This window comes from Panicum virgatum, chromosome 1N, assembly GCF_016808335.1.
Source record: "Panicum virgatum strain AP13 chromosome 1N, P.virgatum_v5, whole genome shotgun sequence".
NCBI classification, from domain to species: domain Eukaryota; kingdom Viridiplantae; phylum Streptophyta; class Magnoliopsida; order Poales; family Poaceae; genus Panicum; species Panicum virgatum.
In genome coordinates this window covers 4,372,237-4,441,843 of record NC_053145.1, presented here as the reverse complement: position 1 = coordinate 4,441,843, position 69,607 = coordinate 4,372,237, and the positions used below count along the sequence as shown (strand labels likewise).

At 48.4% G+C, this 69,607-nt stretch overlaps 5 protein-coding genes and 1 non-coding gene across 9 annotated transcripts; 3 read left to right on the top strand and 3 right to left on the bottom strand.

The window, feature by feature from the left end:
* The first annotated feature begins 7,941 nt into the window (after positions 1-7,941).
* LOC120657750 lies at positions 7,942-8,138 on the top strand. Its single transcript, XR_005668290.1, has one exon. It is a non-coding gene; the product is annotated as a U2 spliceosomal RNA (small nuclear RNA).
* Positions 7,958-12,507, top strand: LOC120654710 (protein SCO1 homolog 1, mitochondrial-like). Of its 4 annotated transcripts, none has more exons than XR_005667156.1 (7): positions 7,958-8,541; positions 8,626-8,832; positions 9,051-9,141; positions 10,750-10,962; positions 11,264-11,369; positions 11,489-11,621; positions 12,126-12,507. XR_005667156.1 is itself a non-coding variant. In XM_039932321.1 (7 exons), the coding sequence occupies exons 1-7, from the start codon at positions 8,452-8,454 to the stop codon at positions 12,229-12,231; spliced, it is 930 nt and encodes a 309-aa protein (XP_039788255.1). In that variant the 5' UTR covers positions 7,958-8,451; the 3' UTR covers positions 12,232-12,507. The 4 variants fall into 4 exon arrangements, 2 of the variants coding, with proteins under 2 accessions (XP_039788255.1, XP_039788254.1); XR_005667155.1 differs by having other exon boundaries at positions 8,626-8,859; positions 12,126-12,174; XM_039932321.1 differs by having other exon boundaries at positions 11,264-11,353.
* Positions 12,508-27,294: 14,787 nt separating this feature from the next.
* On the top strand, positions 27,295-27,721 carry LOC120654709 (the record flags this gene model as incomplete). Its single annotated transcript, XM_039932319.1, has 1 exon — positions 27,295-27,721. A coding segment is annotated over one exon (231 nt), but the record flags the coding sequence as incomplete, so codon positions are not given.
* Positions 27,722-28,172: 451 nt separating this feature from the next.
* LOC120654708 lies at positions 28,173-36,589 on the bottom strand. Its single transcript, XM_039932318.1, has 6 exons — positions 36,261-36,589; positions 35,683-35,815; positions 35,357-35,460; positions 30,376-30,520; positions 30,150-30,290; positions 28,173-30,040 (listed from the first exon to the last, which is right to left on the bottom strand). Exons 1-6 carry the CDS (start codon positions 36,299-36,301, stop codon positions 28,511-28,513), a joined length of 2,094 nt encoding a protein of 697 aa, XP_039788252.1. The 5' UTR covers positions 36,302-36,589; the 3' UTR covers positions 28,173-28,510.
* Positions 36,590-61,625: 25,036 nt separating this feature from the next.
* LOC120653908 (SNF1-related protein kinase regulatory subunit gamma-like PV42a) lies at positions 61,626-63,268 on the bottom strand. Its single transcript, XM_039931578.1, has 3 exons — positions 62,704-63,268; positions 62,251-62,593; positions 61,626-62,166 (listed from the first exon to the last, which is right to left on the bottom strand). The coding sequence occupies exons 1-3, from the start codon at positions 63,219-63,221 to the stop codon at positions 61,717-61,719; spliced, it is 1,311 nt and encodes a 436-aa protein (XP_039787512.1). The 5' UTR covers positions 63,222-63,268; the 3' UTR covers positions 61,626-61,716.
* Positions 63,269-63,959: 691 nt separating this feature from the next.
* LOC120654707 (protein PECTIC ARABINOGALACTAN SYNTHESIS-RELATED-like) lies at positions 63,960-68,741 on the bottom strand. Its single transcript, XM_039932317.1, has 11 exons — positions 68,433-68,741; positions 68,258-68,308; positions 68,064-68,154; positions 67,618-67,694; positions 67,139-67,227; positions 66,136-66,255; positions 65,747-65,863; positions 65,462-65,605; positions 65,247-65,370; positions 64,923-65,114; positions 63,960-64,729 (listed from the first exon to the last, which is right to left on the bottom strand). Exons 1-11 carry the CDS (start codon positions 68,739-68,741, stop codon positions 64,370-64,372), a joined length of 1,674 nt encoding a protein of 557 aa, XP_039788251.1. The 3' UTR covers positions 63,960-64,369.
* Positions 68,742-69,607: the final 866 nt, after the last annotated feature.

Genomic DNA, 69,607 nt, shown 5'->3' with positions numbered 1-69,607 from the left:
AATGCCTGCTAATTCTGTGGAAGCAGGCATTGTTTTCCTTCCTTTTTTTATTTTACGGCTTCGTTTTGGAGGATCTTCCCTTTTTTCTGCCTAAAACGAAGAGGATCATCTAAAGAGCTCAATAAAGAAGTTATTGTTAGAGCACGAGTTGTAATTAGATTGGGACTAGAATATTATAATAGAGTAGGATTAGAATATTGTAGCCTGAGTAGATCACTTCGAGTAGTATATGTAATTATGCTAGGACTAAAACTCTAAGGCCGCGGATATAATGAAAACCAGGTAACCCTATAGAAAAAGCCGTGTAAAGCAGTTCCAATAATAATTTTCACATGGTATCACAACCATAGACCAATGTCGCTTGATTCTTGGACAGCTCGCACCGCCCATAATCTTCAGCATATCCTCAATGATGGTCTTTTTCGACGTGGTCTTCGCCAACAAGCTTCATTGACGACGGCAACGACCGCGCCATCTAAACGACGGAAAAGACTGCATCAACATATCATCCTTTGACATATGCAACACACACTTTCATGGTATTCTCTAACATATGCAAGACACAATCATTCTGTGACATATGCAAAATAGCCAACAATGGTATCCTCTGAAAAGTGCAAGAAGCCTATTATGATTGCAAATCTGTCTCTACAAAATCGCGCAAAACCTTCGGCTACATGTACATCGGCCGTGGTTACTACATCATTATGATCGGCTACGTCTATACTCGTCGGCAACAACTGCAGTTTAAAAAGTTGTATCATCATTGGCATGCGAGACACTCGCGCTATAATTGCAAGAGAGAATAGAGGAGGACACAAGGACCAACACCGGAAAGAGCGGAGAGGAAATCAGAGAAGATGAAGAAGCACAAGACTTTGAATCCAATCATAATCGTCTGCTTCGCTCCTGCTACGCTGTAGAGATGTTAGAGTACAAGTTGTAATTAGACTAGGACTAGGATATTTTAATAGAGTAGGATTAGAATATTGTAGTTTGAGTATGTCACTTAGATTATGCAATTAGACTAGGACTAGGATTCTATGAATCCTGGATTATTATATAATGAAAGCTCGAGAAACCTAGAAGAAAAGCTGTGCAAAGCTGTTGCAATAATATTTTTGACAGTAACATTTAAGGCTACACTCTTACTTACATAGAAGCTATATCGATCCGGCAATAGATGGCGAGTTAGCAAATAGATCATGGCCCGACTTGTTTCAGCTTCATAGACTCTTAGAATTCAGAATCGGGAATCCATAATTAGCTGGGCTCTCGATTTTCGATTTTAAGAATCATCTGATTTATGGATTTTGTAAAATCGAGCTTTCAAAATTACCAGAAGCTAAAACAAACGGAGCCCATATTGGACATGCTAGCGCGGGGGGTATCACGGTGAGTAATAGTGGTGAGATAGAGGCATAATGGACATCCACGGCAATTGAGAGGAATGAGAAAGAATACAAGCGTCACGTGTTTCGTTGTAGCATGTCTGGTCGCTTGTGATCATGTCCAAATTTCGATTGGATTAGAATAAACTGATATGCCATATTTCTAAAAAAAATGTTGATACGATTTTGTCAGTTGTTTGATTATGTTGTTTTAGGAGAGTACATAAGAACAAGAAACAAACATTACCCCACATTTTAGCGAACATGATAATTGTCGCCTCTTTAGAGCATCTCCAAGAGACTCTTTATATCTTCTCTAATTTATAAGAATAGAGATTTTAGTGAAAATATACCCTCCAACTGCCTCTTCAATTAAATATCCAAATATAGATATCCTATATTCCAGATTTCATGCTAGTCAAAGATGGAGAGCAAGGATAATTCTTTAGACTACACAAAAGATATACAAAAGCTGTTGAAAAATACAAAAATATGGAAAACGATTTTTATTCAAATGACTCTAAATGATGAGTTAGAGAATAGATTTTAGAAAAAACTCTTGAAGATGCTTATAACCGGAAAAGGTTGAACCTGTCACTAATACTTGATGTCGATAACTTTTTGAGTTAATGCTTAACATTGGTTAGTATTTTATTTTCTTATTCAAGTATAGTCACAATATCGAATAAATATGAGATTGTGACAACTATTGATGGTCACGGTTTTAAAAAGTTTGGCAAGATTTTTTGCGTCAAGTATTTTATGACAGCATGAGTATTTAATACATTGTCCTGCCTTAAATAGCCAAAATCGATGCAAGTTCGGGTTGAACGAGCCCTACCATATTAGACAGGACTCAAAAGAGAAACAGCAAACAGTGACCAAAAGCAAAGCAAAACAAAATTGAGATGAAAAGAAGAATAGTATTTTCATACAATCTGATCCGATTGAAATCAGGAATCTCATTTCGTTATCGACTTGAAAGAGAAACAGCAAACAGTGACCAAAAGCAAAACAAAACAAAATTGAAATGATGAAAAGAATAGGTTTTCATACAATCTGATCCGATTGAAACCAGGAATCTCTTTTCTTTCTCCTAACTGGTCGGCCATCTATATTGCGAGACAATTGAATGTCTTTCCATTTGATTGGCATCAGAATTCACTCTTGTCAAGCCGGACAAAATGTTGGGTACGACCAAATAATAATAACCACTAATCTCAGATGGAAGAATCATGAGCACATTGTAATGTGAAGAGATAGCATGAGGAGATCAGATGACTGACGGCATAGAAAGTCAAGAGATGATGTGCCGTAGTCAATGATGTGATACCTACTCCAATTTCAACTTCAGGATAAAGGAGGAGGAGGAGAAATGGGTCATTGCAGCTAGTCGGGAGATACTGAAAGCCCTCGGATTTGATGATCGCTTTAGGGCTTGTTCGGTTAGACATGGATTCATTCTGAGTTGGGAACGATAGATACAATAAGAGATATAATAAGCGACCGAGATTCATTTCGGGTCAAAAACTAATTGCATCAAAATAGGCTTAAGATACCAACATTAAAAGACATGGAATCAATCCATGAGTCTAAAGGTGTGGAATGAATTCCGGCCTCTTGTTGTACTTATTATGAGTCTATTTTATTACAATTAGTTTTGATCCGGAATGAATCCCGATCCCTTGTTATATCTTTTATTATTTCTACTTTTCGGCCCGAAATGAATCCATGTCTAACCGAACAAGATTTTAATGGTTGCAATTCAGTTATTCTTTTGCTGACAAAGATATAAAGGTTTGCAAAAGAATATAGCCACCGGTTGTGCTCCAACCCACTTCCACATGACCCTTTCTCATTCCCTCTCCCCTTGCCAAACCCCTGGGAAAGCCACACGACCTGCACTTCACCCTGACTACATTCACATGCAAAAATGCTGGCAATTTTTTCAGTTCAACCGTTTCCACCATATTACCATGCCGGTGTTCTGTTCCGTTGATAAGTGAATGGCCGTTCGTTGCAGTTTTATGATCTCGTTTTGGGATGGCAGCCTGCTAAACTCCCGAAATTTTCTCTAGAAACACGTTGCTTGTCGAGAGTCAGAGAACAGAGAACCTTCCTCCCGGTCTCTCCCCTCTCGCTGTCGTGGACGTTTTCCTGGTGAGGTGACGCCCAGTAGGCAGTAGCTGGCGCTGACACTGCAGAGAAAATGGTCACATCTTTCACTGATCACTGTTTCGCGGTCACGCTAGAAGGACCAGGGCAGGAACCGAGGACCCATCCGCAAATCCCCTGCCGTCAAATCGCGTGGTACCTTTCAAGCAAGGTGACGCTAATCGTAGACCGGTAAAAATCCTCACCTGAAAAAATCAAGCCAAACTTTTTTCTTAATCTCACCACCATGTGCTACTCACATGCTCAAATGAATAGTGCTCATCTGGTAGATTGAATAGTATTGTGTGTGAGGAAATAAACCGTAATAAGTCAAGTCAAGCCAAGTTTAGACCAGTTCAAAGCTGCTAGTGGTTGAACAAACAAACGGTTACGGCATGAGCATGATTTGAATTCTTTGTACGGCCCGTAGTAGCAAAAAGTTTTCTACTCCAAGATTTGAATTGACTTCATGAAATTCGTCGAATCCCTGAATTAAAATTTGACACCATTATAGACGAACTTCGAATTGCGCGACAGGTTCAGATCCAGCAGCTGCCCTGGCGCCGCGCGTCCCTGCCGCCGAGCTCGGCCTTGGTCCTGCACAGCCGGGCCTTGTAGTCCTTGGTCCACGCGCGGAACTGCGCCTTGAGCTTCTTCAGGTCGCCGGCGGCGGAGGAGGAGGGGCCGCCGCTCGGGGCGGCCGGCGCCTCGGCGGCGAGCGCCGTCGCGCTGCGCTCCAGCGTGTGGCTCTGGCATCGGAACTCCACGCCGAGGCGGCTCACCGCGCTCCGCTTGGCGCCCACGAGCATGCGGTCCCGGCCGGGCCACAGCCTCACCGGCGCCTCCTCCGACGTGTCGACGTGCTGTTCCGAGGGTTCGCGGCGGTCGGACGCCGTTTCCTCGGCCCTCCGTGCCGCGTCCTGAGCCAGCTGCGTCCATGAATACGGGAGGAAGACGACGATGGATTATCGTTCAGAGTTTCAGACTGGGATGGCAACAACAAGAACAATGTGCACAAAATTTTTGCAGAGCTCATCCAGGACTCTGATCGACGAACCTGCAGAGCGACCATTTGATCGTGGAAGGCTTCCTCGAGGGACTTGATCCTGATCTCGTACTGCAGCCACCTGATGTGGTAGCTCTCCATCCGGCGCTTCAGCGCGGCGTTCTCCTCCTCGCTGCGCCGCAGCCGCGCCTCCACCGCCACCGCCTTTTGCTCCAGCTCCTCCACCAGCAGCAGCGAGACACCATCAGCCGCCCTAGCGTGATCTTCCTGCTCCTGCCATAATGAGCCAACGCAAGCCATCAAATGCGTGGCGGCTGGTTCTCGCGATCACGGGTCATTTGAGACAAATCAGTGGACAATGCTGAGGGCGTTAACGGGGGTGGAAGTGGAACCTTGCTAGGCGGTGACGGCGACGGCGACCGCGGCGAGGACGACGACAGTGGTGACATCAATGTACGCGCCGCCGCGGCGGGCCAGACTCTGCGACGCGAAGGACGACGGCCTCGTGGGGTTGGCCGTGCGGGTAGAGGCGGCGGCGGCGGGGAGGCGAGGATGTCGTCTACGGGCGTGTCGCCGTCGCCGTCGCCTCCGCCGCCGCCACCTCCTGATCCTCGCATCAGCGACTGGAGCATCGCCTCTAGAGAGCTCAGGGCGGACGTTGAGAAAGCCGACATCGCCATGGCTGACAAGAGACGGCGTGTGTGGAAGCTGCAGGGGTCGATCGATTCCTATCCTCGCGTCAAGAATTCAACGCGCGCTCGAGATGCGATGAGCTCCGGGAAAGAAAGGCGAATTCGGAACAGCTCGCGGCAGCATCGGTGAGGAGGTGCATACATGCATGGAGGTGTTTTTGCGAAGGGATCGAGTCGGAGTGAGAACCCGAAGCGAACGAGGAGAGCGATGGGATTGAGGAGATCGAGGAGAGCGCCCGGTAATATAGGATCTTGTGAATTAAACTCTTTGAATTTTGAAAACTCGTTGCGTTTGCTTTCAAACTTCTGATCGGAGCTGGACATGCCTTCGCTGGTAATGCGGAAATGCAGAAGTTATTTCGTAGTGCTACTGGTTAAGTTTTTATTGCTATGTCCAGGCTATGCATCTTTATTTTCAATATATCTTGCTGTAGGCCTTAAAAAGGGAACTTAATTTGCAATCTATAAACGTGTGCCATGTAAATTTTTTGGGGGAAAAGGAAACTAGTTCCATGGATTATATAAATGACGTGCATTATAGGAATAATATTTTCCTTTTATAAAAATACTCCATTTGTTTTTTTAACTTGCACGTCAATGACTTCAAAGTACATTTCTATCTGGAAATATACAAATTGCACATGTGCATTCGTCTTCAAAAATGCTTTCACAGTCTTAGATCTACTAAAATTTACACATACATTACAATACAAAATAGGGATAAAAGGGAGCCTCGAAAATAAAAGAGTAAATTGCACCCATCATACAACAACTCGGCAAGTATGTGCAAATTGGTCCAACAACTTATAAAGTGCTCAATTTAGTACAATAACTTGATAACTGAGTGCAGATTGATCCAACAACTTAGAAAATGCCTAATATAGTTCAATAAATTGGTAAATTGGTGCATTCACACTCCAAATATTACACAACAATATATTTGCTAACGCCAAGTCACAATAAAGAGTATATTCACGTCGAAATGTATTATTTGATCGTAGATTTTTGTGTCGCAATGGACACCAATAATTTTATTCTCAGAATAAACTAATTATGATTATATTAAAAAATAATATATTATTTAACCACCATTACAACAGCAACATATTAAGCAAAGTAGATGAACGTCAATAATTCTTAAATTTTATAAATTAAAATTATTGATGGTGATCCGGTTGTTGTTTTTCAACTATGTACAATTTTTTATTAGTTCAAATGCAAACAAATTTTAGAATTACACCATTAGCATCACTCAAACACTGAAGTTGATAAGAGAGACCTTGAAACTTTAGGTTTTTTCTGCGCTTCTGCTCATGTATTCAACAATGCTCATGTTTGTTTCTGTTTATTTAGCTAATTTTCCCTTTCTAACGAATATATGATTCTTTTAAAATATATGTACCAAGCTCCTAAAGGTATCAATAGTTTGCATTAACGTATTGTCTTTTTTAGTTTAACAGTGCATATAATCAAACGTATCGTAAACAGTGAGGGTGAATTTTCAATATTGAATATCAAATTAAATAATCATTATACAAAAATAATTAATATAAAGAAATAACATTAATTTCCTAAACAATGAGGGTTTTTATCCTGACTAAAAAAATTGCCACGCAGGCGCAACACAAAAATCAATGGTCAAATAATACTTAATAATTTGTCCTACATGAATATACTCTTTTATCGAGACTTTGTGTTAGTTACATTGCAGTATAATGTTTGGACTGTGAATACACCTATTTGCCAAGTTATTGCATTACGTTGGGCATTTTACAAGTTGTTGGACCGATCTGCACCCACCTGTCAAGTTATTGCACTAAATTAAGCATTTTACCAGTTGTTGGACCGATTTGCACCCACTTGACAAGTTGTTATATGGTGGGTGCAATTTACTCAAAATAAAACTATGACAACTTAAAAACATGGCAGAGCTCTAGGAAGGGTTTCATATCAATGGTGTCCTTGTTCCTATTGAGTGCGGTCGGCTGTTAACTGACTGGTCGTAGGTTCGAATCCTACTTGGGGATATTTGATTCATTCTTTCATGTAAGAATAAAGAATTGAATTAAAAGGCTTGCTTTGACCCTACCTAACACATGAAGATAAATGGAGAAATCTACCAAACAATCCATCACAATTTTTTTTCTCAAATGCCACGGTATGCAAGTAAGTTTGTTTGCCAGCAATGGCCTGGGCCATATCGCCTTGAAAACTAATCACATGGCTCAAACTCTTCTGTGATGGAACAAATAATTTATGGTCCAAATAAGATTTCTAGTTCGATTGCTAATGGAATCAAATGTTCATTTAATTAATTTATAGAAAAATAAAATCTGTCACTAGGCAAATTTGCCAGCAAGCAATAGCATATGCCACCATGCCCCGAGTTCTTGCACGCTGGCGTACTGGCGTGCGACACACTGACAAAAAACAGTGGCCCACGTGTCAGCTAGGCGGGAGGTGCAAGAAGCAAAAGCCAGGGGTCACCGCATTGCTGGGCCGTCGGATTAGTGGGCTGCTCTCTTCAAGTTGGGCCGTGAGGAAACACCGAAGCCCAAGCGGCAGGGAGACGCCGCCCTGCGCCCCGCCGCGACTCCGCCCCGCCTCTGGTTTCCCGGATAGTACCACATCGCGAGCTGAAGGCGGGTGAGGCGGTCGAGCGAGCTATAAAACAAGGCGCAGGGCTCCGTCCCAAAGCATACCTTTCTCGGCCTTTTGGCTAAGATCAAGTGTAGTATCTGTTCTTATCAGTTTAATATCTGATATGTGGGCCATGTGTCCACTTCGATATTAAATTAATTTTTTATGGGGGAGGGTCCGCTACAGTGGCTTGCCACTGGGGCCCTCGCGCGTCGCCCAGCCGTTGCACTGCTGGCAGGGCCTGGCGCACCCCTACCAATACCAAATTAAATTTTGATCGGTGGATTGATAAGTAATATTTAAAGTATATAAAATTCAATTTTAGTAAAAATATGTTAATTGAATCTGGTTCGCACGAAAAAATTAGTCTCATATCGCAAAGCAGTAAAATGTTAAAGGTGTGAAACTGATTCATTCTGGTGCTTATGACGCTTGCAAAGCATTGGCGAGCCACCGCAGCTGGAAAACCCCTAGAAACCCACGGCGCCGCCGGAGCCATCCCCGTTGCTCTTCTTCCCACAGCGGAATCAAATCCCGGTCCGGCGAAGCGGCGCAGGCGGAGGCGACGATGAGGGCGCGCGCGTCCCACCTCCGCGCGCTCCTCTCGCGGGTGCTCGCTCCCGGCCTCGCCCCTCCACCCGGTCGAGCTATGCCTCAGGTACCTCAGCGCCTTTCTCTTCGTCGCTGGCGACCACCGAGCGCGGGATCTTCTCTCACCCTTCTGGTTTTGTTCCTGCTGCAGATCACTGGGCCGGGTGCGTCTCGATTCGGAGCGGCGTTCCTGGGGCGCGCTCGCTTCTCTTCCGCCGACGCCTCGACTGCGGCGCAGGGCGGGTCGAAGCCTCCCGCGGCGGCGGCGGCGGCGACGACGACGGGAGGGGATGGAGGCGGCGATGGGCATTCTGGGAAATCTGAGCAAGCGGACGCCGGAAAATCCGTCCGCGGAGGGGTGAGTTATGGCTTGTTATCCCAATCGGTACTCTATCCTCCTTATGCAGGGGAAAATAAGCACAATTGCTCTGAAATATTTCATTCGGCACGAATTAGTAGTGATGTACTAGCGCCTAACTAGAGACCAATTTCTTATTTCCTTAGGGCATTTATTGTTTCTGGACTGTTAGGCCATTTCTGCACAATAATTCAGAATCACTTGTCACTTCCTTGCAGCCGGTGTCCTGGCTCAGTTTTCTACTGCTGCTCGTGACTGGAGGAGGGATAATTGTGTACTACGATAAAGAAAAGAAGCGTCACATTGAAGGTAGATTACTATGGTGAGTTTGTGTTGTTGTTTGATGTCATGCTAGGATTGTATCTGGCTATGAATAGAAAAGTATTCGTAGTGTCCGTGTTGGTACGATGGCATATTGAATGGAGAAAACACAGTTAGCCGAATTTGAAGAGGTTATGCTGGGCCAATCAGCCAAAGCAGTTCATGATGTCGTGAGTGGATTTCACGTAGGTCACAGGATTCAATTGAGTCACCAAATATTTTCAAAATTATGTTAAAGCAAACAGTTTAACCTAGTATATACCTCCACTATATCTTATCTTCACTCCATATAAATATCGAACTGTCTAATCCTAAAATCCAATGCTTGAACCCCATCTCAAAATTTCTGGTTACACTTTGTGACATTATGCCATGGCTATATGGAATGTTGCTCTGGGGAAAAAAATGTTTTGGTGCTTGTGGATGTGCATTGAAGTTTCTCAAGTGTCATGCTGGCTGTGAATTGATTGGTATAAAGTGACATTTAAATGTATGAGAAGTATAGTTTATTGGTTTCCAAGTCTCTTTTTATTGAGACTTTAGCTTCTGAGTCTTATATATTCTCCATGTTAATGCCTTCCAATTTCCCAGCATGAGTGCTGCTGCTGCACCTTGGCACCTTAATGTATACCTACTTTTGCTAGAATGTGATGTTCTGGAATGCATTATTCACACAATAAATACATTGTCTCACGTTTGTTCTTATGCCTATTTTATTTTGAGTGCCGAACTAGGAATTTTAGAGCTTTAAATTTTTTCTGCTAGCACCTAATTTACATGCCTAGCATTGTATTATTTTTTACTCAGCATTTCATACAAGTTCTATAAAAATGGACAGCACACATTTCTTAGTCTGAAAAGTTCCTTTTCTTTTCGGAAAAAAATATCGTACTTATTAGTGAAATCGTTATTAAGGGAATGTAACTTACTGAATTTGTGACAGCCATGTTGGAGCAAGAAAGGACCAATTGGCGATTTTATACATTTCTTGTCGACTCTTCCAAGTCAGTTTATAGAAAATGGAGAGTTGTAACCTGCCAGCTGCCTAAGCTTGCCCTGCCACAAACTAGTGTGCTTTTAGCAACAATTTGGTCACACTCTACACAAGACAATAAGCTGAAGACCAATGTTTTGTTTGCATTTTCTTCTGTAATCACTGCTGGCGTTTTCGTAGCTGTTTTTAACTTTTTTGTAAATGCATATGCATGGGTTTCAAGTACACATATACAAAAGTTGAACAGAACACTAAACTCGTTGAACAAACAGTATATGGCTACTGTTGCTCTTATTATACTTCTTCATGACATCAGCAAAAATTCAGAAACCATACTATAGGGCCAGTGGAACCTATCTAGAAGATTTCGTGCTAATCATATCTGATATATTTTTATATTTTGTTTTGACACTATTGAATATGAAAAAAATCATCTTCCTGGTTCAGAATCGGATCTCTATTTGCTATTGTAGCAATCGTCGCTTTACTTGATTGTACAAATGGACGTGCCTTTTAGAAGTATTATCAGCATAGTAGGAAGGCACCAGCTTCTTGAATCCTGTTTAATTGTTTCATGATATTTTCTGTTCCATCTTCCCCAGAAATGAAGAATAGAACAAGTGCTGTGAAGCCTGGACAATCAGTAGGCACTGCAGCCATTGGTGGTCCATTCAAGCTTCTGAACCATGATGGGAAGCCTGTCACTGAAAAGGACTTCTTGGGAAAATGGACTCTGCTTTATTTTGGATTCACACACTGTCCTGACATTTGTCCAGATGAGCTCCAGAAAATGGCTGCAGCGATTGACAAAATTAGTATGTTTCTTTTGTTCCTTGTGTATAACTACCTTCCTAGGTCATGTATTGGCTGTTTACTGTCTATTGATATATCGCCATCACGTCATGTCTTCAGGGTATATATAAGAACACTGTTATCTTGCTTTAAATTGTCACCTAGAAACTAGAAGGCACGTTACTGTACAAAGTAATACGGTGAATGGGCGAGTGGAATGCACATACAACGGCACTTCGTGAAAAATTCTGCTGAAGTGCCTAACTAGAGCTAGTAGACAGTTTAAATTAGCATACTTTAATAAAGTCCATTGTTTTTTTGCAGAGGGAAAGGCAAAATTGGATATTGTGCCAGTTTTCATTACAGTTGATCCTGAAAGAGATACCGTTGAGCAGGTTCGGGACTATGTTAAAGGTGTGTGTCCATGCACGTATGTCCCTCAATTCCTAATGCTTATGATCACTTAAAAATTGTTGCTATTTGAACTTTTAGTTAGTTCATCTTATTCAATGAACTGCCTATTATTGACGGATTATTTGTGTCACCCAGAGTTCCATCCAGATCTGGTAGGACTGACGGGCACGACGGATGAGATAAGAAAAGTTGCACGTGCTTACCGAGTTTACTATATGAAGACAGAGGAGGAGGGTTCTGACTATCTCGTTGACCACTCAATTGTCATGTATGTTATTTTAATCTTCCTCTCTCTTGGGACAATGACTTTGGCTAATGTTCTGCAATTGAGATGATTCTGGTTCTAGTTATTTCGTTGTTGCAAGATATCCATTTCAAAATGAAGAAACCTGTTAGTTTCTCTATTGCATATGAATCCTCCTGAATATATCTTACAGGACACCAACGGGTATCCAGTAGGAACTACTTATGATATATATTCGTTTGGATGCTTTAGAGACTAGACTCAATACTGGAATGTCTGAATCCCAAAATAACTAAGTGGTTGACAGATGTATTCCTTTTGAACTTGTAAGGACTGTAGGAGGCTTCTAATTTGTTAATACTGCTGCCATGCACTCTGATTTGTTATATTCTCCACCAGTATCCCCTCCAAACTCATTGCAACTGTAGAAGCTTCTGATTTATTCTTCTGCTGCCATGTGGCAAGTGATATTGAGAAGATACAGATATGCCCTGTCAAAACACTGACTGGTTGGTCATCTACTTTCAGGTACTTGATGAATCCCAAGATGGAGTTTGTCAAATTTTACGGCAAGAACTATGATACAGATTCACTAGCTGACGGTATCATTAAAGAAATTAAAGAGCACAAGTAGTTGAAATGCCACTCAGCAATGGCACCCAAGTTTTCTGAATCTCTCCCAAGAATTTTGTCCGAGTCAACAAAGACCAACTGACACATAAGATCATCTGGTCGCTAGCTGCTGCGTGTTCATTTCTGAGGTTTAGGATTTTTGAATCTCGAGGCAGTTTATTGCAGCACAGATCCAGAAATACGCAAATCTGTCATTTTATTATTGCGAGCATCTGCTTTGACCACACATACTTAATTCTGAACTAGAAAGCATTTGAAAATTTGTTTATTGATTCAAGACCGCATTATCCGATCTTTCTGTTGCTTTACAATGTTCCTGATGCTAATAGCTGGCTTTACTGCCCTCTTTGCGATACCAGAGGATTTGTAAAACAATTGTCTCAACGAGTTGTTGGATCGTCCCCACCTTCATACAGAGTTACAAACCACACGAGACATACAAAACTGAAGCAAATTTCAGCATCAGGACAAATTTCAGCAAGCTCAAGTCCAGCACAAAATTGAGAAACAGAAATAAAGCATCGACCCTCCCTTCGACACTAGTGCATTGAATTATTTCTTGCCGCTGCTCTTCTTGAGCCTGGCGCCTCCGAGCGGGCCCTTCTGCGCCGCCTTGGCCCTCAGCTCCTTGAGGGCCTTCTCCTCCTCTTTCTTCTTCTTCTGGTTCTCCAGATCAGTCTGCATGCGGCCACAAAAGCAAAACCAATCTTTTTTTTAAGAAAAAAATATGTAGCCAGTAGCCGTGTAGTCGTGCCATCGTCGAGCAAGGCAACCTGTGCTCGATGGCATCAGATGACGCAGGGCAAAACTGAAGCTAGGGTACGTGACCGGGCACTGCTTGTGCGCACGCACCTCGTCGTACTCCTTCTTGGGCGCCTTGGGGGCCTTGAGAGGCTTCTGCTTGCCGCCCTGCTTCCCGCCCGCCATGGATCGGATCGGAGGTGGTGTCAGGCTGTCAGCTAGCGGCCGGTCCCCGTGCCGCCAACGTCGCCGTCGACGACCAAGAACTTGCTCGAAAAGGCGCCCGTGATCCGGCTTCGTATATTGGAGTAGTATATATACAGCCAATAAGGACGTAGGCGATTAGAACCCTAGGATCAGGTGTTCGTTTAGGTTTGTGGCTCGGATTCCACGCACGATTCTGCCTCGTTTTCTCAAATTCGGGTCGTGTGTCGGCGTACGTGTACGCGCGTGGGGACAGAACAGGAAGCAGGATGGAATGTAAGGAAGAAGAGCGTGGGCTCTAGGTACCTGGACTGGGCCGTTACGCAGGCACCTGAGCCCTGAGGCCCAGCCCACGCAAGACACCTTATAAAAGTTACCTAGTAGGGGTCACTTGATTGGGCACATTTCACAACAAGACACCAAAGGTTGAGAGGGTGAAGTTTTTTTTTATTCCAAATTTTTAGAACAACTTTTGTGCGTTTTTTAAATTTTCCAATGCCGAATTTCTATATCGAGTAAGTTTGGAACCTGCCGTGCCTGCCTGCTCCAATACATCGCATAAGAATGCTCGCTGTGACAACAGTTCACAAAGAGGATGCATATATATGCATCTGCAACCCCCAGCAACAAAATAACTTGCTCATCACCCAACTATGGGGACCTGGAACACCGTAGCATTGTCGTAGTCGCAGCCAGCATCACAGTTCATGATGAGCCTGACGCGGTTGCAGCAGTACTTGTCCGTAACAATGGCGTCTTGCGGAGCGTAAACCACAGCATCGATGGCAGGGTTCTCTCTCTGAATCACAGCTTTTGCTTCACTGCCCTTCTTCCCCACCAGCTCAGGCCAGGAAGACTTACCCCCGCGGCACTTGGGGTTGGAAGGATCGTTGGGCGGAAGGCAGAACAAGTGAAGATGGTATGGCATGGTTGTTGCAGGTTTTTCTTGTAGGTGCTCCTTGATTGGGGTGCCTGTGTTCAAGCGATAAAAGTTTGAAAGGACTTGACGAGTAACCAGCTACGTACATGCACTTGGTGCCCAAAGAATAAGCAATGTGATGACCATGTTCCTACCGGTTGATGCCGGGGGCTCTGTGACGGAACCGCCAAATTAAAACTCTAATTAAGCATAATGGCCGTCATTTGAACACATCGGGCGCATTATCTTAACGGCTTAATTTGGCGATCCTTTCTCAACCCACGGCCCGATCGAAACAACACCGGTAGTCCCACGCGAAGGTGGGCACAGATGGTACAAGCACGACACAAAAACTTGAAATAATACAATGATGCGTGAAAGGAACTTTAAGTTTACAAACCGAGTTTCGAATACAAAGTTAATTTACATAAGTTGGAACCCTCACAAACTTACAACTGGAGGACTAAAGTTAAAACTTGAAAAGAAATTTCACTAAAACAAACTACCTTACACTGCTGCCCACTCTCAGCCTAACGACACCGGTCAGACCGGTTAGGAGAACCGGTCAGACCGGCGTGCATGCACCCGCCCCCGGGATACCGGTCAGACCGGTCCCGACAAAACAGATAGGCTGAACACTCCGCCCTCGAGTGTGCAACCCGACAAACCCCTAACCTAAGGGTCTCGCTCCACGACCTGCCACCCCTCTGCATCCCGGCAGATGAACTTGATGCAACAGGGGCAGAAGTCAACGTCCTGGGGTCCTGAAATAATAATGGTGGCAACAAACCCTGAGTATTCTAATACTCAACAAGGCTTACCCGACCAGTGGGTATAACTTAGCCCACATATCTAGACATGCACGGCCTTTGGCTGGTGGTTTGTTTTGCAGAAAAAACAACTAGAGGTGTATCCTTATTTTCCATGTTTTAGCTACATAATTTAGATAGTTAGACTCTTACTAATGTTTGCCTATCTAAACACCCAAGTTGGGGCATACAAATTAAGATTCAGAATAGTATCTATTTTTATGTTTCTAATATTCTATCTCATTTGCTACGGTGTGACAAAGGGACCAAGGCCCTCATAACCGCGAGACACGGCGGATCGATCCGATTTAACCTTGCAAGGTGGACCTAACCAACACGGCACGTATTGGCCCCGTCGGACTATACATGCCAACCATTCCCCTCCCCGCCTCGAACTACAGGAACCAGCCCAACGACATATGGTCAGCCGAGCTCAACGTGAGACCACCAAAAGTAAACATATGCATCCCAATTCTCCGCGACTACTCGAATCGCCCCAGGAGTTGGGTGCGGGTTCCTGTACTTTCGAAGCAAGGCAGTACTCGGCTTACCGGTTTCGACTACCTCCTACTCCCGGCATGCGGTTAGTACATTTCAATCCCCGATCAGCACTGCCACATCCACCGGTCCTTAATCGACTCAGACGGGGCTAAGACACCCAGGAACCCTGTCCTGCTGCCATTCCTAACACCATCGTCCCCGCCCGGTCTCACATCTTCATAACCATTTCAAACCTCTTCAACAATACTGATGTACAAGGATAATAATGCATCTCGCGAGTAACCGGCAATTACTCGGCTTCTAAAGTATTCCTGTGTCTCGCGAGTGACACGAAGCCACCCGACTTCTACCGGACTTATTTAGCCTAGCACCGCTATCGACCTAGACATACTAGTAAAAACTCAAGGAAACCTAGGGATCATGCAGCTAGGGTTCCAATCATTTCCTAATACGTAATGCACAAGTCATAGATAAAACATATACATAGAGAATCATAATTTAAAATAGTAGGACATGCACCGGGGCTTGCCTTGTGTCTGCTGCTCGGCACTAGGGTGAGTTGGGCCTTGGGCCGACTCCCCGCGGGCCTCCTGCTGCGGGGCTGGCCCCTGTGGCTCCGGTGGCTCCGCAACCACCGCGTAAACGACCTCCTCTGGCGCGACTGCTACACGGATGCATATGTATATGCCATGAGAAAATGCATGCCTGACTTACAAAAATTACAAGTAATCAATACCCAAATAAATTTCAACCAATTGTACCAACAACACCTACTTACCCCTGCTCAGCCCAGCCGCACCGGTCAGACCGGTATACCCCACCGGTCAGACCGGCCTGGCCTGTGTGCAACTCATGTCCAAAAATCCGGAGTATCTGGACGTATAGTCGGAGTATCCGGACTCACAAGTCCGGAGAATCCGGACCTATACCCGGTATGTTTATGTCACTACAAAACCATAGTATCCGGACAAATGACCGGAATCTGCGGGCCCCTACCGGTCAGACCGGTATCCCACACCGGTCAGACCGGTCCTACTTGACTTAGCCACGCTACACGCTACCGGTCGACCGGTACCTCCGACCGGTCAGACCGGTCCTAGCCAGACCAGAACCTAGAAATCTTGGCGCGGCTAAAATCGCCCACAAACTCCAAATACCTTCTAGGCACTAGTTCATGGGATCCATTAGGACGTTTTTGACCGAAGGAAACTACCTAAAACCTTCTAGAGCGAGAGATCGATCCAACTCCTAATTTACCTTGGGTGAGTCCTTACCTCCCCACAAGGACTTGATTCTACAGCACAAATTCTATCTAGGCCCTACCCTAAGATGCAAGCACAGGTTCATGCCCAAGGAAACTACCTAACTCTCCCTAGAACAAGAGATCAATTCAAACCACTAGCCATTACCTTGGGGTCCTTGCCTTAAGAGCTTGAGTCCAAGCCAACCAAGGATGAAGCACTTGGAGAAGATGATTTTCCCCACCCGATTGAAGCTCCCTTGGCCTTGGATCAATGGAGGATGGTTGGATTAGGGTCCTAGGGTTTGAGGTGAGAGTGGAGGAGGAAGAGAGCTCGGGCTCGGGCGGAGCACGGCTCTGGTGAGGGAAGGGAGTGGTTGGGAGAGAGAGAAGAGAATGATTTAAATGCTGTGGGGCCCAAAACCAACAGCTCGGTTCAGACCGGTCGCCCATACCGGTCAGACCGGTCCGGGCTGAACTGGCCCAGACTGCCAGAAGATTATTGGTCGCGAGATTTGGAGCTAATGACAGTGATTAATCCAATTAATTCATGAATTAACACCTGAGTGTTACAATCCTACCCCCTAAAAGAAATCTCGTCCCGAGATTTATAGAAGTGTTAAAGTGCAATAAATATAGAAGGGTAGGTACCTTGGTAAGTTTGTAACTACTCCGGATATTTGGATTTAAGAAACTCTTCGGTTTCCAGGTGGCCTCTCGCTCGAAGTGATTGCTCCACTGAACCTTATAAAAATTGCTGGTTTGATTCCGTGTGACCCGAGTCTTGAAGTCAACAATTTTTATCGGTTGCTCCGAGTAGACAAGGTCGGGCTCCAGTTGCAATTTCTCAACGTCAATTACCTTTTCTGGAACCCGGAGACACTTCCGGAGCTGGGAGACATGGAAAATATTATGGACTGCGGATAAGTGGGCGGGAAGTTCCAAGCGATACGCTACCGGTCCACATTGCTCAATAATAGGAAAAGGCCCAACGTAGCGAGGTGCAAGTTTTCCTTTTACGCCGAATCGCTGAATCCCTTTCATTGGAGAGACCCGCAGGTAGGCACGATCTCCCACTTGAAACAGGACGGATCGACGTTTCTTATCCGCGTAGCTCTTTTGCCGTGACTTTGCAATCTTTAAATTTTCCTGAATGACCCGAACCTGTTCTTCTGCTTCAATCACCATATCCGGTCCAAAGAAAGTCCTTTCTCCAGCTTCTGACCAATTTAATGGTGTTCTACATTTCCGTCCGTATAAGGCCTCGAATGGAGCCATCCTGATGCTCTCTTGATAACTATTATTATATGCAAATTCAGCCAAAGGTAGGCATTCATCCCACTTCTGACTGTAGGTGAGTGCACACGCCCTGAGCATATCCTTCAGAATCTGATTAATCCTCTCTGTCTGGCCATCTGTCTGAGGATGATAGGCTGAACTGCGGATCAATTGTGTACCAAGAGCGGCATGAAAGTGTTCCCAAAACCGGGCTATGAACTGAGTACCCCGGTCCGAAATGATGGTCTTTGGAATTCCATGGAGACTCACAATACGGTCCATATACAGCTGGGCGTACTGCTTCGCCGTATGTGTGGTTTTTACCAGTAGAAAATGGGCTGTCTTAGTGAGGCGATCCACAATAACCCATATGGAATCATATCCCTTGGAAGTCTTGGGTAAGCCGACAACGAAATCCATACTGATATCTTCCCACTTCCAAGAGGGAATACTCAAGGGCTGTAAAGGGCCAGCTGATCTCAAATGGCTCGCCTTAACCCTCTGACAGGTGTCACATTCTGACACATATCTGGCAATTTCCCGCTTCATTCTGGTCCACCAGAATCGCTGCCTCAGGTCTTGATACATTTTATTACTGCCTGGGTGGATGGAGTACCTAGAGAGGTGAGCCTCATCAAGAATCTGCTTCCGTAGCTCCAAATCTTTAGGTACCACCAGGCGATTATTAAACCACAACACACCATCACTATCTTGGCGAAAACAAGCAGCCTTAGGGTCATTTTCCCTAAGCCTCTGCCTGATCTTCTCCATGCCCACATTATTTTCCTGTGCAGCCACAATCCTATCTCGAAGCGTAGGTGCAAGGGTGAGATTGGCAATAGTACCCTCAGACACCATAGTCAAGTTCATCTTCTCCATTTCTTGGCACAAAGTGTCATGCATCGCTGTGGCTGAGGTGCAACTGCAACTTGCCTTGCGACTCAATGCATTGGCCACCACATTTGCCTTGCCTGGATGGTAATGGATCTCCAGATCATAATCTTTAATCAGCTCTAACCACCGTCTCTGGCGCAAGTTCAATTCACTCTGGGTAAAAATATACTTGAGACTCTTGTGGTCTGAGTATATATGCACTGGATTGCCCAGAAGATAATGACGCCAGATCTTCAATGCATGCACCACTGCTGCTAATTCCAGATCATGTGTGGCATAATTTTCTTCATGTCGCTTGAGGGCTCTGGAGGCATAAGCAATCACACGCTGATCCTGCATAAGGACGCAGCCTAGGCCCGTACCTGATGCATTACAACAAGTATTAATGGCCGAATAATATCCGGCGAAAACCAAACAGGGATGAGAATGTAGCCATGATCTATACCTGATGCATCACAATACACATCAAAAGGTCGGGTAATATCTGGCTGAGCAAGGACAGGGGCGGATGTCAGAAATTTCCTCAAAGTCTAGAAGGCCTGCTCACATTTGTCATCCCAACTAAATCTCACCCCTTTCTTGAGTAACTCTGTCATGGGCCTAGCAATTTTAGAGAACTCCGGTACAAACCGGCGATAATAGCCTGCTAGCCCAAGGAAACTCCGGATATCTGAAACAGTCTCCGTAGTCTTCCAATTCAGGACATCCTGAATTTTGCTAGGATCAACAGAAATCCCCTTGTCCGAAATGATGTGGCCCAAGAACTGGACTTCTTTGAGCCAAAAATCACATTTACTGAATTTGGCATACAGCTTGTGCTCCTGCAGGCGCTGAAGCACAATGCGGAGATGCTCTGCATGTTCTTCTTCATTCTTGAAAAATATCAGGATGTCGTCAATGAAAATCACAACGAATTTATCCAGCTTAGGCATGAACACCGAGTTCATGAGATACATGAAATGCGCGGGGGCATTGGTTAGCCCGAAAGACATCACCAGATATTCAAAAAGTCCATATCTGGTGGAGAAGGCGGTCTTGGGAATATCCTCAGCTCTGATCTTTATCTGGTAATAACCCGAGCGGAGATCAATTTTTGAAAATATTTTAGCCCCGAATAGCTGATCAAATAGAATATCAATCCGGGGAAGTGGATACTTATTCTTGATGGTGCCAGCATTCAAAAGTCTATAATCCACGCACAACCTGAGGCTTTCATCTTTCTTTTTCACAAAGAGTGCCGGACAGCCCCAAGGTGACGTGCTAGGACGGATATAGCCTTTCTCTAGCAATTCTTGCAATTGTTTCTTTAACTCCGCTAACTCATTGGGTGGCATCCGATAAGGCCTCCTAGAAATCGGTGCCGTACCCGGTTGCAGTTCAATAGCAAACTCCACCACACGGTCAGGTGGGATGGCCGGCAAATCATCCGGAAAGACATCCGGATATTCGCACACCACTGGTATATCTGCTAGCTTCTTACTCTCAACCTGATTCACCGTAGGTGTCAAAGACATATGATCTTTCAAATGTAGAGTCATACACCCATGAATGGAAGATTTGATGTGCACAAATTGTGAGGTCGTGTCCAGGCTAACTCCCTGACCCTCCATCCAGTTCATACCTAATATAATATCTATCCTTTGGGTTGGCAACATTATCAGGGCCGTAGGAAAAAATTTTCCTTGCAATTGTAGGGGTACTTGCTTAACGAACTGATTGGTGATTAACTTTCCCCCAGGCGAATGAATATGGTATGGCTTGGGCATGCTTTCAACTTTTAACCCCAGTCTATCAACACACCCCTTGCTAATAAAAGTATGAGACGCCCCTGAATCAAATAATACTGTAACGGGTTGTTCATTTACTGAGAACGTACCCGCCATCACTGGAGCTCCCTCAAAAATACCCTCGAGGGTGGTGTAGTGCACCTGTCCTGGCTTGAAGTGAGCCACTTGCTGCTTCTGACCCTGCTGGCTCGATTGCTGGCCTTGCTTGGGTGGCATTGGACAACTCCGTGCAAAGTGACCATGCTGTCCACAGTTGTAGCACGGGAATAAATTGGGGCGTACCCCCGGTTGTTGCACCCAGATCTTCTGCTCATTCTGCTGAGGAGCAGGAGGCCTGACTGTCCCCGGTGGCTGAGTGTACTGTGGGGGCCTGTATCCCCACTGCTGCTGTGGCTGGTGCTGAAAGGGGGCTCGCTGTGGGCCCGACTGCACCAAGCGAAACCTCTGAGGAGCACTGCTAGAAGATCCCGCTGCCGGCGCCTTTCTCTTCTTTTCTGCCTTGTGAGCTAGATGGACGTCCTCCTGAATGATAGCCCCATTGACTAGCTCACTGAAAGTGTCAAATTTGATCATGGCCAGGCGATCCTGGAGCTTGCTGCTAAGCCCCTGCCTGAAGCACGCCTGCTTCTTCTCATCGGTATCCACGTGGTATCCTGCATACTGGGACAGGGTGTTGAAAGTCTGCGAGTATTGTAACACGCTGTTGTTGCCCTGCTTTAAGGCCAGAAACTCTGTAAGCTTCCTTCTGATCACCCCTGCTAGAATATGATGGGCCCTGAAGGCCTCCTTAAATTGTGCCCAAGTGAAACGAGTGCCCTCAGGAAACATGGCCACGTGATTGTCCCACCACGTGCGTGCGGGACCCCTGAGCTGCTGGGCTGCAAATCCCGCCTTGTCCCCATCCTGGTACGGGTGCAGAGTGAACTTGGACTCTATGGTCCGGAGCCAACTATCTGCTTCCAGTGGCTCATCCGCCTTATGAAAGAGCGGTGGCTGTGTAGCCAAAAACTCCGGATATCCAGGAGCCGGTGGATGGTGATGATGTTCAGGCTGCGGCGCTCTGCCTTGCGCCACAAGCTCACGGAGGAGTACCGTCTGCTCGTCACGCCCAGTGAGCATGGCCGCAATAGCCTGGGCCAACTCAGGAGGGTTTGGTGGTTCCCCCATTCTGCATTTAACCATGATCGGGTCAGTTACATTTTTCTGATTACTTAAGATAAATCTTGACTGCAACTAACATCCAAATCATGGAAGGAATCGTCGAAAATCAATTATTTGAACACAACTTATGGGTCTCTGTCCGCGCTTAACCGGTCAGATCGGTGCAACCGATCGGTCAGACCGGTCTGCATGGCTCTGCATGGGATTGACGTCGATCAACCGGTCAGACCGGTAGTCAAGATCGGTCAGACCGGTCCCAGCAGAAGCAAACTTCCAAGTCCCTACCGTGCACCAATCCTCTTAAACCAATACTTTTAATTGCAAATTTGAAAAAATATAAATGCCATGATGCATGATATAATACATGAGCTCCTATAGTAAACTTTGCAATGCACTAAAAGTATAACGACATGATGCATGAGCGTCTTACGTAACTCTCTCCACCAAACTAAGCACCTATTCAAAACCAGAACATAGACTATATATATAGGGCTTAGCACGAATAATCCCCACCCTTGTTTGAAGAACCCTCACACCTTAAGTCGGAAATTCATTTTTAATTTGTACTTTCTAAAAATCAGTCATGCTCGTACCACCCCCAATGCGTTTCAGCTCTGATACCAGCTGTGACGGAACCGTCAAATTAAAACTCTAATTAAGCATAATGGCCGTCATTTGAACAAATCGGGCGCATTATCTTAACGGCTTAATTTGGCGATCCTTTCTCAACCCACGGCCCGATCGAAACAACACCGGTAGTCCCACGCGAAGGTGGGCACAGATGGTACAAGCACGACACAAAAACTTGAAATAATACAATGATGCGTGAAAGGAACTTTAAGTTTACAAACCGAGTTTCGAATACAAAGTTAATTTACATAAGTTGGAACCCTCACAAACATACAACTGGAGGACTAAAGTTAAAACTTGAAAAGAAATTTCACTAAAACAAACTACCCTACATTGCTGCCCACTGTCAGCCTAACGACACCGGTCAGACCGGTTAGGAGAACCGGTCAGACCGGCGTGCATGCACCCGCCCCCGGGATACCGGTCAGACCGGTCCCGACAAAACAGATAGGCTGAACACTCCGCCCTCGAGTGTGCAACCCGACAAACCCCTAACCTAAGGGTCTCGCTCCACGACCTACCATCCCTCTGCATCCCGGCGGATGAACTTGATGCAACAGGGGCAGAAGTCAACGTCCTGGGGTCCTGAAATAATAATGGTGGCAACAAACCCTGAGTATTCTAATATTCAGCATGGCTTACCCGACCAGTGGGTATAACTTAGCCCACATATCTAGACATGCACGGCCTTTGGCTGGTGGTTTGTTTTGCAGAAAAAACAACTAGAGGTGTATCCTTACTTTTCATGTTTTAGCTACATAATTTAGATAGTTAGACTCTTACTAATGTTTGCCAATCTAAACACCCAAGTTGGGGCATACAAATTAAGATTCAGAATAGTATCCATTTTTATGTTTCTAATATTCTATCTCATTTGCTACGGTGTGACAAAGGGACCAAGGCCCTCATAACCGCGAGACACGGCGGATCGATCCGATTTAACCTTGCAAGGTGGACCTAACCAACACGGCACGTATTGGCCCCGTCGGACTATACATGCCAACCATTCCCCTCCCCGCCTCGAACTACAGGAACCAGCCCAACGACATATGGTCAGCCGAGCTCAACGTGAGACCACCAAAAGTAAACATATGCATCCCAATTCTCCGCGACTACTCGACTCGCCCCAGGAGTTGGGTGCGGGTTCCTGTACTTTCGAAGCAAGGCATTACTCGGCTTACCGGTTTCGACTACCTCCTACTCCCGGCATGCGGTTAGTACATTTCAATCCCCGATCAGCACTGCCACATCCACCGGTCCTTAATCGACTCAGACGGGGCTAAGACACCCAGGAACCCTGTCCTGCTGCCATTCCTAACACCATCGTCCCCGCCCGGTCTCACATCTTCATAACCATTTCAAACCTCTTCAACAATGCTGATGTACAAGGATAATAATGCATCTCGCGAGTAACCGGCAATTACTCGGCTTCTAAAGTATTCCTGTGTCTCGCGAGTGACACGAAGCCACCCGACTTCTACCGGACTTATTTAGCCTAGCACCGCTATCGACCTAGACATACTAGTAAAAACTCAAGGAAACCTAGGGATCATGCAGCTAGGGTTCCAATCATTTCCTAATACGTAATGCACAAGTCATAGATAAAACATATACATAGAGAATCATAATTTAAAATAGTAGGACATGCACCGGGGCTTGCCTTGTGTCTGTTGCTCGGCACTAGGGTGAGTTGGGCCTTGGGCCGACTCCCCGCGGGCCTCCTGCTGCGGGGCTGGCCCCTGTGGCTCCGGTGGCTTCGCAACCACCGCGTAAACGACCTCCTCTGGCGCGACTGCTACACGGATGCATATGTATATGCCATGAGAAAATGCATGCCTGACTTACAAAAATTACAAGTAATCAATACCCAAATAAATTTCAACCAATTGTACCAACAACACCTACTTACCCCTGCTCAGCCCAGCCGCACCGGTCAGACCGGTATACCCCACCGGTCAGACCGGCCTGGCCTGTGTGCAACTCATGTCCAAAAATCCGGAGTATCTGGACGTATAGTCGGAGTATCCGGACTCACAAGTCCGGAGAATCCGGACCTATACCCGGTATGTTTATGTCACTACAAAACCATAGTATCCGGACAAATGACTGGAATCTCCGGGCCCCTACCGGTCAGACCGGTATCCCACACCGGTCAGACCGGTCCTACTTGACTTAGCCACGCTACACGCTACCGGTCGACCGGTACCTCCGACCGGTCAGACCGGTCCTAGCCAGACCAGAACCTAGAAATCTTGGCGCGGCTAAAATCGCCCACAAACTCCAAATACCTTCTAGGCACTAGTTCATGGGATCCATTAGGACGTTTTTGACCGAAGGAAACTACCTAAAACCTTCTAGAGCGAGAGATCGATCCAACTCCTAATTTACCTTGGGTGAGTCCTTACCTCCCCACAAGGACTTGATTCTACAGCACAAATTCTATCTAGGCCCTACCCTAAGATGCAAGCACAGGTTCATGCCCAAGGAAACTACCTAACTCTCCCTAGAACAAGAGATCAATTCAAACCACTAGCCATTACCTTGGGGTCCTTGCCTTAAGAGCTTGAGTCCAAGCCAACCAAGGATGAAGCACTTGGAGAAGATGATTTTCCCCACCCGATTGAAGCTCCCTTGGCCTTGGATCAATGGAGGATGGTTGGATTAGGGTCCTAGGGTTTGAGGTGAGAGTGGAGGAGGAAGAGAGCTCGGGCTCGGGCGGAGCACGGCTCTGGTGAGGGAAGGGAGTGGTTGGGAGAGAGAGAAGAGAATGATTTAAATGCTGTGGGGTCCAAAACCAACAGCTCGGTTCAGACTGGTCGCCCATACCGGTCAGACCGGTCCGGGTTGAACTGGCCCAGACTGCCAGAAGATTATTGGTCGCGAGATTTGGAGCTAATGACAGTGATTAATCCAATTAATTCATGAATTAACACCTGAGTGTTACAAGCTCCTCAGGAGGGCTAGCATTAGTGTGGCCACCTGCATACACGAAGAATAAAATACCAGTTGAACTGAAGTGCATGTATGGTCAGATTATTATTAATTGACATATGCTAATAAATTGCTGGATCGTCCTTGCTAACATATGCTTACCGAGGCCCAAGAGCAGCACGATTAGGAGGAGGATGGACATCGCCGAGGCGTTGCGAGGCATGGACTCAAATTAAGTCTCAAACACACTCGTTGGTGAGGGAGAAGATAAGAGAGCTGGGATATTCAGAGAGCTGGTGTCGATTGGTATCGCCGAGTGCATCTATTTATTGGTGTTGAATCAGGCAATAAGGCAATATCTGCGACGCATGCATTTTTGGAAGGAAGTTAATTCGTGTTATACCGCACCTGATGTGTTTGTATTGTTGTTAGCAGGAAATTAATTCCTGCCATACTACAGTCTTCACCACATTCTTGCATTGCAGGAAATTAATCTTTGTCATACTATGCATATATGCATCGTTAGCAGGAAATTAGTTCCTGCCACCTTGCAAAAGTTATTTCATACTACGTTTCATCAGACACCAAGGGTTGAGTTGGTGAATAATTAATTTTCCTGTTTTTAAAAACAATGTTTCGTGTGGATTTTGAATCCTCCTGCAAATTTAACTTGCATTCCGAGTAATAAGATTGTGCATTCGTGACAGTAAAAAAAAAGAATAAAAAAAACCTGCATTCGTCTAGCCTATCTAGTTGTTGAAACATACTATTGGCACAGATTAAAGGTGACAACACCATCCTACTCTTTCACCTCAATGCCAGGACACTGTAGCACCTCAATGCCAGGACAATGTAGCACCTGAATGTGTTGGCCACTCGTTTTGCATACGTTTTACCTTATGTTTAGTAGCACAACTGATCATATTCGTACACTATACACCTTATATTTATTCATTGTATATATGTTGTATTGGAAACCTCTTCGATGATGCAGCTAGAATATTCATCACAGCTAGCATAGCAGCAATACCTGCTCCAGCGGGCTGTTGGCTGGTGGAGCGCGCCCTCGGGCCCCTCGGCTAAGGAGAAACCCGGGTTCGAGCCCTGTTCCCTTCTTAGTGCAAAGCGTGCCTCTTCGCGTCTTGTTTTTTTTTTTAATGTATCAAGGATCCAACCGACGCCCTTCGTGGAAGAAAACCCAAGAGAGGCATAGCACAAGATGAGATGATTCAAACAAAAAAGAGCAGCGACGAAGCAGAAAACACTGGACATGCACCATACCACAACATGAACCTCGCGCCAACAAGAGGCAAGAAAAGGGTTTAATAATCTAGGGGAAACATTAGAAGGAAGAAGGGTGTTATTTCATATGGCAAATTATTATATGTAGGTCTTGTTTTGTAGATCTTGTCGTTTGAAACATTCCAACCTTGTTCGGGGCTTTAGAAGATGCGTCAACCTTTCCAGATTTCACTGGTCTGAACTTCTTCATCTGGAAGAACTGACCAGGGCTCTCCTGTTGCCAGGCTCGAGCGATGCCAAAGGCCAGGCAGCAACCCTGGTCGCTGTCATCGTTGGGCTTTTGCCACTCCGGCGAGGAAAAGGGCGCGCAGGGAAAGCGTCAAGACACAGGCGAAGAACATGAGGAAGCAGCAGAGTCCAAAACCGAGAGCTGGAGCGAGCAACGGCCGGCACCGAACGCGACAATGGGCGCCCGTCGTTGCCACCGCCAACCGTTTGCAACTCCAAACCTCCGAGCAGATGGTTCCGATGCAACCTATATATACTTGTATATATATAAATAAACACCAGCGAGGAAGTAGTTAACCTTCAGGTCTCGCACGCATGCTGCATCGTCGTCGAGCACAGCTGATCGCCCGTGCTCTCGCATGGTGAGCACGGAGTTTTCACTGCATTTTTTTGTGCAGGAGCATGCCGCCTGAATGGAGAGCAGTCGATCGGTAGCTAACGCGTGCGCGTGCAGGGCCTCCTGCCGCTGTTCCTCCGGGCGGTCGCGAGGCTGGCGGCCTGCGTGGCGACGCGGCCGGTGACGGCGACGGCGGCCACGGTGCTGTACCACGCCGGGGCGCTGCCGAGGGACCCCGCGCTGGAGCGGCTGGTCTGCGACGACTTGCTCGACGGCGGCGGCGACGACTGCATCCTGCATTTCGTCGTCGGTGTCATGAGGTCCGTGGGCTAGCCCCCTGCTGCACCTGCAGTCCTGTACTCCTGTGCACGGCCTGAGTCCAAGCCACCTACCCACTGCTGACTTGATTTGGCGTTTTCTTTTGACAAACAAATGAGATGATAGAGGAGTTTGGCAAGCGTTGGTCAGTTGTTTTGACTCGAAACAACAGTGGATTAAAGAAAAGCATGGAAATCTGTCCTACTTTTTATGTCTAGAGGGACGAAATGGAAATAAGACTGGTATTTCGGTTGACAATTTAGTACAACTACTACTAGAATATATATTGATTTGAAGATCCAAGAAAAAAAATAGAATACTACCAGGTAGCAGTGATTGATGAGGAATCCACAAGAACGTGCCCAGAATTATTACGCAGCTCTGCTACCGGAGCCTGTCGACGTCGGCACCGCTTTGTACGGCAACCGTCACATGGTCTTCGTATCCCAGAGACATTAGAAATCTGGCAACCACGCTGCTTGATTCTGCTGGGAGATGGCATCTGCTTCGCTCCAGATGATGATGGGTGGTCCATCAGACAAAACCGGCAGTATCCTATACGGTTGGCAGCTATGTAGTTTAAACAGACTAGAAATGCCTAATCTTCTCCAGTAGTATGCTGACACAGTGAGGTTGTAAAAATAGTGTAAAATGGAGAACGGTGATGTAGAAAATCACTTTATCACTATGGCCTCATCAATGGCATCTGTACAGCGACAATAATTGTTCTATGAGTACAACAGACAACCACATCCAAATAAATGTAGTATGGTATGGTATCCCTATGATAACTTTCCTGCCAATGCTCTACCAAGATTACACTCAGAGCAACACAAACAAGTATACTACCATGAGAAAATGTTGCAAAAAAAAGGAGGCAACCACATTTTGAATGTCCTCTTCTCAATCCAGTGACCCCAGGGGCACCATCAGCTTTCAGATGCTATGATAGAAGTTCCTGAGAGAATAGAGGCAATGCTGAAGACAGTATCATGGCAGATCAGGCGTTCCTCAGCGCACTGATCCGTGCAGCCAGTTCGTCGAAATCCGGCGGGCGCACATTCCCTCTAGAAATTTCTGGCTGCATGGACATGGACCGAACAGGGGCCTTTGGCTTCGCCTTTGGGCTTGCAGATTCTGAAGGTAGAGATACAGCTCTTTCAGGGCGGTTTGCAGACACCCCTTCTTTGTTAGATAGTTCTGCAGCACCATCAGCAGGTCGGTCAGCTCGAGGCCGGGGGATACGAGATTTAACTCTTTCTTTGCGCTCCTCCCTGTCTAGACCTTTCTTGCTGTAATGCATGAGGAGCTTATCCATCATCCTTTCTTCATCGTCACGGCCTCCCTTGCGGGGATCAGCACTCCGACTCCTGTGCTTCCTGTGTAAACTAGGGGCTCGGGGCAGAAGATTGCCAAAATCAATTGCGGTGTTCGCCTCGTCCTCATCTGACTCATGGTCATCAGTGGCCCCATTGTAGTCGCTGCCACTGGTTGATCCATGCCGCCTGCTTCTGTGCTTTCTTCGCTCACTAGGGATTTGGTGAAAAGGCCTCGCATTGTTGATATCATCATTGGCACCCATGACTTCTACGGGTAGCACATGACCAACTTTCTGGTCATAATCATCATAGGCACCATTCCTCCTACTTGAATGTCTTCTTCGGCCATCGGGTGCTTGGTCTACCATATTTTCCCCATAAGCCATTCTGGCATAATCATCAGCATGTACAGGTGTTTTTGCATGCCTGCTTCTGACGGAAACAGGTTCATAAACCAGTTCACCCTTCGGGTGGCCTATTTCTTCAGCACCAGTACGCTTTTCAAAATTTGGCTTAACATAAGGAGGCTGCATAGTGGTTGCCTTCTCTGGCACATGCTGTCTATCTCGCATCGGCTGTCCAAACTCTCCTTCATGTTTTCGTCTATCATACACACTGTTAGAATTTTCTTCAGCGGACATCTCACCCATTGCTCTGTAAGGCTTAGAATAAGGAGGAGCCTTATTCAGTGTTTTACCATTCAAGGTGCAACTTGAATCAATTTCATGTTTTTCTAGGCCCAGGGTTTTAAGCCCTAAGTCAGCATGTCCCCAACTATGCTCAGTGCCACTTGGAGGTTTCACTAAACCACCATCCTGTTTCTTTAAGCCATTGAGGTCCAACTCCTTTGCGTTCCTTAGTTCCCTTCGAAGGTGATCATCCTTTTTCTCATATTTCTTCATTTCTTTCTGGCCATTCCTTTCTTTCACGTCCAAAGGAGGCAAAGAATTATCCATGTGCCTTTTCTCACTAGGTTTATCTGAGTAGTTCTTCTTATCTGAGCAGTTCTTCCTGCTTTTCTCGCCTAACTGACCCATTCCATCAGCAATGACATGGATATCTTTGGGTTTTGCCTTCACTTCCTGCTTCTGCCCATAGTCTTCAGGCACAGGGTTAGATTTTCTTTCATTCACAGCATGCCTATCAACCTTGTGTCCATTTCGTGCTGATGCTTCTACCTCCCGTTTAACTGAACTCTTCTTCGGGAGATCCTGATGAAAAAGAATGTCAAAATTAGAATTGAATGACCCGATATGCTGAGTAGTTAATAAAAAGGAGAGCATATATTTACGTAATGCAAAGAAGTCAACTAAATCATACATGCTTATTTTGAGGTCCACAAGTTATCTTCCATTCCAGTGCCTTGCTATCAAATGGAACAGAGAATTCTTCAGCAATGGATTTCATCACTTGCAACTTCTCTTCATTAGTAAATGATTTATTCTGAAGCTTCTGGACAAACTGTTAACACAAAGATAAGTTAATTGATATGTTCCAAATGATGGAGATCAGTCCACAGTTAAGACAGGAAAAGAATTTCAAGCACCTCAGAGTTAACAAAAGGCTCCACGGAACTCCCATATCTCTCTGTGAATATATGTCTGAGGTCACACAGTTCAGGCAAATCAGGAAATCTAGCAGCAGAAAATATCAGAGTAGACACAGCTTCCAAGGCTTCCTGAGGGCATTCACTGTTGAAGGACATCACAGATTCAGTGAAAATTGGAGAACAAAGAAAGTCTTAAGTAATCTTAATTAATGATGAAAGAACAAGATCTTTTGATAGTGACACACACTTCATCCATATAGCAACAACCTAAAAAGAATAATTTCAATTCCAGCTATGAACGATGGCGTATATGTAGCTTTGAGATTTTCATATCTTGTATAACCTTGGGAATACTATGCAGACTGCTAAACCAAAAAGGCAAATATCACTATATCAAGTCACTGATTAACTACCTTGACTGAACTGTCAGCATTAAAATTTTCAATCTTGATGAGACACATGCATGACAACAGGAGTATGGCATGCCTTGAGTATGAATTAACAATGCAATCGAACTACATCTATGCGCCAAAGCAATTATCGCCAAACAATCCAGATAAGCTAGGACTTAATAGACCAATGTTGTCAGAGTCCAACTGAATGTTGAAAAGGAATGATGTCTAAGCCATCTTAATCAGCTACAGCAGACTAGAAATCCAAGATATTACAATTAAAGTTGGATGAAATGATAATGTTTCTCATTTTCTTCCTAGCAAGAACAGAAACAAATGCAGAGCACTTGCGCATAACATTGAACGATGTAAAACAGATAATAGTAGGATAAATTTGATGCATCACTGGTGAGTGCGACAAGGGTGACAATTACCTCTGTTGTGGGGATTTTTAGGGGTACCCACAGCCGGGTGGCGGAGCGCACCCGCCTATTCCCAGTGAGGGAGTACTCGGGGAAGTACTAGGCGATGGGGCTGGATCTTCGCTGAGACAAGGACTCAAGAACACTCGATTTAGAGTGGTTCGGGCCGCCGGAGCGTAATACCCTACGTCCACTGGGAGATGTATTGTCTTGGTTGTGTGAATGAACCTATCCTCTGCTGGCCTTGGCTCTTGCCCAGCCTGAGGTTTTCTAACGGCGCTCTCCCCTTTTATAGATCAAAGGGGGGGGCGGATACAAAGAACGTTGATGCCCCGACAGGTGGGCCCAACGTGACTGTGGCTACAGTGGTAGCGAATCTTTCCTTCGATATGCGTACTGCTGCTCTTCTGACACAGGGGGCCTTCTCTTGTCCCGTCAGCGAGGCGCCCGTTGGAGTAGCGTAGCTTGCGGCGTGGCCTGCTGAGGCTATTATGTAGCGTCATAATGGGTGAAGCCGAGCCGTCGTATCCGACTGTTACGGCAGACTGGCAGACGCGGCATGGGCGGCGCCATCGGCTCCACTGCCTTGGTAATACGCGATCAATAGTGCCCCCTGGTCAGTCAAACGCCTCGGCTTCCACTATATCAAAGTGGACGTCCACCTACTGCAATGAATGCGAAGGTAGGTGGACCTCAATATGAGACCAAGGGCCTCATACACGTGTCGGCCCCGGACCACCCTGAGGCGGGGCGTCCAAACTTTCCCTTTGAGAGGGGTCCGGTTGCTATCCAGGACCCTACGCGGGGTCCGGGACCCCGCGGGGGTCTGGATTCCTTGGGAGGTCCGGAGCCCCGGCTGCTTGCGCTTTGAGCGCCTGTTTTTCCTGGGACACGTGGCGTTCCCAGACCTTCCCCGGCCGTGGAACAGGTTCGGACCTTTGTCGGGAGGACAGGACCTCGGACTGCAGGGGTCCGGCTGTTTGGTTGTAGTCAAGGATGACTACTAAGGCTCTCGCCTAGTCACAGCAAGAGGGGGTACCCCAGTCCTGGGGTACCGACAGTGGCCCCCGGGCCCACCTCGGGAGAGGTACGAACCCGCGGGTGGGGCCACCACCGTGATGTGTTCCTACGCAACTTGATTGCGTTGGTGTGCTCTTGGAGAGAGTGGGCATCCCGGACCCCTGAGGCCGGTATGCTTGTTGCCTGGTTTAGGTACTAGAGTGCTCTCCACAGGGCGACGAAGGTGTAGGCTTAGGGTACGGAACCAAGCTAAGCGACTACACGGACTTCGGATCGCTCAGGGGGTTGCACTACTTCCCGGACCCGGCTTTTGTCGACCGTGGCGAGCGGTCTCCGCCGGAGCGGGCCACCGGAGTGGACTTGGAGCGACCGGGGCGAGCGGTCTCCGCCGGAGCGGGCCACCGGAGTGGACTTGGAGCGACCGTGGCGAGCGGTCTCCGCCGGAGCGGGCCACCGGAGTGGACTTGGAGCGACCGTGGCGAGCGGTCTCCGCCGGAGCGGGCCACCGGAGTGGACTTGGAGCGACCGTGGCGAGCGGTCTCCGCCGGAGCGGGCCACCGGAGTGGACTTGGAGCGACCGTGGCGAGCGGTCTCCGCCGGAGCGGGCCACCGGAGTGGACTTGGAGCGACCGTGGCGAGCGGTCTCCGCCGGAGCGGGCCACCGGAGTGGACTTGGAGCGACCGTGGCGAGCGGTCTCCGCCGGAGCGGGCCACCGGAGTGGACTTGGAGCGACCGTGGCTGACAATCCGATGAAGCATGTTACCGGACCTCATAGTAAGGTGCAAAGAAACCAAGCCTTATACTAGAAGAGAGCCCGGGACCTCTAAAGTCAGCAGTCCTGGATACTAGAGTACTTGTAACAGGGTAGTGAAGTACGTAAACTTAGGGTACATTACCAGGCTAAGCCACGCGGAGCTTCTCTACCCCAGGATACAAATACCACTTCTCCAGAGCAGGTCCTTAGGGGTCCGGACCGCCTTCCAGCTAGAAGGGGTGTCTTTACCTGACCACAAGCTAGCAACTTAACTTGGATTGTTAGCAATAAGGGAAACTCCGGTCAAGAGAAAAGAATAGTTAAACCAAGGCGAATAAATGTAATCAGGGTGGAGCCTAGGCAAAACTGAGGAGGAAAATCTCCTTTATTATTGTGGTTGTCACGGTATACATCGGAGGTCGGGATTACGAGGACGGACCTCCACCGCTCCGGACCGCTTTTGCCTGTTTGTGTGATAGGGCCAGAGGTCGGGTTTACAAGGTCGGACCTTGACCGCTCTGGACACACACGTAGACACCACGCTATTACAAAGGAGAAAATCTCTCATTCCTTTCTTAGGAGTAACCTACGGCTGCATGCTATACAGCGTGTTCTTCTTCGGAGGTGAAGGCGCCCTGAACGTGCCTGAACCGCATCATCCAGCATCACCTCGGGAGCTCGGGGGACCCCTCCTTGCCTAAGAGCTGTCACATGCTTACATGGCATGAGACAAATTCTTTGGCTTTGAATGGAAGAGGCCCCCTCCCCCTGCCGTCGCCGTTGCCGATGGAAACCAGAGCCCTTGCGCAGCAGATGGACCGGTGCGACGCGTGGAGAAGTGCGGTCGTTCGCCGGCTTGTCCTTGGTGCTAGCGCCAGGGGCCCCCGCACGAGGAGGCGGGGTCCTGTGTGCAGCAGCACCGAGCAACGCTGAGGTGGATCTCCGGCGCTGGAGACGGCGGGACGACACGGTCAACTTCCTCCGGGATGGCCGTCGGCTCCAGGCTCCATGTTGAGAGAAAGCCTTGAGCCGACACCATGCCACCGCTGAGGAGGCGTGGCCGTTGCTTGAGAGAAAACCTTGAGTCGACGTAGGAGCAGCGGCGCGCAGCGGCGCCTCCGCTGTGCGCTGCTACGCCGGCTCTGAGGTGTCGCGGTGGCGACACACAGCAGGCGCCGCTGCCGTGCGCCGCCGCACCGAGGGCGTCGGAGTGCCGGTGCCATAGCATGCGGAGTGAGTGTGCCTTCCTTCATCTTCAAGTTCGCCGTTGCAGAGGGAGAACACAGCCTAGAGGCCTGAAGGTCCAGCCAACGCCTGTCCTCCCCACGGACGGCGCCAAAATGTTGTGGGGATTTTTAGGGGTACCCACAGCCGGGTGGCGGAGCGCACCCGCCTATTCCCAGTGAGGGAGTACTCGGGGAAGTACTAGGCGATGGGGCTGGATCTTCGCTGAGACAAGGACTCAAGAACACTCGATTTAGAGTGGTTCGGGCCGCCGGAGCGTAATACCCTACGTCCACTGGGAGATGTATTGTCTTGGTTGTGTGAATGAACCTATCCTCTGCTGGCCTTGGCTCTTGCCCAGCCTGAGGTTTTCTAACGGCGCTCTCCCCTTTTATAGATCAAAGGGGGGGGGCGGATACAAAGAACGTTGATGCCCCGACAGGTGGGCCCAACGTGACTGTGGCTACAGTGGTAGCGAATCTTTCCTTCGATATGCGTACTGCTGCTCTTCTGACACAGGGGGCCTTCTCTTGTCCCGTCAGCGAGGCGCCCGTTGGAGTAGCGTAGCTTGCGGCGTGGCCTGCTGAGGCTATTATGTAGCGTCATAATGGGTGAAGCCGAGCCGTCGTATCCGACTGTTACGGCAGACTGGCAGACGCGGCATGGGCGGCGCCATCGGCTCCACTGCCTTGGTAATACGCGATCAATAGTGCCCCCTGGTCAGTCAAACGCCTCGGCTTCCACTATATCAAAGTGGACGTCCACCTACTGCAATGAATGCGAAGGTAGGTGGACCTCAATATGAGACCAAGGGCCTCATACACGTGTCGGCCCCGGACCACCCTGAGGCGGGGCGTCCAAACTTTCCCTTTGAGAGGGGTCCGGTTGCTATCCAGGACCCTACGCGGGGTCCGGGACCCCGCGGGGGTCTGGATTCCTTGGGAGGTCCGGAGCCCCGGCTGCTTGCGCTTTGAGCGCCTGTTTTTCCTGGGACACGTGGCGTTCCCAGACCTTCCCCGGCCGTGGAACAGGTTCGGACCTTTGTCGGGAGGACAGGACCTCGGACTGCAGGGGTCCGGCTGTTTGGTTGTAGTCAAGGATGACTACTAAGGCTCTCGCCTAGTCACAGCAAGAGGGGGTACCCCAGTCCTGGGGTACCGACAACCTCTCTTTCTGCAGGTTGTTGAGCTGCTTCACAATATATTCACAGTACTGCTCTATCATATCATAGCATGATGCTTGGTTCATCTCAACAATCAGCCCTTCCATCTGCAGTCCAGGGAAATCAAATAACAGCAATTAGGAACATATCATTACAGGAACCCTCACATGGTCCTGCATTTAATCATAATTTTCTCTGTGCAAAGCACTAATTTTCAACTACACCAGCACTTCGAGAAATATTTATGTTTTGTCAAATTCGCACCAAAGCTAAATCCATCCAAGACCACTGAACAATTTAGGTCGAAGCCTTGAGACCGCAGACAGTACCCGTGCAAAGGCGTGTGATTCAAGGCCGTTGAAGAGGAGGTCGGCGACATCCTTCTTGAGGAACTTCACCATGGCTTGCTTCTTCCGCCGCAGCAGATCCAGCCGAGTCCTGGTGCACTTGATTGCGTGCTTGCTGCTCAATCAATAAAAAAATTCAGCGATTAGGGGAAAATAACACAAATCAAACAAATACGGGTCAAATCGAGAATGTAGGAACCCCAACAATCAATAGGAGAGCAGAACACAAATCAAGAACAGGGCCTCATAACCTCCTGCGGAAAAAGAGGGGGAGGGGGGACTGGAAGTTCAGGAAGCAACTGAAGAAAGATGGACGCAGATATCCAAGCAAGCGAACAAATGCGGGTAATGGCCACGAAAAATCCGACCTCCTTTTGCTTGCGCAAATCGAAAAGCTGAACGAATCTTCGAACGAGGAGAGCCCAAATCATCCGATTTCGAACTCGACTGTCCGCAAGAACAGCCATGCCAGGCTTGCCAGCATCGGGTAACAACTAACAACCGGAACTGAAGCCCGTCAATCACGCGCCAAACTGAATCAGCAGGAAAGATTTATGTACCATTTGTTGTAGAACTTGGAGTTGAGCAAGCTGTCGAACATCTCGCCCCGCTCCCTCCTTCCCCTCGCCTCCGCTTCTAGTCTGTTCTCTTCTTCAGTTCTCTCCCACAACTCCTGCCTCTGCTTTAATTAGTGGCCGAGGAGGAGGTGACAGGAGACAGAACACGGCCAAAGATGCGAGCGGTGGCGTCAAAGCATCAGAAAGAGAGGAGAAAAAGGAAGGTGATGGAGAGAGAAGTGGTGGCGGCGGCGTGGTGGGGTGGGGTGGGGTGGGGTGGGGGAGATGGCTCGGTGGAGGTAGTGGAGAAGGAAGAAATCAATGTGAGCTGTTGGTGTTGAGAAGCCAGATGGCCCCGTTTGGCCGTTTGGATATCAGGGTTAGTTTTTATTCTCGAATTTGGGTAAGGATTAAATATGAGCTAATTTGCACAGATAATAGCTAATTTGGAGTACTCCATGTAGATCCCATTAATTTTAATTAATCTACAATTAGCATATTTTTAACTCATACTATACCTAGTCCATCCAAATGGGGCCACACTCTGTTATCCAAGAAATGAGTGGAAAAACTTGTGTGTTGTTGGGGGGAGGGAGCACCAATGGTAAAGTGAAGGGTTTTTTATAAGGGTAAAATAAAATGAAGTTTTAATATTGCGCTAGTTTTTACAGAGGTAAGAAGTGGTAGTATCCTTTAGGAAAATAAAATTCTTTAATCACTATCTGTGATTCAGTTACCATGCGAATTGTGACTTGTGAGGTGATCAGTGCAGGTCGAAATCTTCAGTGTTGAGTTGGTTGTAAAAAAAAACTTCAGAAATACCAGAAAAAATCCAACAAATCATTGTGTCCCATGAGTTCTTTCTTTTATTGGAGCTGAGCGGATGTGCAATTTGAGATGTTGCTGTTCTTCTAGCAGAAGCATTTAAAAATTGAATCGAAGCTGTTTCGTGAGCCTACTTCACGGGTAGTGTCGCAAAGCTGTTACGAAAAATGTTAGGATCACATCTAGAGAGAGAGAGAGAGAAAACTACTTTTAGGACCGTGATATATCGAAAAACAATTATATTAGGAGGTTATGAAATTACCGGTCTTTCAAGCTGCACTAACAATTAAGGGCACCCGCAACGGGTACAGAGAGCAGCTCTCTATAGCATCATCCACATCAGCTATAGATAGTAATATAGATGATTCACCCAGCAGATTATCTATAATACAAACTACAAAAATTTATGAACCCCAATTTTTTAATGTCAGATTCTACTCAGTACATGATGTGCGATTTCAACGCGTACATGATGTGCGATTTCAGCGCGACTAGGCATGAGGGGGGAGACGTTTGTCGTGGGATTACTAAGGTACCCACAGCCGGGTGGCGGAGCGCACCCGCCTATTCCCGGTGAGCGAGGACTCGGGAAAGTACTAGGCGGTTAGGCTAATCTAGCACTGAGGCAAGCACACATGAACACACGATCTAGAGTGGTTCGGGCCGCCGGAGCGTAATACCCTACGTCCACTGGGAGAAGTATTGTCCTTGGTTGTATACGAACATATCCTCTGCCGGGCCTTGGCCTTTTTCCGGCTTGAGTTTTCTTCTAGCGGGCGCCCCCCTTTTATAGATCAAGGGGTGCGGATACATTGGTCGTTGAGGCCCCGACAAGCGGGCCCAACGTGACTGTGTAGTATACTGCGCAGAGTACTCAAATGGCTACAGTAGTTGTGAATCTTTTCTCCGATATGCTTCCATGCCCTGCTGCCTCTCTGACTCAGGGAGATCTTCTCTTGTCCCGTCAGCAAGGTGCCCGTTGGGGAAACGTAGCTTGCGGCGTGGCCTGTTGAGGCTATTATGTAGGCGTCATAATGGGTGAAGCCGAGCCATCGTGTCCATCTGTCATGGCAGACTGACAGGCGCGGCGTGGCGCGGCGCCAGTGGCTCCACTACACGTCTTGGTAATACGCGATCAATAGTGTCCCCTGGTCAAAGACTCGCCTCGGCCTCTGCTATATCAATGCGGACGTTCACCTACTACAATGAATGTGGTGGTAGGTGATCCTTAGTATGGAGACCAAGGGGCCTTACATACGCGTCTGTGCTTGCAGACACGTGGCATCTCCGGACCTCCCCGGGGCGGGGTGTCAATCCCTTCCCTTAGTGAGGGGTCCGGTTACTATACAGGGGGTCCGGGAGCCCATGGGGGGTCCGGGACTCCGCGGGGGTCCGGACCCCCACGGGAGGTCCGGAGCCCCCAGCTGTTCGGGCTCGGCCTGCTTCTTCCGGAACACGTGGTGCTCCCAGACCTTTCCCAGCCGGGGGACGGGTCCGGGACCGTTGTCTGGTGAACAGGGCTCCGGACCGCAAGGGTCCGGCTGTTTGGACGTAGTCAAGGATAACCACAAGGCTCTTGCCTAGAAACAGCAAGAGGGGGTACCCCAGTTCTGGGGTACCGACAGTGGCCCCCGGGCCCACCTCGGGAGAGGTACGAACCCGCGGGTGGGGCCTACTATCGTGATGTGTTTCCACGCAACTTGATTGCGTCGGTGTGCTCATGCAGAGAGCGGGCGCTCCGGACCCCTGAGGCCGGTACACCGGTTGCCAGGCTCTGGTACTAGAGCGCTCTCCACCGGGCGACGAAGGTGTAGGCTTAAGGTGCGGAACCAAGCTAAGCGGCTACACAGGCCTCGGATCGCTCAGGGAGCAAGCACCACTTCCCGGACCCGGCTCTTGGCGACCGTGGCGAGCGGTCCCAGCCGGAGCGGGCCACTGGAGTGGATTTGAGACGACTGTGGCGAGCGGTCTCCGCCAGAGCGGGCCACCGGAGTGGAGTTGAGACGACCGTGGCGAGCGGTCTCCGCCGGAGCGGGCCACCGGAGTGGACTTGGAGCGACCGTGGCGAGCGGCCTCCGCCGGAGCGGGCCACCGGAGTGGACTTGAGACGACCGTGGCGAGCGGTCTCCGCCGGAGCGGGCCACCGGAGTGGACTTGGAGCGACCGTGGCGAGCGGCCTCCGCCGGAGCGGGCCACCGGAGTGGATTTGAGACGACCGTGGCGAGCGGTCTCCGCCGGAGCGGGCTACCGGAGTGGACTTGAGCGTTGCTGACGATCCCATGAATTACGTCACCGGACCATATAGTGAGGTGCGAGAAACCAAGCCTTATACTAGAAGGGAGCCCGGGACCTCTAAAGACAGCAGTCTCGAATACTAGAGTACTTGTAGCAGGGTAGTGAAGTATGTAAACTTGGTGTACATTACCGGGCTAAGTTACGCGGAGCTTCTCTACCCCAGGATACGAGTATTACTTCTCCGGAGCAGGTCTTTAGGGGTCTGAACTGCCTTCCAGCTAGAAGGGGTGTCCCTACCTGACCACAAGCCAGCAACTCAATTTGAATTGTTAGCAACTAAAAGAGAAAAAACTCCGTGCGGGAGAAGGAATCATGTAGGTTGAACGAACAAATGCTATTAGGTTTAAAGTAAAGATAGGACTGAAGAAGCAAATCTCCTTTATTGCTTGACTCGTGGTGTACATCAGAGGCCGGGATTACGAGGGCGGACTTCTACCGCTCTGGACCACTCACTGGTGTCGCCTGTTTGTGCGATGAAGCCAGAGGTCGGGTTTACAAGGGCGGACCTTTACCGCTCTGGACCACACGTAGGCACCAAATCATTTACAAAGGAGAAACATACTCAATCCTATCTTAGTGATAACCTACAGCCGTCGCCCCGTAAGGCGTGCACGTTGCTGGCCGTAGTGGAGCTGCCATCTTGGGGGCTCTTTTGAATCGTTGGGGCGATGGTGCCCTGGACGTGCTTGTACAGCATCATTCAGCATCACCTCGGGAGCTTGCAGGGCTCCTCCCAGCACAAGAATTGTCCTACGCTCAGATGGCATAGGAACAAATTCTTTGGCTTTGAATGGGAGTGGCCCTGCCGTTGCCAGCTGTCACCGTCTGCCGTCGCCAGCTGTCACCGTCTGCCGTCGGAAGCCGGCCTGATGGCCGCTCATAGTGAGCTGAAGCCAGTTCGACGCCCTTGCGCAGCAGAAGGACCGGTACGAAGCGTGGAGAGGGGCGGTCGTTCGCCGGCTTGTCCTTGGTGCTAGCGCCAGGGGCCCCCGCGCCTGGTGGCGGGCCCTGTCTGCAGCAGCACCAAGCACCTCGGGTGGTGCTGGCGATGACGCGACGACACGGGCAACTTCCTCCGGGATGGCCGTTGGCTCCAGGCTCCATGTTGAGAGAAAGCCTTGAGCCGACGCCATGCCACCGCAGAGGAAGCGTGGCCGTTGCTTGAGAGAAAACCTTGAGCCGACACCTGGATGGCGCGGGGCGACACGCAACAGGCGTCGCCCCCGCGCACCACCGTGCGGGCTCTGAGGCGTCGCAGTGGTGACGCACAGCAGGCGCCGCTGCCGTGCACTGCCACACCGACGGCGCTGGTGCCTCAGCGCAGTGACATGCGGCGTAGGTGCCGTCATGCCTCTCTTCATCTTCTCGCTGCTGTTGTAGAGGATGAGCTCAGCTTCAAAAGCTTGGAGATCTAGCCAACGCCTGCATCTTCCCCACGGACGGCGCCAAATGTCGTGGGATTACTAGGGTACCCACAGCCGGGTGGCGGAGCGCACCCGCCTATTCCCGGTGAGGGAGGACTTGGGGAAGTACTAGGCGGTTAGGCTAATCTAGCACTGAGGCAAGCACACATGAACACACGATCTAGAGTGGTTCGGGCCGCCGGAGCGTAATACCCTACAGCACACCCGGGTGCTGCAAACCACAGCCGGGTGGCGGAAGGCACCCGCCCTAGCCCAGAGGGTGTATACTCGGGGGTTAGCTAGTCCTAGTTCGATCTTTCCCAAGAACACGATGAACACCGCGAGATTAGAGTGGTTCGGGCCGCCGGAGCATAATACCCTACATCCACTGTGTGTTGTATTGCCTTCCCTTGAGAGAGAGAGTTCGCGAGAGCTGGTGTGTCTGGAGAAGTATTGTTCTTGGTTGTATATGAACCTATCCTCTGCCGGGCCTTGGCCTTTTTCCAGCCTGAGTTTTCTTCTAGCGGGCGCCCCCCCTTTTATAGATCAAGGGGTGCGGATACATTGGTCGTTGAGGCCCCGACAAGCGGGCCCAACGTGACTGTGTAGTATACTGCGCAGAGTACTCAAATGGCTACAGTAGTTGTGAATCTTTTCTCCGATATGCTTCCATGCCCTGCTGCCTCTCTGACTCAGGGAGGTCTTCTCTTGTCCCGTCAGCAAGGTGCCCGTTGGGGAAACGTAGCTTGCGGCGTGGCCTGTTGAGGCTATTATGTAGGCGTCATAATGGGTGAAGCCGAGCCGTCGTGTCCATCTGTCATGGCAGACTGACAGGCGCGGCGTGGGCGGCGCCAGTGGCTCCACTACACGTCTTGGTAATACGCGATCAATAGTGTCCCCTGGTCAAAGACTCGCCTCGGCCTCTGCTATATCAATGCGGACGTTCACCTACCACAATGAATGTAGTGGTAGGTGGTCCTTAGTATGGAGACCAAGGGGCCTTACATACGCGTCTGTGCTTGCAGACACGTGGCAGCTCCGTACCTCCCCGGGGCGGGGTGTCAATCCCTTCCCTTAGTGAGGGGTCCGGTTACTATACAGGGGGTCCGGGACCCCATGGGGGGTCCTTGACGCGCCCCAACCCGAAGATCAAGGCTAAACCATGTATTAATTACCGAATAAGGTCTCCGGCATAATACATGTTACATCAAGTGGAGTCCAGAGTCATACAGAGCTTTATTTAACACGTACATGAGGAGTAAAGTGACAACACAAAGCTACACAGAACAACCATAGGATAACAACTAGCATAGCGACAGGTAGGACTAGCTCTTCATCCATCACGGCTCCACTCGATCAGCTTGGGTGCGGACATGATCTACTCGTAGTCTTCTGGCACAAAGTCAGGATCCTCTGGAGAAAAATCAACAGGGGTGAGTACAAAAGTACTCAGCAAGCTCCACCTCACCCTACGGGAGGCGAAATGACATGCACGACACATAATAAACACATTCTATTAACAATGCAACTAATGATATGCAACTCTTCCCGACACAACCCACAATAGGTAGCTCACTAGTTGTCAGGACCACACCGTAGCCTGTCCATACCGTGGACACGGACCATTCGAATGGATTATACACTCTGCAGAGGTCGTACACTGTACCCACACGCTCGGCTGTCCGAACGGACAACCGACATAGCCAACACCTAGCCGTGGTCACGCCCCAGCCCGGCCGCACAAACCCTCGGGCCCTGACCCCAATGGTCTATACCCGTAAACCATCCCTGCGACCGCCAGGCTAACCAGTGGGATTAGGCTAAGTCCGGCCTATACCGGAACCTATGGTCGTACTAAAGTAAGCTAGGTGAGATGTCAAAACAACTCGGTCCTTATGGTTCACCAGGGCAGCAACCATCCCTCAACATATCAACTCGAGCCTACCACCACGGTAGCACTCACCTGCCAGACTACCACCACGGTAGCGCCGGCTCCAGCATACCCAGCTGCCCTAGCCTCATCCAAAACCCTTCATATCCTAGTCTCAACTCTGGATATGCATAACTACTCATATGCATGTATGAGCACACTCAATCACTCAAGTACTGGTATATGTAATCGATCCTAGACCCAGGCTACAGCTAACCGTCCTCACATGGATGCAACCGCTCACGTAGGGGTCGATGAAACTTGCCTTCGCTTGCGTACGCGTCGGCGGCGGCGGCTTCCTGCTCGTGGTACGGGTCTTCTGGCTCCTTGGCGGGCTCCTCCTCGGTCACTCCGTGATCTACGGGCGAGAACGGCACAACCGGCAAACAAACACAAGCAAGCAATAAGCTCAAATGGAGATGAAAATAGGAGGAAAAAGAGTTACGTGAAAATGAGTTGCCTGGCACCTTGGCACGGAACAGCTCGAGGAAGAGGATCAATTGTTGAGCTTCGTTTCGTGAGTGAGCTGGGCTCGGGAGGAGTGGTTCAGCTAGCGGAGCGAAGTGGCTCGGTGTGCTTGGGCTGGTGACGGGGCTCGTCACGGCCTTGCTCCTTTTATAGGCGAGGAGGGCAGTAGCGGCGTCGAGCAGGGACGGCGACGGCGTGGGCTGTGGCAGCTCATCGTCAACGCAAATAGTGGCAGCACTGAAGGCGCGAGCGCCGAGGCGGCAAAGCCGGCGAGGGCGCTGCAGCGGCGTGGGCGAGGTGGGGACGCGGGAGTGGGCGGCACGGCGTGATGCCGGCGGCAGTGCGCGGTCCCATCGTGGGGTCGGCGTGTCGCGCGTGCGCGAGTGAGAGCGAGCGGGTGAGGCGGTTCGGCGGAAAAAATCTCGGCCGGCACTGTGCGTGGCGATCCTGATTTTTAGCGAGGTGGGTGCTGCCATGACCGGTCTTTCAAGGTCAATGGTGTGGGTACTCTGTGGCTTCCAGGGAATAATGAAGTTATGGCAAAGGAGGTAGGCGCTGTCATGATTGTCTGGGAATTATGGTACGATGACTTGAGAGGCTTTTATGGAAAGAGACGAGATGATTTTTGTCGTAGGTGCATGCATGTGTATGCTGGTTACTGGAGGGAACGAATGAACTAACGCAAGGCAAGAGTATAAAATAGTTTACCTAGTAGTTATGTAATACCGCGTATGACGTTAGTATTATTTTATGTTACTAGTTTAATTGCAACATAAGTTTTATTTTAGTGATTGTTGGAAATTGAGGCGGCCCTACTAAGTTGAGGATCTACACCAACTCACTTCAGAGTCGGTCAGCTTCTAGTTACTTAGTGTACCGGGTCCTTTTGACGGCAGAGCCGCCTTTTGCTTCCGGGAGGCAGAGCCTACCAACAGATGAAGCTGGCTTCTGGGTGGCAGAGCCAACCTTCGATGAAGCCCAGACCCTTTTGTGATCCCGGGTGGCAGAGCCAACCTTCGATGGATCACAACTTATACACTAAGTACTAAGCTTAACCGGAAGGCTAGCACTTATAAAGACGCTTACCTTATTGAAGCAACAAAGGAACACACACCTAGCACACTCTACCTATGCTCACTTCTACCATGCACTTGGATGTGTGTGGGATGGAGTGGAGTAGTATGGCATGACAAGGGGTGGCACCCTCCTTATATAGGCACCCATACCCTCTTGGATGAGTGACACATGTCACACTATAGGAGGTTCCCTACAAATATCTAAGTTCCCTACAAATATCTAATTCTAGAAAATTCTAAATTTTACCATGACAAGAAAATATCCAAACTTCTTGTCTTCTTATGATTCTTGTGGAACATTCTAGAACCTTGTCATGGTGAACAAAATTATGCCATGGTTTATCCCTATTTTTATAGAACCTTCTAGAAGTTTGCATTATAAATTTCAACACTCTCCCTTAATCATGATGAAAACTGGGATGTTACGGTCCGGGACTCCGCGGGAGTCCGGGACTCCGCGGGAGGTCCGGAGCCCCTAGCTGTTCGGGCCGAGCGCCTGCTTCTTCCGGAACACGTGGTGCTCCCAGACCTTTCCCAGCCGGGGGACGGGTCCGGGACCGTTTGTCTGGTGAACAGGGCTCCGGACCGCAGGGGTCCGGCTGTTTGGACGTAGTCAAGGATAACCACAAGGCTCTTGCCTAGACACAGCAAGAGGGGGTACCTCAGTTCTGGGGTACCGACAACGTTAGTCTATATGGGCAAGTGGTAGTCCAGAAGGATATTTTTCAGTATTTAGGATCGGTGCTACAAAAGAATGGCGACATTGATAAAGATGTTAGGCATAGAATTTCAGCTGGCTGGTTGAAATGGCGGCAAGCTTCTGGCATCTTTTGTGACAAGAGGGTGCCAAAAAAGCTAAAAGGCAAATTCTATAGGACATCAATTCGTCCGGCGATGTTATACGGTGCTAAATGTTGGCTTACAAAAAGGCGACATGCCCAGCAACTGAGTGTAGCAGAGATGCGGATGTTGCGGTGGTTTTGTGGGCACACAAGGAGGGATAGAGTCCGGAACGAAGTTATTCGGGATAGGGTTGGAGTGGCACCAATTGAGAAGAAACTTGCCCAGCATCGGCTGAGATGGTTTGGACATGTTCAACGAAGGCCTCCTGAGGCGCCGGTGCGTAATGGGGTTCTTAAGCGGGTTGATAATGTAAAGAGGGGGTAGAGGTAGACCTAAACTGACGTGGGATGAGTCGGTTAAGAGAGACCTTAAGGATTGAAATATCTCTAAAAAGATAGTTTTGATAGGAGCACTTGGAAACTATCTATCAATGTATCTGAACCTTAAACTTATTTTTTGTTTCGTCTCTAGCCTAATACAACTTGTATTCTGCTCAGTCTCTCGTGGTTGCGCTGCGCTCTGCGTGGGAAACCGTGAGTGGGGCCCACTTCTCACGGAACCTTGCGCTAGCGACTCCCGTTAGATAAAGCGACGTCCTCTCCCTCTCTTCTGCTTTTTCTCTGACGTGGCTGTGCTATAGAGAGCACTAACGGCCCGTTGCGGGCGCCCTAAGGAGCACCTTCTGTCTTGCCTGACCTGTCACCCTTTCTGCTGAAATTAATTCATACTTTTTCCCTTGCCTTTCTCATGAATTAAAAACCAGGAAAAGAAACGGAAAAGAAACCGCATTCAATGTATACACAATTAGTGCACTAACCACCAGATAGTGGGCCCCACGCACACACTTAATAGAACTTGAGGCTAGGCCAACAAATGTGGGCAGCACATCAGCGCGATGCGATGCCCCACTTTGAGGTGTGCTCCGCTCCTACTGCTTTCACATGCGGAGCCTATAGGTCGAGAATCTTAATCACGCTCATGTTAGGCCTTAATAAGGCTGTCACTGGCACTAGTTTATTATGATGGCCACTGCGCCCCCCATCTCACCTCCACTCCTCCACAACAAGCAGCTGACCCGACACAACGCTGACTGAATCTGCTGCTCCATCAGAATGGGACTGCTAACTGACAGCAACCGGGGCAAGCGGCTCCAGCCGCGTAACAGTGCCACTCACAAGCCACGCGTCAGCGTAATCCAACCATTAGTAGCTCATGTCTGGATTAGTAGCACTCCAGGTCCTCTGCGTGCTCATGTGAGCAGGTGTTAATTAATGGACGGAAGCAGCAGGAAGTGAGATTAAGGTTGTGCAGTTGTGCTAATCGCGATCTGAGATTGAGAGGTGGAGTAGCTTCGGTGGCACTCAAGGGCGCCCGTGCCGGCGCGTGCAGTGATCGGCCGCCACGGTTTGGTTGGAGAGGCGCTGGTCGTGACGAGGCTCTGCTGCCGACGGTGAGGATGCGTGTGGTACTGGTACTGGTAGTAGGAGCGATCTGAGACTGAGTCCAACGGCGCGAGGCAATCGCTTTTTTACCTCGTGCTGGACACTGTGCCTCGAGGAGCGCCGCTCCAACAGGAGAGGCAGCGGGCGAAGCATTTTCCTTCGCGAGGAGAGAGGAGAGCCAAAAATGAATCGCCTCTCTCCTCCTATGCATTTCTCCGCGGGCCGACTGGCCGCGGCGGCGGGCGAGATTGGGGGCGGACGCGGGCCACGGGCACGACTGGCGGCCCCCTGCTTCACCTGCTCCGGGCGTGGAGCTCCCGTGGCTGGCTGACCACCTCCGCCCGGGCCTCGAGCTCCCGCCGCTGGCAGTGGAGGAGATGCCGACGGGGGAGAGAAGGGAGGGCAGGCGCTCCTCGGCCCCGCCTGCCACCGTCGCACCCCACTGCAGCACTGTCCACCCCGCCGCGGCCGCTGACGAGGACGACGCCGGCCCCATGTTGCTGCTGCCGTCGCTGCCCGCCGCCGTCGTCTCGCTGGCCGCCGCACGCCGGCGCTCTCAGGGACGCCGGCCGCTGCTGCAGGGAGGATGTGCTCCCCCGTAGCCCGGATGTGCTCGGAGCCGGGCTGCGGCCACCAGCGAGGGAGCAGGGAGGGGGTCGCTCGCCTCGCTCGCGGGCCGGGCTCGCGTGCGCCGCGGCCGGCCTCCGCGCGCCAGGTGCCGCCGCCCGCGGGCCTCCCCATCGCCGTCGCGCAGGTGCACGAGGGCCCGGAGCAGGGGAGGAGTGGCGCGGAGGGGGCAGGTGAGGCTGGCCCCTCCCCACGCCCGCGCCGGCAACCGCAGCTCCTCGGCCCGGGACGCGAGTAGGGGAGGTGGACACCGAGGAGAGAGGGGGGACGGGCGGAGGACGGAGCCGCCCCGAGCTCCACCGGCCGGAGGAGCAGAGGGCGACCGGCGCGCAGCAGGGAGGCGCGGAGGCGCCGCGAGGGGGCACCTCCGCTCGGCCGGCGAGCTCCGCGGCCATGGCTCCGTGCGGGCAGCCGCCATGGCCGCCGGCCAGGTAGGGGGAGAGAGGAGGGGGGAAGGACGAGGGCCCGCACCACCGCCATGGCTCGTAGCTTGGCACCTCCATCCAAGCCTCGCCGTGGGAGCTCGAGGCTGGCGTGCTCGAGGCGGTGGTGGAGCTCGAGGCCACCATGGGAGAGGGAGGCGCTTGAGGCTGCTCGCGCAGGTCCCCGCCGCGCGCAGGAATGCCGCTGCGGCAAGCACCCGCCGTGGGAGAGGGGCGGAGGCCGCGAGGAGGCGGGAGGAAGGCGTTGCGGCGAGGCACGCCGCCTGGGAGGAGGCACGGAGGCGGAGGAGAGGCTCGCCGCGCGCCGATCCAGCCGGCGGTGCAGAGCAACCTCCGGCGCAGGGATGGGGGCTGGGAGAGAGGAGGGAGCCGCCGCCGCTCGGCCGGCGTGGTGAGGAAGGAGGGAGCCGCCGCCGCTCGCCTCGTCTCGTCCTCGTCTCGGCCGCGCGCGAGAGGAACGGCCGTCGGTTGCCTTTGCTTTTGCCTCTGTGTGTTGGAGACGACGATTTTTGCCGGTGAATGCATCTACTGTTCACGCAAGGCAAACCGAATTTGCCCCTCCAAAATGCACCTCCGCTGTTGGAGTCAGTCTGAGCGAGTGATCCAAGGTACTCCGTACTCGATCGCCTAACCAACCTTGTTGATGAGCCCCACCCCGGCGTCAGGACGGACGCGCACGCCGGGCGCGTGAGCGACGGGCAGGAGGAACTCGCCGGCGGCAGGAGCCTCGCTGCCGTGCCTGTGCCGCCACATGCTCCGGCCTCCGGCAGACCGGCACGGCCGGCAAGGTGCAGAGCATGCATGCACCTCGTGAATTCCCTTTGTTTGCACAAAAGAGGAGAGGCGGGTAAAAGCATGATGGATTTTCGTTTCTCCAACTCCCAACCGTCCTGCCAAATTCATGCGTAACAGAACAGAGCAGGTGTCACTGACACTGGCTGCACGCCTGCTCTGCTTGTGCTTTGCCTGGATTTGGAAGCTGGGGGAAGAAGTCCAGAAAATGGAAAGGCGACGACGGCGCAACGGTCGACCAACGACCACGGTGGCGGCCGGAAATGAAAATGATGAGCCGGACGAGGAGGACAACGACGTGGGCGCGCGCGTCCCGGGCCCCGGCCTCTCGGCTTTGGCTTTGGCTCTATCCAGTCCAGACTCCGGAGGCGCCTCGAACGCGGCGCGTGCACGTCGCTGGCACCATCTCCATCGGCTAGTCGGGTGGGGTGGTCCACCCAAAAGCAGCATGGGTTCCCGCTTCGCGTGTGTTTGTTTGCAGTCATGCTGCTTCATCTCTAAGAGTTTGTCAAAATTAACTTAGTAAATTTTATATTTTGACAATTTAGTAAAATATATGCTTTAGCCTATAGCACGCTAAGAGATGCTAAAATTTGCTAAAAGTGATAAAAGTCAATATTAACCTTACAATTAATGGTTTTGGTGGAGATTGGTGCAATGTAGAGTAGCATCATCACCTAGAAAAATTTAGCAAAGGGATACAAACAACCTCCGCTAAAGTTTAGCAATCTAAACTTTAGTTTGCTAAAAAAGAATCTAAACTTTAGTTTTAGCATGCTAAAATTTAGTTGAAGGGCTCCAATGGGATCGCGCGCCCGGGGCCACGGCGCAACCCAGCCCGGGAGCGGGTGACGATGGAAGTAGGCGGCGTCACCTGAAGTTCAGAGGTGTCCTGACGCGACGCCGCGGCCGCGGCACATGAGGTTGGTGCGCCGGATGCCCGGACTTTCCAGCGCGGAGCGCCCCTGGCAACGCGCCGCGCTTGCTTCCAGTTCCAGGACAGCGTGCAGCGTAGCGCGCCCCAGACGAAGTTGATGCGCCGGCGTTCGATTCGACGACAGCGGCGCGCGCTCTCCTCGCGGCAGGCATCTTCTCCGGACAGCCGTTGCCAGTCACACAACGGCACGCTCGAGCTGGCCGGTCGGCCGGCTGGACGTGCGTGCGTACGATGTCCTAGACTCCTAGCCACTGAGTGCGCTTTGCGAAGAAGCTGACGATGCAGGAAGTATCCGAGAAAAATAAACACACGGGCCGACCTCCTTTCTCCGAGACGATGAGTGGGCCAAAAATTTGTTTCTGTTTAGGGGCAAGGCCCAGGAATGGATGTATTTCTTCTTAGATCTTGTTTAGATCCAAAACGCAAAATACAAAATTTTTATAAATTACTTACATGGTGTACTAAATTTAGTTAAAAAATAAATCGCATTACACAAATGGACTATAAATCGCGAGACGAATCTAATGAGCCTAATTATGACGCGATTAGTCACTAAATTGCTACAGTAATACTACAGTAACATGCTCTAATGATGGATTAATTAGGCTAATTAGATTCGTCTCGTAGTTTACAGACGAGATCTGTAATTAGTTTTATTATTAGTCTATGTTTAATACTTCAAATATTAAAAATTCCCTTCCAAAAACGCAAAAATTCAAAATGCAAAATTATCTAAACACACCTTACTGAATGCGTGCAGCACGCTTGGATATTTTTTTTTAACATGCAGCACGCTGTCTGCAATTGGAAAAGGTAGATGGACGCGCGGGTGGGGGCCGCGCGCAACGGTCGACCCGGTCGGAAAGGAGCGGACCCGGACGAGGAGAAAGGAGCGGACCCGGACGGGGAAAAAGGAGCCACAAAAGTAGACGTGGGCGTGCGCATCCGACTCCGGCCCGCGCTCGATCCCGTCCAGTCCGCGGCTCCGCGCGCGCGCACGTCGTTGGCCGACAGATGGGCAGACACCGGCAAACCGGAACTGCTGACCAACCTGAATGCGCCGGCGAGCCTCGTTCGCGGCGCGACTGTGACGGATGCTGCTAGCATTTTCTTTCTCCCCTTCCGTTTCAGAAATGGGTGCTGTGCTTCTGTTCATTCTCGGCCGCACCGACTAGCTGGCAGCGCACTTGGCAAGCTCTGGACGTGTACAATAGACAGCAACAATTAAAATTGGGCACGGGCGCACCAACTAAAATTGCCCGGGATGTGTATCGTCAGTAACTTCAGTTGGTAATGATCTGAATAATTGTTGGGTCCAGATTGGATCATTTTTTTTAGGCGAAAGCAAACCGATCAGAGCATGGTTGCCCCGTTTGGTTTCATTCATGCTACTTGCGCTACAAAGAAATCTTGCATGCATGGAATACTAAATGAAATTTATTTGCAAAATTTTTTCACGAATGAGTGTAACTTTTCGCGACGAATCTAATGATAGTAATTAATCGACGATTGGCTACAGTAATACTACAGTAACCAACCTCTAATCGTGCGGTCTAAGGCCTCATTATATTCGTCTCGCGAAGTAGCGCAGGGGTTGTGAAGTTAGTTTTATAAACTCCCTTTATTTAGTACTATTAATTATTTGTTAAAATTTATGCTACTTACTACTGCACAAACCAAACGGAGCTGACATGGTCACAGAGGTTGAAGCTAGGCAGGATAAAGTCAGAGTCAGGCATTGCCTACTCGCAAAATAAAAAAGGGTGTGTTTAGATCCCTCAAAAATCCCCCCAAAATCCAAATTTTCCATCACATCTCCATCACATCGAAACATTAAATATAGCAAATGACCCATGTATGGAGTACTAAATGTAGGTAAATATAAAAAATAATTGCATAGTTTTGATGTACGTTGCGAGACGAATCTTTTGAGCCTAGTTAAGTCATGGTAGGACAATATTTACCACAAACAAACGAAAAATAGTACAGTACGCTACAGTGTCCGATGTGACTTTTCGCATCCCTTTTCTCTCCATCTAAACACAGCCAAAGTCAGGCATTGCCAATGTCAGGTCGGTTGCATGAAATTCCGAGTGCTAATTTACTATTAATCGTGGCGACCATATGATTGCATCTGATTCCGAGCCCGTTTAGTTTCCAAAATTTTTTAGGTGCTACAATAACTGACAATGTTTAACCACTAATTAGAAGTATTAAATGTGAATAACTGACAAAAACCCATTCCATAAGTCCGGGTGAAATTGCGAGACGAATCTTTTAAGCCTTATTAGACCATGATTGGACAATGTCGTGCTACAGTAACCAATCTCTAATGACGGATTAATTAGTCATTCGTCTCGTGATTTTCCGTGCATCCATATAATTAGTTTTATAATTAATATATATTTAATACTTCTAATTAGTGATCAAATATTGTCCAAAAATTTTCACCCAAAAAATTTTGGGAACTAAACTGTCCCTCAGTTTGCTGAGCCGCGTTAGGAAAATTATGGCTTTTACGTTTGTTTCCTCCCCGAACATCTGGTGTAAATTTTGCCAAGCTGCATGTTAGTGTTGACGCCTTTACTGATCAACACTCGAGGAGGAAGATGATCTTTGGTGAAAATTTGAGCTTTGCTCGGGTTGCCGGCGGTGGAATCGAAGGATGCGTCGTGGGTACGGGAGTTGGCCGATGTGCCTGGGAGGCAGTGTACTCGGCTGATTCGCCTAGAAGTAAGCCCTCCTCTGCGGCCTCCACCTTGTGGAGATTGGCTCTGGTGCCCGACGACGATTGGGAAGGGCTTCGTCGGCGGTGACGAACGGATCTCTGAAGGCTTCGAGGAAGATGAACATGAGCTTTGGACTTCTTTGTAATTTTCTTTTTCTTTGGGGTCTTGTTTGTGAAAGAGCCGATGTAATGCGCTAAGATCAATACATTTTTCTTCTAAAAACACACACACGAACGCGCTAGATCGCGCGGCACGAAGAGAGGCTCCTTGCAGCACCTCCTGCGCTGAGCGATCAGACCGGTTAGGGGGGCCGGTCAGACCGGTCGCCGTGCAGAACAGCGACGATCCGATGAACGCTCACCCGAGAAGGACCTCGTCGGGGCAAGCGCGCGTAGGATTGTTCTAGACTCGGCAAGCTAGCTAGGGTGTATTCAAACACCATGGAGACGAGGAAAGAACAACATGTCGAGGTTAGAAAAGTAGGGTAACGAGGAAGAAAGGTAAGAATGACAAAAATAGATTGATTTGGTAGATTCGATTGGGTTGTATTCTCAATCGGCTGTGACCCTTTATATTTATAGGGTGGAGAAGACTTACCCCTCAAGAAATTCTGTTTAAGGGTGGAGAAGACTTACCCCTCAAGAAATCCTGTTTACAGATCTAAATCTATAAAATTTCTTAATTGTACTTGGACTCCTCATGGACCGGTCAGACTGGTCGACTCCTGCCAGACCGGCTACAGAGAGCAGACTTGTCAGAATTCTAGGGTGCACCGGTCAAACCGGTCATGCCAATTTTGGCTGTCAATATATGCCCTCCCTGTTTTTTTGGTAAAGCTTACTTGCCAAAAAATGATCTTTAGTACCAAAATTGTCTAAATGCGACGATTAGCAATGCATTAGCCATACATTATCTCTAAACATGCTAAAATAACCGAAATAAGAGAACTAGCAAATGTAACAATTTCTACCTTAGAATCAGCAAACTATTTCGGCTTCATATTCTTTAGCATGTTCAATAATATAAATCTTGACACGGCCAATGTGGTCGATTATTCAAATCATGACGCCTTGGTAAGGCTTAAGTATGAGATTGATAGTCATAATATGACAATCAAGGATTATACCAAAACTATGAATTATAGTTGAGTATACCTGAATATGCATTCCATGGCACATGCATCGACATAATAAATGATGAAGACCAATACGATGAATGTTGATGCTTTCTTGATCTTGGTGGTGAAGAATTCCTTCTTTATTTGTCTTCCAATTGGTTGCTTTGTTTTTGTTTAGACATCTTCTTGTATTTATCCAGAAACTCCTCAAAGGTCGGCTTGGTCCTATTTCTTCCACCACCAGACTTCCTGGATTCAGACCGTTCTGACAAACTGGTCAGACCGCTCCTGTCCGAACCAATATGGTTGCTCTTATCTTGCCTCCCGGCCGAACTTGACATTGTTCGACTACATTGTTCGAATCATGATCATCATTAGGGATAATTTTACTAATTGAGCTATCTAATTGCTCTTCAACAACTGGTTTTTCTTTATCTAGTGTCAAATCTGATTTTTTATTTAATCATCCATTTTTTTACACGATAAATTTGTTTGATAACCTTGTATTTCTTTTTCTGTATAGACCAATCCTTTTCATCAAAACGGTCATTAATGGTAGGTGATGGTTTACCAATTGCTGGCTCTTTATAAGTAATATAATCTGGACATAAATATCTAGAAAGAGACGGCATGCATGAATTATAATACCATGACGAATAAAAAACAAAGCATGTTGTAATAAGATCCGCACGACATAGGTATAGGTGACCTATGTGACGGAAACTGCATTGAATTAGAAAAATTATTCCGTTGCCGATTCTAATTATGAAATTGCTGCCTTGGAGTAGATCTTGAGTGTTTTGGATGTTTTGGCCGACTAGCATCATTATTTTGTTTTTTGGATTTCGCCGGAAGATCTCCAAGAAAGGGCTTTGGTTTTTCCTTTTGATGCTTGTGACGACATTTGGATTTAACGGTTTTCCAAATACCAATCTCGGGTTTTTTGGGCTTAATCATCTTAGGTTTTGATTTATTTTGCAAAACCCTAGATGAGGCGATTAGACCGGTGTTGCAACCGATCAGACCGGTTTTGTCACAACCGGCTTCTTTCTCTTTGCCTTGTTGCCCCCCAAGCATAGAAGTACTAGATATAGTCTTTGTGCTCTTTCTAGGGGATTTTGGTTCGACAAATTCGGCATGAGACGGCCGAATTTCATATTGATCAGCAACATTAGGCAAAATTTCGCAAGGATTAGTAGTCGGCTTTTCAATAACCGACTTTTGAACAACAAGAGCTTGAATTGAACTATCTATTTGATCAATCAAATCTTGGACAACACTAGATAGAACATTAGATAAAGTAACTGAGGATCGCATCTCCATTAATATTTCAATGGTGGATGGTATTTGACATTCCTTTATCTTCTTGACTCCTTGCTCTGTTGTATGACCGCGGGACAAGAATATCCTTTTGACTGCTCCGTCGTATTCTTGCTTATACTCCTTAAGTAGCTTATCACTTGCCGCCATCTTGCTAGGATTTGATAAATCGGCAATGATAACCTGATTCTCTTCCCTAGCGGAGTCGCCAATTTGTGTTGACGCCTTTACTGGTCACACACGAACGCGCTTGTCGGTGTCATGACCCGGCGGTCCGGACCCAACCAGTGATGATGATGCGTGTTTCTCGTCCCAGATGTTGATGCAAGAGGCAACACAGTAACGCACGGGTTTATCCTAGTTCCGGCGGTGGGGCCGTACGTCCAGCAAAGGGTTTGCGAGAGCACTGTACTGTCTTGCACCGGGGGTGCCTGTAGTAGGGGGTACAAGCGAGGCGAAAGAGGGAGGGAAGCTCCCAAGTCTCTGCTAGAGGGGGAATTGATTGAGGTGAGTGCCAATATCGGGACTCAGAAGAGCGTATGTGCTCTGTGAGTAGTGCTGAGTGTTGTGTTCTACCGAATGGGCCGACCCCCTTAAGGGAAAGCCCGCCTCCTCCTTTTATAGACACAAGGAGGGATGGTGTACATGCACAGGAGATCGTGGAAGTCGTCGTCTTCTCCCCGAATCGCGGGGGTGCAGTGGTCGAGCACTGTGGGAAGTACACTGTGGGATATGCCGCCGGGCGTGGTAGTTGTCTTGGGCATCGTCCTTGGTCTTGCGGAGATCGCGCCGGTGTCCTGGTGGCTCAGCAGGCGGCGTGGTCGTTGCTGTGGGGGGTACCGTCCTCCAGGCGTGGCGTGGCGGCGTTCCGAGGGTCCTACAGGACAGGGTCTTTTCCTGGTCAAGGCCGGAGCTGCTTTCGAGGGTCGTGCCCATGCCTTTCGAGGGCTCCGCAGAAGGGAAAGTACGAAGGAGGTATGGGGAGTTGGCAGTATAGTAGCTGGAGCAGTGCCGAGCACGTCTTGCACTGCGTCGCAGGTTCCCACAGTGTCGCCACAACATCCGGGATGGCGGAGCAGTGACCGGAGTTGGCAGACGAGACTCCGGTCACAGCCACTGTGGGGAATGGCGGCCTGGCTCCGTCAGACTCGGGCGCTGTGGAGGATGGTTGGCATTTAATGCCTCCGTACGGCGAGCGGGTGAGCGGAAGGGCCGTTTGTCTTTTCTGTCGAGGGGTGGCCTCGAGCGAGGCGGAGATGATTCGCCCCTCCGAGGGTAGGCTCGCTACCCTCGAGCGAGGCGGAGGCGCGGGGCGCGGTCGAGGGCTTCGGCGAGGAGCCCTCGAGCGAGGCGGAGATCACCCCGCGGGTCCGAGGGGGTGCGGATGGATCGCACTGCGTACGTGGGCCGCGTGTTGAGCTTCTTTGAGTCCTTTCCTTTCTTTCAGATTGGAAGGAGACTGTAGGCCTTCGTGGGCCCGGTTGCCCAGAATGTGTTTGCGTTTTTAGGGCGATTTTAGTCCCCTGATTAGGGTGCCCCTAATCATGGTACCCGACATCGCTAGATCGCGCAGCATGAGGAGAGGCTCCTTGCAACACCTCCTGCGTGGAGGGATCAGACCGGTCAGGGGGACCGGTCAGACCGGTCGCCGTGCAGAACGGCAACGATCTGACGAACGTTCACCCGGGAGGGACCCCGTCGGGGCAAGCGCGCGTAGGATTGCCCTAGGCTCGGCAGGCCAGCTAGGGTGTCTTCAAACGCCATGGATACGAGAGAAGAACAGCATGTCGAGATTGGAAAAGTAGGGTAACAAGGAAGAAAGGTAAAAACGATGAAAGTAAATTGATTTGGTAGATTCGATTGGGTTGTATCCTCAATCGGCCGTGACCCTTTATATTTATAGGGTGGAGAAGACTTACCCCTCAAGAAATTTTGTTTACAGATCTAAATCTATAAAATTCCCTAATTGTACTCGAACTCCTCATGGACCGGTGAGACCAGTCCTCTTCTGCCAGACCGGCTACAGAGAGCAGACCGGTCAGAACGCTAAAGTGCACCGGTCATGCCAATTTTGGCTGTCAACAGTTGGTCGAGAGATTCGTCTACTACTCTTGGCTTTGATATTTGTGCTCAATTCTGATTCCATGTCCATCTGCTAATTGGAGAAGCAACGGTCTAGCCAATAGTCCTACTCTAGGTAGGAATCAATTTGGAAGCTTTGCCAAACCAGCAATACGTGCAATCAGTTCGTTCAAAATTGCGAAGCAAGTACACTAAATTTAATTTATAGAGTTCTAGAGAATTCTTAAAAGATCATGTAGTTAGATATGAGTGGGGCGTATACTAGTATATATATATATACACACACACACACACACACACACACACACACACACACACACACACACACACACACACACACACACATATTGGCACTCAGTTATGAAGTAATTTAATATCACCACAATAAAGTGAGATAGATTTTTTTAATCAAGTAAGCAGTAGGCAAAATAAGGGCAAAGAAAGATAAAGATAGAGCAAAAAAAATGGTAGAAATAGCCTAAAAATAAAGCTAAAGCAACTCATTGCAATGGTTTGCGACAAAATAAGAACACAACAAATAATCCTTATATTCCACAATCAACTAACTATGATTCTTACCTTTTCAAACATAGTTAATAGGTTTTTCTTCCGATTTATTTGCTCTCCACCAACAATTCGCAATGAAAAGTAAAATTTAAAACAAATAATCACAGACATGTATCAAATCTAATTGAAAAATGATAATTCAACATGAAGTCAAGTATAATCGTATAATCAAGGAATAACCACTAACCTAAATATCAGCATCCGATGTATATAGGAATTCGAAGGGATATAATGCATCATATGCAAATAGCACCCCCTCATCCTTTCTATATAAAGAGCTAAATAAATGATCGAAGGGCGCAATAACAGTCACATTGCGAGTGTTTTTATTCAGACCGAGATCACTTCTAGAGGATGTCTTGTTGTTGCTCCCCTGAGGAGTCAGTCCCTGCCAGTTAAGCTGTGCTTCGTCGTGCCATTGTTGACAGAGTTATGCCAGTATTTTGCATGAAGATATCAGGGCATTGCTTCATTAATCTTCCACCTGATGGAGAGAGTGCCTATCAAAGGTTCAGCAACTGCATTAACATTGCTAACTCCATATTGGAGTCAGGCCAGCTCTCCGCCCACGACTTAATCACGTAGATTTTCAAAATTAACGAACGGATAACTATATGTATCTGATACTTATACCAACTCTAGTTTTAGCATGCTAATTCGAGTTAATATACTTGATATTCATCAAGCTGAAGAAGAGGTGACTGATTCATTATTTAGAGAAGCAAAACCTCAGCATACAAGAAACTCTAGAAGTGGAGCATGGATAAAGCTGACATGTGCAAATACTTGTGTAGCACAGATATCAAAAGTGCTTCTGCATCAGAATGTGTTCCATGCCACAGCAGTAGAATGAAATAAGCTGACAAAAGCTTATAAAGATATACCTAAGAATATGTGTTAGGAACCAAAATCACAATTCTTTGCCTTCTGATCTAAAATAGTAGTATGTGCTAGGAACCAAAATCACAATTCTTTGCCTTCTGATCTAAAATAGTAGAACTCTATACCATCTGACACTTAACTCTATACCTATTTGACACTGAACTTGGTACCAACAGAACACATCATTCGAACTATCTGAAAGTATATCTCAGATCGGGGCACATCTATAGTGAAAAGTGTACTCTGAAAAGCCGCATCCGATGCAGGTAGGCAATTCAACGGAAGCGCGGTAGAACCTCTCCTTGGAGACAAGTAGTGCGTCGCGGAATGCGACCTCAGCAGACTCCTTTTCCTTAAGAGCAGTCAGGTTGAGTTTCCAAAATGTGACTTGGGATTCGGCATCAGCTTTTCGCAAGTTCAGCTTCTATCGCTTGGAGATCTCCCTTCCTAGAGCAACACCATCTTCAGCTTTAGGTTCAGGAATGTCCAATTGCGTCTGCATATGAACACTGGGAAGAACTGGCGCTCGAGGCTCGACGTCTGCCATAAACGACACCCTGAGCTTGCGCAGGAGTGCATCCATAGCGGCGAGCGAGATTGGTAGTCGGCAGCGAGCCAAAGAGGTGGCGGTGGAAGGTGATCTTTGGTGGAAGACGATCTGCAGGTGGGGACCGTACACGGTAGGGTGGCCCCCTTTTGTAAGTGGGAGGAGCGGCTACGGGGGATGGCCTATGAGGCACGCTAGACTCGTTCCCCGCTGGGTCCCGGTCTTTTCCACGCTGAAAATTTTCACGAGCGTGCAACGGAACCGAAATTTCGTGGCGGTTTTTCACTCACAAAAAAGATGTTTCATGACGGTGGGATCAAAATTTTTTGTGGCTGCTTTGTGCTCTTACCAAAATGAAGTACTTCGTGATAGTGTATATGTTTTCGAGGGACCGACCCTTATGAAAATATTTTGGCGGTTATGAACTGTTATGAAAGTATTTCAGAAACCTGATGACAGCTTATTTTTATGGAAGTGAGTTCCTGTCACGAAATATTTTCATGAGGGTTCACTCTCACGTAAACTCCATTTTCATGACGTTGTATTCGTGAGGGTTATTGCGTGATAGGCGGCTACCACGAAAGAATTTCGTAGCGGGATTCATAGTATTCGTGACGATTTTTCACTTTTTCATTTTCTGGTAGTGGCAGGAGTAGACTATGGTGTAATTAAAATGTTGATTTTTAGATTGTGGCTCAATATGGAGTAAGATGATTAAATATCTGTCAATGAAGCTGTGATTATTGTGTCAATTTGGGAATGTGAATATTGTAATTTTCTTAAAAAAATTAGTCAAGTCAATATGCAAAAGAATCTGATTAGTCAATTCAGTATGCAAAAGAAACTAAGGCCTCAGTATTGAAAAAGAATGTTAATTGAGTTTGCCAATCCAAGTGTCTGCATTCTAACAAAGACTTTTGAGAGAACATTTCTTTTTCGATTTTGTCACTGATATCTTCTCTTGACAACATCAGCTACATGCTCTCGAATTGAGAATATTAAGTTTTTTTAGATTAAGGATAATTTCCGGCCTTGAACATTCAGGATGAATGTCTACAGCCTAGGTCTTACAAAACCAGCATTTAAGCTGTCAACATAAACTTAACAATGACAAGAACGCCGACACCAAACGCAGCAAACGCTGCCATAAGGTTTAACTTTTGCACTAGACAAGACCGACACAAGAAAAGAAAAGGAACATAAAACTAAAGTACACTAGGAGCTTCAATCATGCTCCTGAAGTTCCAACCGTGTTTGCTGTAAAACGCCATGACAGCGCTCTCTAAACTGCAGGCCCTCTTCTACAATGATAGCTTCGCTTCCTCTTTAGACAATTGTGACCAACATCTCTCCCAATATGTCCCTCTGAAAATTACCTGCAAATAAGAGTTAGGAATGGTCTTTTGGAATACCACATCATTTCTACTCAACCAAATTGCCCAACACAGAGCCGATGCCCCCACAAGAATCTGTTTTTGAAGCTTTGTGGAAAAATTTCCCAGCCAAGAACCCAACAAAGATGACATGCTTGTGGGTGGCTGAATACCAAACACGACATAAACCGCATTCCAAACGAACCTAGCCACATGACAATCAAAGAATAAATGTTGTATAGTCTCATTAGAGCTATAAAAGCAACATTTAGTATCACCTTTCCAATTTTGTTTTGCAAGATTGTCTTTTATTAGAATGACCCCATTTTTAAATACCACAAAATTTTTTTTTATCTTGAGCGTATCTTTAGGTCCCAAGCTACACGCCTATCAGGTAAGTAGCCAATTTTCATCAAATCCGAGTACATAGACTTCACCGTGAAATAAGCATGCTTTGTCAAACACCAAATAAAGCTATCATCTTGCTCTCCTAACTTCACACTCATTATCTTTGTAACCAGTTCTAACCACAACCTCAACGTATCTCCCACTAGCACATGAGCTACTGTTTCTTTCTTTCTCCTAGCGATACTGTACAGGGATGGGTATTGATGCATCAATGGTTCATTTCCAACCCAAAGATCCTCCCAAAATCTGGATTGGCTGCCATTCCGAACTATAAATCGTCGTCGTGGTTAAAAGGAACCTTTAATGTAAGTAATCTCAGTTCACAACACTTCAGTGACTCACAATTTGACATTCGATATGTACTACAATCTCAATTTACATCAGTTTGATAATGGAGTTCAGTATGGCAATTCGGAAGCTGCCTGTCTTGCGGTGGATCAGGTTGTTCATGCCAGCAGTCTTGCGGATCAGGTTGTTCATGCCAGCAGGGTTGGTTACTTGGTTTACTCCTGGGAATGCTCCGGAGGACCACTTTTGTAAGGTAGTGTTTGGTTGGTAGGATGAGAAGAAATGGAATGGAGTGGTTCTGCCCCAAATGATGTTTGGTTGGAGAGCTACGAAGCGGAGCGGCTCTTCAGAAAAAAATATTCGCTCAGATACTGGGACGAGCCCGTCCAAAAAAACGGCCGGACGAAATCGTCCCACTTGAACGGCGTGAGTGCCGTTTGCTCTCTGGCACGCATGGAGCCGCTGCAAATCTGGGCGGGTGACATGCACGGAGCCACTATCTCACTCTCCAAACAAACGCACTCCAACCAAACGCACCCTAGGTGGGAGGCGCGGGATGGCGTTCGGGGCACGCTAAGCATTACATGTGGGGCTGTTACACAGAGGAACAAGGCAAAATCACAAGGGTCGTGTTTGGTTTTTTACCGGCACGTTTTCCGAAAAGAGAATCTCGCATGCATGGAGTGCTAAATAAAGTCTATTTGTAAATTTTTTTTAGAGATTAGTGTAACTTTTCGAGACGAATCTAATGACGATAATTAATCGATGATTTGCTACAGTGATGCGCTACAGTGATGCTACAGTAACCATACTCTACTCACGCGGTCAAAGGCCTCGTTAGATTCGTCTCGCGATTTACACGGGGGTTGTGGAGGTGGTTTTGTAATTAGACTTTGTTTACTACTCGAAATTAGTGGTCAAATGTGCTACAGTAATTCCATCGATTTTAACCAAACACGGCCAAGGCAAGCTTTGCCGACGAACACGAGGGGAAAAGTCAAACAACATTTTATCTTTTCACACTAAGGACAGAAGCACTCCAACTCCAAGTCTCCAATGCCAACTTTAGGACGACACGATGCTGTGGAGATCCCGGTCCTCGCCGAGCGCGGCCTCCCTCACCGCCCGGAGGACGTCGGTCAGCGACACGACCCCGCGCAGCAGCCCTTCCTCGTCCACCGCCCACAGCCGGTGCACGTGCCTCGTGGCCGCCGCCTCGATCGCCTCGCCGAGGGTGCTCTCCAGGGAGCACGTCACCAGCGGCTGCTCGTCGCTCTGTTCTTCATCGGTGGCAACGGCAGCCGCCGCGGGGGTGTCGGCGTCGTCGGCGGCGGTCGGGACGCCGGTGTCCGTGGCGTCGGCGCCGGGGACGACGGGCTTGTTGCTCGCCCGGTACTCGGCCACCTTCCTCTTGAACTCCGTCACGCTGATCCCCAGCCACGGCTGCAGCCGCGCCACCGGGCAGCCGCGCAGGTCCGTCGCCGAGAACGTCTCGATCGCCTTCTTCCCCATCCCCTGCGAGACAAGCAACAGGATATAATAACCCAGAGATGTCGCCGCCGCCGATGTGCTCATTGGAGCTGGACTGGATGCACTCACGTCCTGCAGGGTCTCCTCGCCGCCGGCGGCGGCGTCCACGACGGGCACGGCGGTGAGCGACGCCGCGCGCATCGCCTTGATGGCGTCGATCACCCTGGCGCCGCTCGCGACCGCGAACACGGCCTCGCTCACGGCGCCGAGCTCGCGCACGGTGCGCGACAGCACGCCCTTGAGCTCAGCGCCGTGCGCCCGGAGGAACCTCACCACGTCCATCTGGGTGACCATCCGGTACCCCGGCGCGGACTCCACGAGCTCCACCGCCACCACGTTGTCCGCCGAGCTCTCCAGCGGCACCAGCGTCCGGTGCACCCCCTTGCTGAACGTCTCCATGCAGTCCAGCACGCTGGTGCAACAAGAAACGGAAAGAAAAAAGAGAATATAACAATTGTTGCAACCCAATCCAAGAAGAAATTAAACGAGTTCTTGTTCCAATCCAATGCAAGATGGAAGCACCTGGTGTTGGGATGGAGCGTCCAGAGGGTGAGGCCCTCGAGGGAGTGGCCGATGACGGAGGACACCGGGACGGCCATGCGGCGGTCGAGGTCGACCGCCTCGTCGTCGGCCTCGGCCTCGTCGCTGGCCTCGGCGATGTGGACGAGGATGTCGAGCATGTTGACCATGCCGATGTAGTGCTTGCGGACGGCGCCGGTGGCCGGGTCGGACTCGAGGATCATGGACCCGCCGGCGCCGATCCAGTGGCCCGGCGGCGCGGCCACGGCGACCGCGGAGACGCGCGCCGCGAGGAGCGCGTTCGCCGTGTGCGCCAGCGTCGCGGTGTAGGGGACCTCCACCAGCCGGCGCTTGGCGCGCGCCAGGTCCACCACCTTGCGCTCCCGGAGCACGCCGCATAGCCCCGCGCGCGCCTTCTTGTTGCTCTCGCTGCCGCCTGCGGCGACGACGACGTCGTCCTTCTCGCCGTGCAGCGCCTCCTCCTGCCGCTGCTCGTCGGTGGGTGCTCTCAGCTGCGCCATTGCTGACCACTCTAGCTAGTAGCTGCTCCCGTCTTTCCTGTGCGCGAGATTAGCGAGCCAGGCTCGTTCGAGAACCCAGTAGCCAATCCAGTTCACTTTGGAGTGCTTCGAGGGGCAGGAGGACGTGTCGAGCACAGAGGCTGCATGGCCATGCCGAGCTGCCGCGTGGAAAGAAACGTCACGACCAGCGAGTTCACCGATGAGCTCTCTAGCAGTAGTCCTGCTACTACACAGAGGCTTCATGTGTGTTTTGGTTCCAGTGGTTAAATTTTAAATTATATCACATTAAAAAGAATTTTAATGTTTATTAATATTAAATAAAATCTGATTATAATATTAATTTCAGAATTCTGGAGCTAAATTACGATACGAATCTAATAAGATATATTAATATATAATTAACAAATGATTCACTATAGCAAATTATAGATTAATTAGGTTCATTAGATTCGTCTCGCAAATTAGCATCCATCTATCAAAAAAGTTTTATAAACAAATTTTATTTGATACTACTAAATAGTAAAATTCCTTTTGATGTGACAAGAGCTAATAAGAAAAGCTGATGGAAAGAAACATGTCTGGATCTGTTTGGCAAATCCGAAGAGAGCTTTGGAGAGCATTTCACTGATATTTATCTTTTGGACAGCATGGAAGTTCTTGGAACATTTTCAGCAAGAAACGATCTATGTCAGACTAAAGATTAGGCCACAAAACATGCAGAAAATGCAAAAGCTGAGCTAATGGAATGGAAGCATAGCTGCTAATAAGAGTGCTCTGCTCAATGGCATACTGGCCAGTGAATAGTGAGTACTGACTAGTTCTAGTTTTTTTTAAACATCACCGACTAGTTTAGTACTCCCTTCGTCCAAAAAAACAAGTCATTCTAGGAATTTTAGGACAAATTAATAAGAAAGTAAAATGACCATATTTGCCCCTATTTATTATTCTTATTTGGCGCTGATTGATTTTTACATGTGCATACACTTTCTAAATAGAGTAAGATGACATGTTTTTTTGAGACAAAATTTAAATCTTAGAATGACTTGTTTTTTTGGACGGAGAGAGTAGTTTTTTTTTAGGGGTAACTAGTTCTAGTAGGTGAAGGGCTCCAGAAGGTGGTTCAGGACCTCAGGGGCTCCACTCGTCAGTCATGCCCTGCACATGCAGGGCGTGAGTGGGTTCTCCCAGAGATCGTAGCTGGGAAAGGTGGGCTCGGGGAGGCCCGTGCGCGTGCGGTGCGAGACGACGACGTCCTCGGCGAAGGAGGCCCAGCCCATGTCGGGGTCGCCCAGGGACTTGGACATGAGCCCCTTGTCCGGCTTCACCGACTTGAGGCGGTGCCCCGCGTAGCGGCGCGCCCCGATGATGAGCTTGGCGAAGTTGCCGCCGTGCGTCATCACGAACACGTCCGACCGCAGGCACACCAGGAAGTCCAGCGCCGCCAGGCTCGTCACGTGCCGCCGGAACGGCGCCATCTCCTCCGCGCTCGCCAGCTCCTCCTTCGTCACCTGCAACCATGAGCAGTGCCAATGCAGGTCACCATCACCGATCAATGGATGGTTTCAGCTCAGTGGAATAGAATGGCCATCTTGTTTCATGGCTTCAAGGAAACAGAAAGTTTATGCAATGATTTTGCCGTCCGTTTCTTTGATTACGTTGGAAAATTGTGTTTTTCTAACTGAGCTGTGGATTTGAGATTACCAAGTTGGGGAACATGTTCCTGAGGGGAGCCATCCGGTTCTTGCCGCCATACACTTGCCCTGACGCAACGTATATCTGTGTTCCACTCGTGTACCCCAGTGCTCGCAGGATCACAGCAATCTCACCAGGCTCAAGAGGGCAACGCCCTTCTTTTCTCTTCTGAAGCGCCAGTGGCCATAGATGGGATCCATTCTGCACGCAAAGTTGCAAGCACAAAACAAAAGGAATTTGTTAAAATGATATGACGTGTGTGGTTGATGATTTCATGTACTCAAGGTTTTAGAGAAAAACTCAATGCTACAGATTTCTCAGTGTCTGTCTGACCTTGTAGCGCCTTGGCCATTCTTTCTGCCTGTAAGCAGCCATCATCATCTTCTCCTCCCGCATGCCAGCAAAATCACAGAACGAAAGGCCCACCATCCCTTTCTCAAATCTCAGATGAAGAGCCCTTCAAAAGAAGTGCCATATTTGATTGTGAAACAAACGTGAGACAGCAAACGTCAGCTAGGTTGGATAGAAGGTAGTTAACTATAGCTTACATGTATGGATTTACACTGCCAGTTCGGTTCCTCATCCTTGCCGCAAGCTTATCAGCCATCTCTTCAATATGAGGTAGGAACTTTAGAGCATGGTAGTTGACTCTGCATCTTAGCCGGTTAATCTCCATTGGAACATTATCATACCTGAAATTTGAAGCTTTACATTAGGTTCAGATTCTTCCAATTATGATCAATTGTAGAGCTTACCCTTCTGACATCATGGTATAACAAGACTGAATGAATGATTTAAATACAAAAAAAATTTGCATTCAAATGTTTACCTACCCCAACCTGTCGACAAATGGCTTAATGGACATTATCTTTTTCTCTTTGATCCTTGGAAGTACATTATCAATATAGAATTGGGCAGATGCGTATTTTGGAATGTTCTTCACAGTTCGCCTGTTATAGACACATAATTCAATAAATATTATGAAAAAAAAACAGAGAGAAGGGGTGGTGGAAGGGGGTAGAGCAGTCGAGTAAAATATGAAGAGAATAAAGTTGCTTGGTCTCAAAGATTCATATTACAATATTAGAAGAAAATATGCACAGCGGCATTTAACATAGATAAAAAATATACAAAGTCATGTCAACAGTGGTTGCATATATCAGGATCAATTTCTGAGTTAAGGTGGTTAAGACAATGAGCAAAGCCAAAATGTAGCACCTACTTTATGCTGGTGAAAAGCTCATCTTTTTCTGTGAACCAGTCTGGGATGTCCCGGACAATGCGTACATCATCCTTCAAATAGTTTATAAAATGATCGACATCAAAGATATCTTCAAATTTCCTGTAGAAAAGGCAAATGTTCCCAACAATGTAGGCAATATGTCAGAAAGCAAAACACAACATATGTAAAGGGCCCTAAGGAAATCACGAATATGTGTCATATCTCATAGCGACTACTTCACTGTACAGTGCCAATATGGAACCAAGGAAACTTCAACATACTGTTACACCATATTGCAAACTTCCATGCTTGCAAATTTCAACAGTACAAGAACTACTTCAAATGTGTCAAAGATGATTGGGCCTTCGAGCCCTAGTCTCTATAATCTGTATACTCATTTACATCACAGATCAAGAGTTTCCTTAGCTGTATATATTGATCCATATAACAATGGCTGCAAAAATTTTCAGGTCATAAATATATTTTGGCACGTTTGGTAGATCTTTTATTAATCAACTACGCGTATATTTTTTCCGATAATCACAGCTTCACTAATACAGCCCACGATCAGGATGTTCTTGCGACAGATAGTACCATAATCATAGGAGAAGCATGATAAATGAGGCAGTCAAATTTAGAAGCACATACTTTGAATATTATGTAACAAAATGGCAAATCATATGTTACACAGATAACCATTATGCATATTTTTCCCTAGAAAATGGCTACTTAGCAAAATTATTTTGATTACAGATACTTGGAACACGAACACTTGGACATCTGATAACTAAAAAGAAGTAAAGTTTCAATAACCCTAACAAGATTGCAGCTATGGTGAAAGAATAGAAGTTCATTTTTAGTGGTCTAGTAGAATGCCAAGTTCAGTTTCTAGAAGATAAAAATTCTAGAGATCCATGGACCAGATTTTATATGATACAACAATCACCTGAATAACAGCAGCAAAATATACCTCGATGAACTTAGAACAGGAAACGGAACTTACGTTTGGTCTTTCCATATCTGATCCTGCTTCAGAACTGGCAAAATAAGCGTTGCACTCATTATCTTAGCAATAGCAACAGCATTACATATCTGCAGAAGCCAAAAACACCAAATATAAGTAATTAACTAAGGGTCACCGGTGCTACTTGACCTTTTTGATAGTAGTAGCAGAAACTCTGTGCATTATAGAAAACTAATAAAAACTGCTCAAGAAAGAGGCATGATCTGCTTAAGAAGGATTCTAATATGTATTAAACAACATGATTTTTCTAAACAGGATTTCCTAGGTCACCTCTAAAACAAGCAATCAAAAGGAGTTACAAGGTTATATTGAAGCATGTTCTTAAAATTATCATATAACAAAGTTAGGTATCATAAAATTTCAGATTAGACTACAAAAGATACTGCAACATCAAAACAAATATTCAGAAACGAACAGCTACTAGGGGGAGTCTGAGGAGAACATAAGTGCATACATACAGCTATGCGTTGCTGATTTAGTCCTCCTTCAGCATGAATAAAAATATACCCAGAGGTTTCTTTCTCAGATGGGACATCTGCATGGTATAATACATGATGTCATCACCCATCAGGACCCAATCATGAAGGGAAACAAATGTTAGATGATGCTTGAAGGCACATTTTTTATACAAATGACGAGGTCTTTATGTCTCATAAGTCTGGTGTCTAAATGGAACTACGGACATAAAATTGGTGTGTTCTCTAGGATTTTTTTTTTGGAAAATCAGGTTTTACCAGGCCTATCAGATTGCTTACCACATTACAGTACACTAGTCAACCAAGAGGTCAAAATTTGCACAATCAAGGTTACTGACCTTAAGTGATTGGGTGCAGTATAAAGCAAGGATGAAATGTAAGTTGTATGCTACATTGTTGTCTTCAAGCAAATTGAATGGTCGACTTGCCTGAGGGCTCATCACTGCGTCGCTCTGCACAGGGCTTCCAAGATGTAGTGGCTGCACGTGGATTCTCCCATAGCGAGAGGGGTTCCTTCGTCTGCACACAAAGCAGAAATTCTTCAGACCAAATGTTCCTGACGGCTGACGCAAGCACAAGTCCCAAAACGTCTGCAGCAATTAGCCAATTAAGAGCATTTCACCTCAGGGCAATGAAGCGTGATCCCCTCCTTGTGGCACAAGTAAGGCGTGTTCTAGGACCAGACGGGAAACAACAACAACAACAATAACAACAACAACAGAATGTCAGGGGCAAGTCGGAATCCTAACGAAACTGAATAGCATTGTGAAGATACGGTAGGGGGGCCAGGAGCTCACGAGGCGGAACCAAAGCAAGGGTGCGCAGAAGATCCCAGCGGCGAGGAGGAGCGCGAGGAGGGCGAGCAGGATCCGGTAGGAGGACGAGGCGGCGGGGGACCTGGGGTCCTCGAGGGCGAGGAGGGAGCGGAACGGGGACGTCAGCAGGTGGACGCGCTTGTGGTTGTGGTGTTGGTGCGGGAGGAGAGGGGACGAGCGGTGGGCGGATGGGGAGGCGAGGAACGGGGACGACGCGGCGGAGGCGTCGGAGTCGCGCTTGGCGGGAGAGTTGGACGCGCGCGCCGCCGTCGAGTGCCGCAGCTCCGCCATGGCCGCCGCCGCCGGCCGCGGCGCGCGGGAGTGGGAGTGCGCACTTGCTTTCCTGTTCCCTGACGGCCTGTTCGAAGTGGAGTACGCGACGCGAGTAACGCGACCGCGGCGAGCGGTGGCCGGACCAGAGCCGGCGGCAGGCTGTCAGTGAGTGAGCAGCTCACGGTGTGGGGGAGAAGATGGCAGGATGGGCCGAGAAAGGCCTGCTTTTGTTTGGGCTTAATGCTACTGAAAACCTCCGGGATTTTGCCGTTGCAAGCAATCAACTGTACTCGCGAATTATTTTGATGATTTAAACATATAAAAATATTCTTATATAGTACATATTATTTTGTGTGCTTACATTTGATTATACTAACTGTGAGCAAAATAATTTTTTAAATGAAGATGGGGAAAGGGATTACCCACCATTTATTGCTTGGGAGGGCAAATTGCACTCTCATCGGGGGCATAAATACACCAGGAAGAAACAACAATTTTATGTCTGTCAAGTTAGTGAGTTCACGAAAGCGATGGTGTTCCGTTGAAAACGATATACACTGATTTCTAACCTTAAGCCACGAAGGAACGGATAAAAGGCTATAACAACTAGTTACAAACTGCAGTATAACCGTGAATAGGTGATAAAGCTATTTACACTAATGGCATTATATGCTTATCAAGTCATTAGTTCATTATATTACTTGCAGTACAACAATCACAAGAGATCGTTAGCAAACAAGCATTGAATGGGCACAGATCTCAACTCTCAAACCTAACACACTTGTTATAAATTGGGCAAACATATTCCTTAACTTGAATTGTCATGTGAAGAGCCTTCTGCATAAATTTTTTTCTATATTTTCTGGACTCTAATAGTTTTTTAT

Coding starts and splice junctions, on each gene's coding strand:
- LOC120654710 (XM_039932320.1), top strand. CDS start 8,452: ATGAGGGCGCGCGCGTCCCACCTCCGCGCGCTCCTCTCGCGGGTGCTC. Junction 8,542..8,625: donor CCGGTCGAGCTATGCCTCAG/GTACCTCAGCGC, acceptor TTCCTGCTGCAG/ATCACTGGGCCGGGTGCGTC. Junction 8,860..9,050: donor ATGGCTTGTTATCCCAATCG/GTACTCTATCCT, acceptor ACTTCCTTGCAG/CCGGTGTCCTGGCTCAGTTT.
- LOC120654708 (XM_039932318.1), bottom strand. CDS start 36,301: ATGTTCGACAGCTTGCTCAACTCCAAGTTCTACAACAAATG. Junction 35,816..36,260: donor TCCAAGTTCTACAACAAATG/GTACATAAATCT, acceptor TTGATTGAGCAG/CAAGCACGCAATCAAGTGCA. Junction 30,521..35,356: donor AACAACCTGCAGAAAGAGAG/GTTGTCGGTACC, acceptor GTCCTTCAACAG/TGAATGCCCTCAGGAAGCCT.
- LOC120653908 (XM_039931578.1), bottom strand. CDS start 63,221: ATGGCGCAGCTGAGAGCACCCACCGACGAGCAGCGGCAGGAGGAGGCG. Junction 62,594..62,703: donor ACGCTCCATCCCAACACCAG/GTGCTTCCATCT, acceptor TTGTTGCACCAG/CGTGCTGGACTGCATGGAGA. Junction 62,167..62,250: donor GCGAGGAGACCCTGCAGGAC/GTGAGTGCATCC, acceptor CTTGTCTCGCAG/GGGATGGGGAAGAAGGCGAT.
- LOC120654707 (XM_039932317.1), bottom strand. CDS start 68,741: ATGGCGGAGCTGCGGCACTCGACGGCGGCGCGCGCGTCCAACTCTCCC. Junction 65,371..65,461: donor GGCAGTGTAAATCCATACAT/GTAAGCTATAGT, acceptor CTTCTTTTGAAG/GGCTCTTCATCTGAGATTTG. Junction 65,115..65,246: donor AATGGCCAAGGCGCTACAAG/GTCAGACAGACA, acceptor CTTTGCGTGCAG/AATGGATCCCATCTATGGCC.